This window comes from Schistocerca cancellata, chromosome 1 (genome assembly GCF_023864275.1).
Source record: "Schistocerca cancellata isolate TAMUIC-IGC-003103 chromosome 1, iqSchCanc2.1, whole genome shotgun sequence".
NCBI lineage: Eukaryota > Metazoa > Arthropoda > Insecta > Orthoptera > Acrididae > Schistocerca > Schistocerca cancellata.
The window spans coordinates 457,714,153-457,786,241 of record NC_064626.1 but is presented as its reverse complement, the minus strand read 5'-3'; the positions used below and the strand labels follow the sequence as shown (position 1 = coordinate 457,786,241).

General features: G+C 44.3%; 1 protein-coding gene across 1 annotated transcript; it reads left to right on the top strand.

Annotated features, from left to right (window-relative positions):
* The first annotated feature begins 49,244 nt into the window (after positions 1 to 49,244).
* On the top strand, positions 49,245 to 68,388 carry LOC126176939 (translation initiation factor IF-2). Its single transcript, XM_049924140.1, has 5 exons — positions 49,245 to 49,519; positions 52,369 to 52,445; positions 58,580 to 59,151; positions 64,418 to 64,794; positions 68,107 to 68,388. Exons 2-5 carry the CDS (start codon positions 52,379 to 52,381, stop codon positions 68,135 to 68,137), a joined length of 1,047 nt encoding a protein of 348 aa, XP_049780097.1. The 5' UTR covers positions 49,245 to 49,519; positions 52,369 to 52,378; the 3' UTR covers positions 68,138 to 68,388.
* Positions 68,389 to 72,089: the final 3,701 nt, after the last annotated feature.

Below are 72,089 nucleotides of genomic sequence, written 5' to 3'. Positions count from 1 at the left end.
AAAAAATTTTGTGACCATACATGTAAAGTAAAGGAATTTAAGCAAATTAACAAAATTAAAAAAGAGAAGGAAACTCTTGACACTCAATCTTTTTTAAAAAAGTAACACTTAACGCGTTTGAACGTCCAGGCAAAGTAAATACAAAATCCTTAAATTAACTTTCGCCCACTGGGGCAGCAGAGGGTGACAGAATAATAGATAACAACAGGAAATGTTAGCAATATCACAGGGGGTCGAGCTCATGTGGGTCAAACGTTCCGAAATTACAACAGAAGCACACAAAATTTAACTATCTGGCCAGTTTCCTCAACACAACGAGACAGATACCTTTATTGGCCACTGCATTCAAGTAAATCAAGATGACACTTCTTTTGAATTAGTTGTCAACTGAGGCTCCTGGTAACAGGCACGTAGGACTAAACATATAAATCCCCTTCCGAACTTCTTTGCCCGCATCTCGTGGTCGTGCGGTAGCGTTCTCGCTTCCCACGCCCGGGTTCCCGGGTTCGATTCCCGGCGGGGTCAGGGATTTTCTCTGCCTCGTGATGGCTGGGTGTTGTGTGCTGTCCTTAGGTTAGTTAGGTTTAAGTAGTTCTAAGTTCTCGGGGACTGATGACCGTAGATGTTAAGTACCATAGTGCTCAGAGCCATTTTTTTGACCTTCTTTGCTACAAAAACAATAATAATAAAAATAATAATTTTTTGCTCCCCTGCAACATACAAAATGATGTTAATAAAACTCCTACTAACACAGGCACACACGCTCAAATGAACTTGACAGCATAGACAAAGACAAATTGCACACCAACAAGGAAGTTTTAAAACAAAGCTCTTAAGAGCATAGTTCACTAAAGGACTAACAACATAACACGCAATGCTTGCAGGAGTTGCAACAAGCTACGCACTTTCACTAAGCACTGCAACCGCTTGCCTGGTACACTTTGAAAGAAAATTCAATAAATAACACACGCACGCAGTGATTCGCAGTGCATGCTCAAAATACACACAAATAGTATGATACAATTAATTGACGAGCGCTCTCTCGTCCAGTTATACGCTAGTCACAGAAAATAATCTTGAAAGGTGTGATATAACCATGATGACCGGGGTGCAGTGCAGCTGTTTAACAAGTTCAGGTCGCTGGCCAAAAATAGAGGTAGATGCAGAGTATAAGGATTCCAACAGTTTTCAGATAAGGAAGAAAATCCAGGCCAAGTAACTGTCCCTTAAATGGTTGGGTGGCTAGTTTCTCAAACTCAGATAGACGTCCCAAAACCAACAGTTCTCAGGCCAGGCTGCCACTTCTAACCCAGTGCTCAGTGCGCCAGAAAGATAAACATGTCCTTAGCAACCGCGAATAACGATCAGCACACTGTGCTTCCAATAAGTCACTATCATAACGTATTCTTTGGACTCCCACACCTGGCCCCTCAGCGCCATATTGCTGTTCCTTTTTGGAAACATGTCCATTGGTTACCCAGCAACTGGGCAAAGACGTTCGCGCAGAGCAGTCGCTATCGATACCACACGTTCGTGGCTCAGACATAGCTCAATCACTGCTTAACGTATCAAACCACCTCCAATCGAGGAAACTCTACCCGGCTGTCGCTACGGAGAGATAAAGTTCAGATCAGTGATTCCCATCATTTGTTTATTACATTCCCATCATTTGATTACAACTGGGCTACGTGCAAGGCGAAGCGTTGTATTTAGAGTATCAGCGTCTCCAGACACATAAAAGTAAAATTCTTCTTTGTTACCAACACTCATCTTATCAGCCGGCCGCGGTGGTCTAGCGGTTATAGGCGCTCAGTCCGGGACCGCGCGACTGCTACGGTCGCAGGTTCGAATCCTGCCTCGGGCATGGATGTGTGTGATGTCCTTAGGTTGGTTAGGTTTAAGTAGTTCTAAGTTCTAGGGGACTGATGACCACATCAGTTAAGTCCCATAGTGCTCAGAGCCATTTGAACCATTTGAACTCATCGTTTACACATTTAACATATAAGAAAAAAAAAGCACAAACAAAAGTTTTCCTTAACAACTAACAACATATATTCTGGAATGTGACTTTCCAGCAGCCTATATCTAATATTATTATACATACACTACTGGCCATTAAAATTGCTACACCATGAAGAAATGCAGATGATAAACGGGTATTCATTGGACAAATATATTTTACTAGAACTGACATGTGATTACATTTTCACGCAATTTGGTTGCATAGATCAACCACCTCTGGCCGTAATAAAGGCATTGATACGCCTGGGCATTGAGTCAAACAGAGCTTGGATGGCGTGTACAGGTACAGCTGCCCATGAAGCTTCACCACGATACCACAGTTCATCAAAAGTAGTGACTGGCGTATTGTGACGAGCCAGTTGCTCGGCCACCATTGACTAGACGTTTTCAGTTGGTGAGAGATCTGGAGAAAGTGCTAGCCAGGGCAGCAGTCGAACATTTTCTGTATCCAGAAAGGCCCGTACAGGACCTGCGACATTCGGTCGTACGTTGTTGTTGTTGTGGTCTTCATACCAGAGACTGGCTTGATGCAGCTCTCCACGCTACTCTATCCTGTGCAAGCCTCTTCATCTCCCAGTACCTACTGCAACCTACATCCTTCTGAATCTGTTTAGTGTATTCATCTCTTGGTGTCCCTCCACGCTGCCCTCCAATACTAGATTGATGATCCCTTGATGCTTCAGACTATGCCCTACCAACCGATCCCATCTTCTAGTCAAGCTGTGCCACAAATTTCTCTTCTGTCCAATTCTATTCAATACCTCCTCATTAGTTATGTGATTTACCCATCTAATCTTCAGCATTCTTCTGTAGCATCACATTACGAAAGCTTCTATTCTCTTCTTGTCCAAACTATTTATCGTCCACGTTTCACTTCCATACATGGCTACACTCCATACAAATATTTTCAGAAAAGACATCCTGACACTTAAATCTATACTCGATGTTAACAAATTTCTCTTCTTCAGAAACGCTTTCCTTGCCATTGCCAGTATACATTTTATATCCTCTCTACTTCGACCATCATCAGGTATTTTGCTCCGCAAATAGCAAAACTCATTTACTACTTTAAGCGTCTCATTTCCTAATCTAATTCCCGCAGCATCACCCGATTTAATTCGATTGCATTCAGTTATCCTCGTTTTGCTTATGTTGATGTTCATCTTATATCCTCCTTTCAAGACACTGTCCATTCCGTTCAGCTGCTCTTCCAGGTCCTTTGCTGTCTCTGACACAATTACAATATCATCAGCGAACCTCAAATTTTTTATTTCTTCTCCATGGATTTTAATTCCTACCCCGAATTTTTCTTTTGTTTCCTTTACTGCTTGCACAATATACAGATGGAATAACATCGGGGATAGGATACAACTCTATATCACTCCCTTCCCAACCACAGCTTTCCTTTCATGGCCCTCGACTCTTATAACTGCCATCTGGTTTCTGTACAAATTGTAAATAGCCTTTCGCTCCCTCTATTTTCCCCCTGCCACCCTCAGAATTTGAAAGAGAGTATTCCAGTCAACATTGTCAAAAGCTTTCTCTAAGTCTACAAATGCTACAAATGTAGGTTTGCCTTTCCTTAATCTATTTTCTAAGATAAGTCGTAAGGTCAGTATTGCCTCACGTGTTCCAACATTTCTACGGAATCCAAACTGATCTTCCCAGAGGTCAGCTTCTACCAGTTTTTCCATTCGTCTATAAAGAATTCGTGTCAGTATTTTGCAGCCGTGGCTTATTAAACTGATAGTTCGGTAATTTTCACATCTGTCAACACCTGTTTTCTTTGGGATTGGAATTATTATATTCTTCTTGAGGTCTGAGGGTATTTCGCCTGTCTCATACACCTTTCTCACCAGATGGTAGAGTTTTGTCAGGACTGGCTGTCCTAAGGCTGTCAGTAGTTCTAATGAAATGTTATCTACTCCCGGGGCCTTGTTTCGACTTAGGTCTTTCAGTGCTCTGTCAGACTTTTCACGCAGTATCATAGATCCTATTTCACCTTTATCTACATTCTCTTCCATTTCTATAATATTGTCTTCAAGAACATCGCCCTTGTATAAACCCTCTACATACTCCTTCCACCTCCTGCTTTAACTTCTTTGCTTAAAACTGGGTTTCCATCTGAGCTCTTGATATTCATGTAAGTCGTTCTCTTTTCTCCAAAGATCATCATACATTTCATCAATCTCTTCGTCATCTGCGGAGCTAGTTGGCATATAAACTTGTACTACGGTCGTTGGTGTGGTTTTCGTATCTACTGTGGCCACAATAATGCGTTCAGTATGCTGTTTGTAGCAGCTTACCCGCATTCCTATTTTTTTATTCATTATTAAACCTACTCCTGTATTACCCCTATTTGATTTTGTATTTATAACCCTGTATTCACCTGACCAAAAGTCTTGTTCCTCCTGCCGCCGAACTTCACTAACTCCCACTATATCTAACTTTAATCTATCCATTTCCCTTTTTAAAATTTCTAACCTACCTACCTGATTAAGGGATCTGACATTCCACTCTCCGATTCGTAGAACGCCAGTTTTCTTTCTCCTGATATCAACGTCCTCCTAAGTAGTCCCCGCCCGGAGATCCGAATGGGGGGCTATTTTACCTCCGGAATATTTTACCCAAGAGGACACCATCATCATTTATCCATACAGTAGAGCTGCATGCCCTCGGGAAAAATTGCGGCCGTAATTTCCCCTTGCTTTCAGCCGTTCGCATTACCAGCACAGCAAGGCCATTTTGGTTAGTGTTACAAGGCCAGATCAGTCAATCATCCAGCCCCTGCAACTACTGAAAAGGCTGCTGCCCCTCTTCAGGTTTCTCGTGCATTATCCTGCTGAAATGTACGGTTTCGCAGGGATCGTATGAAGGGTAGAGCGACGGGTCGTAACATATCTCAAATGTAACGCCCACTGTCAAAGTGCCGTCAATGCGAACAAGAGGTGACCGAGACGTGTAACCAAGGCACCCCATGCTATCACTTCGGGTGATACACCAGTATGGCGATGACGAATACACGCTTCCAATATGCGTTCACCGCGATGTCGCCAAACACGGATGCGACCATCATGATGCTGTAAACAGAACCTGCATTCATCTGAAAAAATGACGTTTTGCCATTCGTGCACCCAGGTTCGTCGTTGACTACACCATCGCAGGCGCTCCTGTCTGTGATGCAGCGTCAATGGTAACCGCAGCCATGGTCTCCGAGCTGATAGTCCATGCTGCTGCAAAGTCGTCGAACTGTTCGTGAAGATGGTTGTGGTCTTGCAAACGTTCCCATCTGTTGACTCAGGGATCGAGACGTGGCTGCACGATACGTTACAGCCATGCAGATGTTGTTGTTGTGGTCTTCAGTCCTGAGACTGGTTTGAAGCAGCTCTCCATGCTACTCTATCCTGTGCAAGCTTCTTCATCTCCCAGTACCTACTGCAACCTACATCCTTCTGAGTCTGTCTAGTGTGTTCATCTCTTGGTCTCCCTCTATGATTTTTACCCTCCACACTGCCCTCCAATGCTAAATTTGTGATCCCTTGTTGCCTCAGAACATGTCCTACCTACCGGTCCCTTCTTCTTGTCAAGTTGTGCCACAAACTCCTCTTCTCCCCAATTCTATTCAATACCTCCTCATTAGTTATGTGATCTACCCATATAATCTTCAGCATTCTTCTGTAGCCAGAATGAGATTTTCACTCTGCAGCGGAGTGTGCGCTGATATGAAACCTCCTGGCAGATTAAAACTGTGTGCCCGACCGAGACTCGAACTCGGGACCTTTGCCTTTCGCGGGCAAGCGCTCTACCAAGTTGGTAGAGCGCTTGCCCGCGAAAGGCAAAGGTCCCGAGTTCGAGTCTCGGTCGGGCACACAGTTTTAATCTGCCAGGAAGTTTCATATCAGCGCACACTCCGCTGCAGAGTGAAAATCTCATTCTGGAAACATCCCCCAGGCTGTGGCTAAGCCATGTCTCCGCAATATCCTTTCTTTCAGGAGTGATAGTTCTGCAAGGTTCGCAGGAGAGCTTCTGTAAAGTTTGGAAGGTAGGAGACGAGGTACTGGCAGAAGTACAGCTGTGAGTACCGGGCGTGAGTCGTGCTTCGGTAGCTCAGATGGTAGAGCGCTTGCCCGCGAAAGGCAAAGGTCCCGAGTTCGAGTCTCGGTCGGGCACACAGTTTTAATCTGCCAGGAAGTTTCATTCTTCTGTAGCTCCACATTTCGAAAGCTTCTATTCTCTTCTTGTCCAAGCTATTTATCGTCCACGTTTCACTTCCATACATGGCTACGCTCCATACAAATACTTCCAGAAACGACTTCCTGACACTCAAATCTATACTCGATGTTAACAAATTTCTCTTCTTCAGAAACGCTTTTCTTGCCATTGCCAGTCTACATTTTATATCCTCTCTACTTCGACCATCATCAGTTATTTTGCTCCCCAAGTAGTAAAACTCCTTTACTACTTTAAGAGCCTCATTTCCTAATCTAATTCCCGCAGTATCACCCGACTTAATTCGACTACATTCCCTTATCCTCGTTTTGCTTTTGTTAATGTTCATCTTATATCCTCCTTTCTAGACACTGTCCATTCCATTCAACTGCTCTTCCAAGTCATTTGCTGTCTCTGACAGAATTACAATGTCATCGGCGAACCTCAAAGTTTTTATTTCTTCTCCATGGATTTTAATACCTACTCCGAATTTTTCTTTTGTTTCCTTTACTGCTTGCTCAATATACAGATTGAATAACATCGGGGAGAGGCTACAACCCTGCCTCACTCCCTTCCCAACCGCTGCTTCCCTTTCATGTCCCTCGACTCTTGTAACTGCCATCTACTTTCTGTACAAATTGTAAAGCCTTTCGCTCCCTGTATTTTCCCCCTGCCACCTTTAGAATTTGAAAGAGAGTATTCCAGTCAACATTGTCAAAGGTTTTCTCTAAGTCTACAAATGCTAGAAACCTAGGTTTGCCTTTCCTTAATCTTTCTTCTAAGATAAGTCGTAAGGTCAGTATTGCCTCACGTGTTCCAATATTTCTACGGAACCCTAACTGATCGTCCCCAAGGTTGGCTTCTACTAGATTTTCCATTCGTCTGTAAAGAATTCGTGTTAGTATTTTGCAGCTGTGGCTTATTGAACTGATAGTTGGGTAATTTTCACATCTGTCAACACTTGTTTTCTTTGGGATTGGAATTATTATATTTTTCTTGAAGTCTGAGGGTATTTCGCCTGTCTCATACATCTTGCTCACCAGATGGTAGAGTTTTGTCAGGACTGGCTCTCCCAAAGCCGTCAGTAGTTCTAATGGAATGTTGTCTACGCCTGGGGCCTTGTTTCGGCTCAGGTCTTTCAGTGCTCTGTCAAACTCTTCACGCAGTATCGTATCTCCCATTTCATCTTCATCTACTTCCTCTTCCATTTCCATAATATTGTCCTCAACTACGTCGCCCTTGTACAGACCCTCTATATACTCCTCCCACGTTTCTGCTTTCCCTTCTTTGCTTAGAACTGAGTTTCCATCTGAGCTCTTGCTATTCATACAAGTGATTCTCTTTTCTCCAAAGGTCTCTTTAATTTTCCTATCTTACCCCTAGTGAGATAAGCCTCTACATCCTTACATTTGTCCTATAGCCATCCCTGCTTAGCCATTTTGCACTTCCTGTCGATGCCATTTTTGAGACGTTTGTATTCCTTTTTGCCTGCTTCATTTACTGCATTTTTGTATTTTCTCCTTTCATCAATTAAATACAATATTTCTTCTGTTACCCAAGGATTTATACTAGCCCTCGTCTTTTTACCTACTTATTCTCTGCTGCCTTCACTACTTCATCCCTCAGAGCTACCCATTCGTCTTCTACTGTATTTCTTTCCCCCATTTGTGACAATTGTTCCCTTATGCTCTCCCTGAAACTCTGTACAACCTCTGGTTTAATCAGTTTATCCAGATCCCATCTCCTTAAATTCCCACCTTTTTGCAGTTTCTTCAGTTTTTATCTACAGCTCATAACCAATAGATTGTGGTCAGAGTCCACATCTGCCCCTGGAAATGTCTTACATTTTAATACCTGGTTCCTAAATCTCTGTCTAACCATTATATAATCTATCTGATACCTTCTAGTATTTCCAGAATTCTTCTATGTGTACAACCTTCTTTTATGATTCTTGAACCAAGTGTTAGCTATGATTAAGTTATGCTCTGTGCAAAATTCTACCACATGGCTTCCCCTTTCATTTCTTTCCCCCAATCCATATTCACCTACTATGTTTCCTTCTCTCCCTTTTCCTACCCTCGAATTCCAGTCACCCATGACTATTAAATTTTCGTCTCCCTTCACTACCTGAATAATTTCTCTTATCTCATCATACATTTCATCAATTTCTTCATCATCTGCAGAGCTAGTTGGCATATATACTTGTACTATTGTAGCAGGTGTGGGTTTCGTGTCTATCTTGGCCACAATAATGCGTTCAGTATGCTGTTTGTAGTAGAATACCCGCACTCCTATATTTTTATTCATTATTAAACCTACTCCTGCATTACCCCTATTTGATTTTGTATTTATAACCCTGTATTCACCTGACCAAAAGTCTTGTTCCTCCTGCCACCGAACTCTACTAATTCCCACTATATCTCACTTTAACCTATCCATTTCCCTTTTTAAGTTTTCTAACCTACCTACCCGATTAAGGGATCTGACATTCCACGCTCCGATCAGCAGAACACCAGTTTTCTTTCTCCTGACAACGACGTCCTCTTGAGTAGTCCCCGCCCGGAGATCCGAATGGGGGACTATTTTACCGCCAGAATATTTTACCCCAGAGGACGCCATCATCATTTAAGCATACAGTAAAACTTCCATGCGGATAAGATGCCTATAATCTCGACTGCTAGTGATACGAGGCCGTTGGGATCCAGCACGGCGTTCCGTATTACCCTCCTGAACCCACCGATTCCATATTCTGTTAACAGTCATTGGATCTCGACCAACGCGAGCAGCAATGTCGCGATACGATGAACCGCAATCGCGATAGGCTACAATCCGACTTTTATCAAAGTCGGAAACGTGATGGTACGCATTTCTCCTCCTACCACGAGGCATCACAACAACGTTTCACCAGGCAACGCCGGTCAACTGCTGTTTGTGTATGAGAAATTGATTGGAAACTTTCCTCATGTCAGCACGTTGTAGGTGTCACCACCGGCGCCAACTTTGTGTGAATGCTCTGAAAAGCTAATCATTTGCATATCACAGCATCTGCTTCCTGTCGGTTAAATTTCGCGTCTGTAGTACGTCATCTTCGTGGTGTAGCAATTTTAATACAAGTTAGAGGGCGTACAGCCTTTCTCTTCAGTTTTCCTGTGTATCCTCAATACTTTGATACACATCATGTTTCACATCACTACCTTGATCATATCTGATGAAGCAAGTGTCGATCAAGCTCGTGCCACCACTCTCCTCCCAGGTCACTATGACCGGTTTTAGTTTTCCGGAGTCGCGGTGGCATCGGCCTCTGGGTTAGGCGTAACTTCTGTTATATGGACTGTCGGCGTTTGATAACGCCCGATAATATCCTGTGAGGCTCTCGACTGAAATTCTCTTTGCCTTTGCATGTTATTCGGCATGTGTGCATTATTATGCTTGATGAATTCCACTGTTTATGGATTATTCGGCTGTCCAGTATTGTTTTGTGTTGCCAAGTGATCGGCTGATTATTGCCGGTAGCTTGTGTCTGCATATATTTTACAGGCTGTCCATACGCTGCTTGCCCGTTATAGTTGTTTTTGTTAAATTTTTGCCCATTTCTTTCATATCCATCCTTGAATTTACGACTTTTGCCATTGCCCTTGTGATCACCGTTACTGTTGCCATAGGTCTGTGTGGGGTAAGGTTGTCATCCGGGCTGTACTACGAATCCGTTGTTCTCTAATTGGTCCGTAAATCCCTGTGGCACTATCTGCGTATTAACAGGCTTGGGGTTTGCTGGTCTCTCTTGGTATATCAAATCCATTGGGTCCACTACAGATAGAAAGTATTCGGTGTCGTGCTTCGGAATGATAATGAGTTTTTCCCTAATGTGGGCAGGTAGACGGCTCTTTAAAATTCTCAGCACGTCTACCCGAGATACCGGGTTCGTTCAGTATCTGGTTTTATGCAAATACACTCCTGGAAATGGAAAAAAGAACACATTGACACCGGTGTGTCAGACCCACCATACTTGCTCCGGACACTGCGAGAGGGCTGTACAAGCAATGATCACACGCACGGCACAGCGGACACACCAGGAACCGCGGTGTTGGCCGTCGAATGGCGCTAGCTGCGCGGCATTTGTGCACCGCCGCCGTCAGTGTCAGCCAGTTTGCAGTGGCACACGGGGCTCCATCGCAGTCTTTAACACTGGTAGCATGCCGCGACAGCGTGGACGTGAACCGTATGTGCAGTTGACGGACTTTGAGTGAGGGCGTATAATGGGCATGCGGGAGGCCGGGTGGACGTACCGCCGAATTGCTCAACACGTGGGGCGTGAGGTCTCCACAGTACATCGATGTTGTCGCCAGTGGTCGGCGGAAGGTGCACGTGCCCGTCGACCTGGGACCGGACCGCAGCGACGCACGGATGCACGCCAAGACCGTAGGATCCTACGCAGTGCCGCCACTTCCCAGCAAATTAGAGACACTGTTGCTCCTGGGGTATCGGCGAGGACCATTCGCAACCGTCTCCATGAAGCTGGGCTACGGTCCCGCACACCGTTAGGCCGTCTTCCGCTCACGCCCCAACATCGTGCAGCCCGCCTCCAGTGGTGTCGCGACAGGCGTGAATGGAGGGACGAATGGAGACGTGTCGTCTTCAGCGATGAGAGTCGCTTCTGCCTTGGTGCCAATGATGGTCGTATGCGTGTTTGGCGTCGTGCAGGTGAGCGCCACAATCAGGACTGCATACGACCGAGGCACACAGGGCCAACACCCGGCATCATGGTGTGGGGAGCGATCTCCTACACTGGCCGTACACCACTGGTGATCGTCGAGGGGACACTGAATAGTGCACGGTACATCCAAACCGTCATCGAACCCATCGTTCTACCATTCTTAGACCGGCAAGGGAACTTGCTGTTCCAACAGGACAATGCACGTCCGCATGTATCCCGTGCCACCCAACGTGCTCTAGAAGGTGTAAGTCAACTACCCTGGCCAGCAAAATCTCCAGATCTGTCCCCCATTGAGCATGTTTGGGACTGGATGAAGCGTCGTCTCACGCGGTCTACACGTCCAGCACGAACGCTGGTCCAACTGAGGCGCCAGGTGGAAATGGCATGGCAAGCCGTTCCACAGGACTACATCCAGCATCTCTACGATCGTCTCCATGGGAGAATAGCAGCCTGCATTGCTGCGAAAGGTGGATATACACTGTACTAGTGCCGACATTGTGCATGCTCTGTTGCCTGTGTCTATGTGCCTGTGGTTCTGTCAGTGTGATCATGTGATGTATCTGACCCCAGGAATGTGTCAATAAAGTTTCCCCTTCCTGGGACAATGAATTCACGGTGTTCTTATTTCAATTTCCAGGAGTGTATTTTTCGGAGTAGCCCATTAAGCTTCCATGTTTACTATTCAATGAAGCTGGGTTGAATACTTCACGTGTGAGCCTCTCTTGTACGGTCTTAGACCAATACTTATCCAGAAATGTTGGTTCAAATGGCTCTGAGCACTACGCGACTTAACTTCTGAGGTCATCAGTCGTCTAGAACTTAGAACTAATTAAACCTAACTAACCTAAGGACATCACACACATCCATGCCCGAGGCAGGATTCGAACCTGCGACCGTAGCAGTCGCTCGGCTCCAGACTGTAGCGTCTAGAACTTCACAGCCACTACGGCCGGCCTATCCAGAAAGGCTCGCTCAAGCTGTTCATAGTAGTGGCAACGTTCCGCCATGTCTGTAGCCCACAGTAGAACATCACCCTGTGTGTATCCAACAACAAATCTAATTTTCTGGGCTTCGGTCAAGTGCCGGCCGAAGTGGCCGTGCGGTTCTAGGCGCTGCAGTCTGGAACCGCGAGACCGCTACGGTCGCAGGTTCGAATCATGCCTCGGGCATGGACGTGTGTGATGTCCTTAGGTTAGTTAGGTTTAACTAGTTCTAAGTTCTAGGGGACTAATGACCTCAGAAGTTGAGTCCCATAGTGCTCAGAGCCATTTGAACCATTTCGGTCAAGTACGAAGTAAAACATTTCGGAATGCTCTTATAAGGACAGTGGGGTTTTTTTCTTTTCTCTTCAGAGGTAAATACCGGAAATTATCGATGTCTAAGTAATCCTCCATCTTCAAGTAATGTTGACAAACACACCGGGCTGTCACTGATCGGTGTGTTTATTTTCGCTTGTGGCGTAGCGCATGGCAACTACGCTTGCTCGACAGTTGCAGCTGCAAGCAAGTATTGTTTCATTCTGCAACCTTGGTTATTTTCCTTCGACGGGCTAGCCACGTATTGTGAGTAACCAGGGAAAATATCTAAATTCTCTAAAAGCATGGTTTTGTTTTCTGTCAAATGTTGTTTTGGAATGTCAGTAGTTTTAGCAATACTGCCTCGTAACCTTTCCTCTGCTTCCTTTACACCTGAATCTATTTTAGCTAGAAACTGACTCTCTTTCTCTTTTAGAGCTTCTATTACTGTATCTACATAAATTTTGCGCTTTGACACTACCTCTTCAGCAACGGTGCTGCCCTTATCCAGTATCCAAGCTTCATCTTATTCACTTATTTCCTTTACATCTGCACATATGTTATCTTTGTGTTTCTCTGTTTTTTTGGCAAATATTGACTCCAAACTTAACTGGTCCACTCTCAGACTTAACTTTTGTACTTCGGTAGGTAAGTTTTTGCACATGTCTTGCAGCTCGCTGACTGCGTTCGGCACCTTTTTAGCCGACGTATCCACTTGGGATTCCGTCTCCTGAATTTGGGAATATGCTTTTCATAGGTTTTGTAACTCACCTGCTAGTTGTTCCTGTTTATCGTCTACGTATGATACCCTGTCCGTCAACGTGTTTATACTGCGGGATACGTAGGTAATTGTTTCTTGTTTTATTTGCTTTCCTAGCTCTGTCAACTTCCCGGATAGTTGGTCAGATAATTCAGTGTGTATAGGTTTGCTGAACTGAACTTCTGACTAACATTATTCTTGAAATCGTTAAATGCTTGATTTTGCTGTGTAAACTGTTGTCCTATATTTTCCCGATGTTTTGTAAACTGCTGTATCATAACCTTAAGTTCTAGTGTTGTTTGTTGCCTGAGTTTTGTCAAACTGTGTGTCTCACTATTATTTACATTGTTTTTAGAAACTGTTTCGTGTTCTTGCGTTCGCGATGTCGTGAGCAAGTAATCAAAGGATTTTCCGCTGTCACGCGCTTCAGTTTCACTATTTGAAAAATGTTTCACGGTGAGAAATGAGAAATTGTCTGATTATTATCTGACACAGTCTTCTAGAATTTAAATGACTTACCTTGCACTTTAATGAGACATTGTATAAATTTTTGTCTTTTTTGTAGAAACGGAACTTTCCGTAAAGGATGTTAATTGGAAGGAAGAGATTATCTACTGACGACAGACGGCGCCAAGCGCGGCCATATAAGCATAGAGCGTATCAGCTTCCTACCTTTACCGCTGAAATCAGCATTCGCAGCTCGACTCGTTTGTGTGCAGTATTTAATTTCAATTTGGTTCGTCAATGTTTTTATCATTCCAAACCTCATATACTTGTAACAAATACAATGAAATTTTCATTAGTTCCTTGTAACAATAATATGAATCATTTAACAGAAAAATTTTTATCTCAACAATTCAAAGGTCTGTTCATATTTCGCTCGGCACTGTCCTGTCACGGTCGCCATTGAATAAGTATGCGGCAATGGAAACGGAATGTTGCTTGAATAATTGGCAAAGTTGAGCGGAAACAGTAGGTGACAAGAAATTTTGAAGGTAATTTATGAGTCTGTGCACAATCTTGGGTGAATTTTCACTGATACCAATACCAACAGACCTGCCTGGCTAAAGCGTACAAAAGAATCGGTGGATGGAACTGGAATAAAAGAGGATGAGCAAGAATGACGAGGTCGGCGAGTTTGAAGATACAGATGCGGGACGCAATGGCAGTTGGAAGACCCCGTGGCAAAAAGTACAAAAAATGTTCAGGTGAGTGTGAATTCCTAAGGGACCAAATTGCTTAGGTCATCTGCCCCTAGGCTTACACACTATTTACACTAACTTATGCTAAGTACAACACACACTCCCATGCCCGAGGGAGGACTCAAACCTACGGCGGGAGAGACCGCGCAATCCGTGACGTGGCGCCTCTAACGGCGCGGCCACTCCGCGCAGCTGGCAAGAAGACCAGCCCATTACCTATTAGATCTACCCACGTAATTTTCAACGTTCTTCTGTAGTACCACATATCAAAAGCGTCTATTCTGCTCTTACCTGAACTACTTATGGTCAACGTGTAACTTTCACACAAGGCGACGCTCTATACAAATACTTACAGAAGAGGCTTCCCAGCAGTTAAATTGATATTCATAGTTAACAACTTTCTCTTTTCAGAAACACTTTTCTAGCTGTTGCCCAACCTCTATTTTATGTCCTGTCTGCTTCAGTTATCAGCAGTTATTTTGTACTCAAATAGCAAAACTAGTCGACTACTTTTAATTTCTCATTCCCAGGTCTTATTCTATCAGCATCACCTGATTCGACTACATTCCATTTCTCTTGTTTCAGCTTTGGTACCGATAGTGGTGACGCTGTGGTTAGCACACTGGGCTCGCATTCTGGAGGACGACGGTTCAAACCCGCTTCCGGCCATTCAGTTTTAAGTTTCCGTGATTTCCCTAAATCGCTTCAGTCTAATGCCGGGGTCGTTTCTTTGAAATGGCACGACCGATTTGCTTCCTCATCCTTAACACGATCCAAGATTGTGCTCCTACACTAACGTCCTCGATGTCGACTGGACATCAAACCCTAACTTCTTCTTTCTTCCTTTTTCAACTTTCGTGGTAATCATCTTATAATCTCTTTTTCAATACACTATTTGTTCCATTCAAGTGCTCTTCCAAGTCCTCTGCCACCTCTGACAGACCACCAATGACATCGTCAAACTACCAAGATTTATTTCTTCTTCCTGAATTTTAATTCCCTTTCCAAATTTCTCCTTGGTTTCCTGCACTGCTTGCTCAGTGTACAGACTGAATAACGTCGGGGAGAGGCTACAACACCCTTCTCAAATACGGCTTCCCTTTCATGTCCTTTGTCTCTTACAACTGCAGTCTAGTTTTTCGACGTGTTTCCATTAGGTCACTTTCTTGTCCGTTTGTCTGTTCGGTACAAATTTTGCAGTTGTTTTTAAACTAACTTCCCCAGGAGCTATAGACTTGAACCTTTTAACAGATTTCAGAATTGGTTAAGTGCAATATTGACTCGCTTTCTTGACTGGTGTGTAGCGGAGGGTACGTTGTTTTTCTGTCTGTTCGGTAGAAAGAGTTTACTTTAAACTAACTTCTCGATGAACTAAAGACATGAAGCTTTCCAAATAGCTCCGAACTGGATGACAATGCAATTTGAAGTCGCTTTCTTGTCTGGTGTGTGCTGTTGGATACTTTTTACACCAGGGCTATGTCTCCCTTTTCCTGTTGCAGTCGCGAATGTTTTTCAATAAGAACGATTGCTGGTAAACCTCCGTGTGAGCCTGAATTTCTTTCATTTTCGGCTTAACGTTTTTTTTAGCGAGATGTACGTGGATACATTGGTTGATTCAGGCGAAGAGAAACTGAAATAAACCTTAAACTTTTGAAACGTCCCCTTAGAACAATTTTACATGTGAAACGTCCACTTAGAGCAATTATACAAGCCTGTGCTTAACCTGACACACAATATTATTTAGCGCAACGCAATCTGACTTTCAATAACCCCTACAAAACAATGGCCCTGACTAACTTTACCCTATACCTTTTACAAATCACTTACCTCACAAAAATCTTCGCTACTCAAGCTACTGCAAAACAGCGAGCGCCACTACTGCCAGCTAAAGAAAAGATTCAAACTACAGAAGGCACTAACTACTGATAGGGATAGTTAGCAAATGAAAGATATTAATAGAGAACAAACAATGTATTTACCTTAATATTCATAATTGACATTCAGTCTTACAGATTATCAAAACTCCGCCATCTCTCTCCCCACGTCCACCACTGCTGGCGGCTCACCTCCAACTGCCCAGCGCTACGCGCTGTTCGCATCCAGCTATAGCAGTTCATGACAACAATGGCAGACAACAATTCAAACTAGCCACATACTGCACACAGCACAGCCAGTGATTTTCATACAGAGAGCGCTACGTAACGTTGCCAATAAAAAACATAAACAGCAAACTTACATAAAGAAAACATAAACAGCCTACTTACATAGCCCCCATGCTCCCCACAAAAAATTTTACAAATGTTTTTGGCCAGTGGCCAATAATGATTTGATAAAATTTTTCATAATTACACTAACAAAGATATCCAATGCACACACTTATTGATACAATGTTGGTCAACAGCTAAAATTTTCTCACAGTCCATAAAGACAGTCCTGATCGTTCATCATAATAGTAATTACAGTTTTTTTCACAAAGTCTCATTAGTAAAAGAAATTGCACACAGAAGTAGTGGATTCCCATGCAGTCTTGAAGAAGTAGTGTTGTCCTTCCAACGGAAAGACAGTGCTGACTCGTGACATGCTGACAGGTAATGGGCCACAACAGAGCAAACCCACAGCAGAGTCAGTCGACGTTTCGAAGAATATTGGTAGGTAGGTCATCACAGAGTAGACCCACTGTAGTCCTGGTAGAGAGTATTGGTGGGCCACCAGAGGTGCAGACCCACTGCAGTCCTTTTAGAAATAATGGTATTGGTGGATCATCAAAGGTGTAGATCCACTGTAGTCCTTGTAGAGATAATTGTATTGGTGGGCCATCAAAGATGCAGACCCACTGTAGTCCTTGTAGAGATGGCCAGCAGCCATCTGTTGTGACTGTGCAGGTGCACAATCACCATTGAAGAGTCTTGCGGATAATAGAGCAAGTCCATAACCACCACTTGTGCATTCACAAAGTTTTTGGGAATTGTCCTTAGAACCAGCAATGCTGTTATCCAGCCCCTTGCTGAATTATTAACACACGTGCAAACACTAACAGTCCCTACTTCTCACATATTGTCCATATACTATGACCAACAGAAAAGTGTGCAGTGAAATGAATGCTTTCAAGTTACTTAATTTGATTAACTGGCGTCAATTACAATTATATAACATAAGAATACAATTACAAGGATCCAAAATACATCATTAAAACATAACAATACAGATAATATTTGTAGTAATAGGGCTTTACAAAAGAATAGAAATAAACATATACATCAGTGTTACAGGAATGATGACATGAGTACAAAAATAAAAGATCAGAATCACTTTTGAAACGTCAACTTCACACATGAGCATTAAAACAAAACAGAATAAATAAAGTCTAAGCATCTTTACAAAGAAAATAACAGAGTATTAGAAAAATTCTACAACATAGCTCTCATCAGCTAAACACATAAAGACAGGAAAAACACAAATACACACGGGTACCCAAACACATAGTGGGATAACACAAAAGGAAAGAACAGGGTTTGTTTTCAGTGTAACATTTGGTACTGCAGTCCACCCCACAACTTCATTCGATAGATCTTTCGTCTTATTTCAACATTTGTTTCCACCAAAAAAATCCTATCCAAGCATGCTTTCTGTATTTATATGTTCACATATTGCTTACCTCATCATTTATTTACAAGAAAATCCTACCTATACCTCCTTCCTGTATTCTATTCATATTTCTTTCAAAATGATTATTTCTGATTGTACAACACTCATTTGGGCCCAAATCTTTTTCATGTAACCTTGCAATGCATACTTTACCTATTCTCCATAGTCAGTTTCTTATATAGTCTACCCCTCTTAAGCTAACTTAAATCTACTGAGCTCAGATATATATATCAAGGGACGAGGCAATGCAGCATCACAACAAATCAACACAAACAGAAATGACAAAAAATGCAAATTGGCAAAGCTAGCAGCATAAATTAGCAAAAGTCAAATTCAATAACACTATGCCTGGCAAACAGCAGCAACTTATACCTAAACATGACATAGCTCAAGCAGAAAAAATATTACACTAAAATGGCCATGTCTAATACCTATGTCACATCTTAACATTAGAGTGATGCATCACAAAAACTTACGCTAGTAGATAAGTTACCAAATCATAAAAAATAATTTATACAATTCCTGTGAAGGGAAATGTCCTTTTTTGTGCTCCCTCATTTTTTTGGATAGATCATAAAATTATTTACTGGATCTGTAGGCATAAAATATGTATATTAGTGCATATATTAAATTTTATTTTAACCAATGCTGCAGTGCAGCTAGAAACTTGATATTAAACAAAATGTGTAAATAAATACATAAAGCAAGCCATATGGCATTTTTCTCAACTAGCAAGACAATAGCTGTGAAATGTTTCGCATCGTTTCATGAGGCATTTCAGTAAATATCATAAATTACGAGCTCCACAGTATGCTTTCAACAAGGAAATGTCAGTAGCGCGTACAATGGCCTTCCCTTTCTGTTTTTTTCTACCTGTGCTTCTAACGAGGCACTCAAACTAATGGCTTGTTCTCCAGGTGTTTGACACACCTGGGTGCCCACATCGCATTATGTGCAGGTGGTCACTTAACTTTCTTACGGAAATATTTACGACAGCAGTTTTCGCTACAGTGACAGTCTCATATAAAAATATTTCACAGGTCAAGAATTTGCGTTACAAATCTGTAGAAACAAAATGCTATTGATATGACAGTGTCCAAAAAATTTTCGCTTGCATTGTGATACATTCACGCATTTACACACACATTTCATAACTCTCAAAGTACGATTCTTGGTTTCCAACATCCTTTTTCACAAGTCAAGAGTCCCTAACTTCTATTCATTATTCATATACATATAAACACGTAATCACATTCCTCATATATGGTAGCATCATCTTATTGACATAAACATACCTCAACAGCATAATACACATCGTTGTCGTAAAAATAACATCATAACACCTCAGTCAAATCTCAAAATCGTCGTAGCTTCCTCCAATAATTTCAAAACCTAACAAAATTCTCTGCTCATGTCAAAAGTGTCATCTGCCTCCAACGTACTTTAAAATCATACTCCCTTACCAAATACATCATTCAAAGTTCTCATAGTATCACAATGGTTCCAAAAAAATATGAACAGTGCACAAAGTACAGACAAAGTACAATTTCTTAAGTGTGAAGTAATCCAACTCTGTAATGGCGTAAACATGTGTCACTGACATAGTAAAAGGATGTTTGTTTCTCTGTTAAATGATCAGATAGGTGTGTAATTTATGTGTTAGAGAAATATGGTACCGATGTGTTAAATTGTATAAGCAAATACCATATTAGCTAGGGCTCCTTGTGCTTGCCAAACACATGGTACACAAAGTAGGCGTGTACCCCCCTGAGGTTTATTGTAATTGTATCCTCAGGTATTACAGCTTACAGCAATGAAATGAAATGTGTCACGAAAAACTTTCTTTGTAATTCAAAAATCTCTAAAAATAAATGTCTTAAGTACAAAATTAATCACTCAAATACGTGTCCAGTAGCGCTAAATGAGCGTCTTGCTGTAAGATAATCTCTGGGAAGTGTCGTAGTTATTGTCCTCCGAAAGCTAAGTTCTGCAGAAGTCAATGTACTTACCTCATGATAAACAAAAGTGAAATGCTTTGCGTATAGATAACTTAGTTATTATGCTTATTGTTGCGATGAAGAAATTACTGTGCTGTAAAGTATTGTTGTGCTACGGAAAAGGCTGTCTCCTTGTAGCAATAGCACAAAAGTCACCACTAAAACATGTTTTACTTTACAGAAGAATTCAGAAAAACTGTGCAGATATCAAACAGATACACCGCAAAAGCAACATTGTAAATTGTCACTCATTAGTAATGTCGTGATATAATCGTGTAGCTGTCACACAAACCAACCACTGTGTCATCTGGCATTTCACAGAAAGCACCAAATCCAGAATCCACTCGTAAGCAAACCAAAATGTTGCATGAAAATTTCATTAGCAGTGCTGGTAAATGTTCTAATCGTGCAACTAACAAGCAAGAATGTACACACACAATTACACTGTGTCGTCTGTTCGCAATAACAATGCATTCGTAATTTCTGTTTAAATAAGTTCTCTTGGTTCTTACTGGATATTTAACTTCAAACATTGTTGCATGTTAACAGATTCTCAGTGTGACAAATTGTACAAGTAGCGTGAAGTGAAAATTGCAAAGACTAAGTTAAAAAGCAGATTATCTGTCAATAAATGGTTTTACATGAGAAATGTGGTGTAAACCTTTACTCTTCCTAGTACGCAGAGTTTCAACTTGAATGCAATTATCATGCGGTATTCGTCCGTAAAGAATACTGGAATTTTGCTCAAGGTTAGCGTCAATGTTATTTTTCTCGGAGCCAGCCGGCGCACGCGGCTGCCTGCGGTGTGAGTCATTGTCTGTTTCTTTGTTGGCGCGCGCCGTTACTGGGATTAGGAGGCCTAACTTCCACAAATTCATCGTGACGAGAGTGCTCTGCTCTATTTAAATCTCGCCAGTTCTGATGCAATTCAGGTCTGTCGTTACGATCATATCGTCTGTCGTCATGTCGGTAGTTTCGATAGTTTCTTTCTTGTCGGTCATGTGGTGGAGAATTTCTGCCTGAGTCGTAACTGCGTGCTGGACCGTTGCGTCTAAAGTTATTCTGTCTCCCTTGATAATAGTTATATTGGTTCCCATATTGTCTGTTTCTCTGATTGTCTCTGTGATAGTCATTACCGCGGAAAGGTGATCTTTCCCTGTAACTATTACTCTGCCAGTGGTTGTCATATGGGTGGTGTCTGTTTTGGTCACGATTTACGTTGTAAGAATAGGTTTGTCGTGGCCATTTATTGTTTCTGTCGTCACGGAATTGTGACGGATGTGACCTATAGTGATTGTTTTCCTGTTTTCGCATCCCGCGACTGTCTGTGTCAATTTCCAGTTCTTGTAACAGTCCCTGAAAAGCTTCAATGTCGTCTTTGCAACGTCCTGCCAAAATAATATGTCGTAAATGTTCAGGCAGTTTGATTAAGCAAATGCGGATGAGTTCTGAGGGGCTGTATGGGTTTGACAGGTACTGATTCTTGTGCAACATGTCTTCAAAATATTTGACAAGACTGGAAAATTCAGATTGTTCAAAGTGTTTCATCATCATGATGCTATGTTTTACGCGATCTTGTGTAGCTTGTGACCAATATGCTGAGAGGAACGCATGGTAAAATTCTCCTTCACTGTGACAATCGTGAATGACCGATCGCATTCTTACAGCTGGTTCATTCTCTAAGTAGCCACACATAAATTCTAACCTGTGCTCCAATGACCAGTTGGGAGGGAAACAATGAGAGAATTGATGGAGCCATGCTTGTGGATGAAAGTCGTTGCCAGAATTCTTAAATGTTTTGAATTTACGTGTAGTAATGAACAGCTTATAGTCAAAATCATCGTGTCGGCGAGTAGCATGTCGGTCACTGTCACGTCGTTTCGGCGGTTCCATCTCAAAATTCGGTGTACCTTGCCAATTTCTTTCATAATTACCGAAATGCCCTGTGCTATTATTTTGTGGCTTTTCCGTATTTCTAAGTTCCTCTTCCCGTGTTGGAGCGCGAGTATCCTCTGAAATATGTAATTCTTGTATTACCTGTGTCAACTGATCTTGTACTTCCCGGATTTCTCTTTTGTACTGTGTATTGATTTGATTTTGATTTTGTTTGAATTTTCTAATTTGTTCATACTCTTCTGTGTCAGTGAAGGCTATGGGTCTTGTGTCATTCAGATCATCATCTACCTTTGTAGATAAGTTAGTGACCTGATCCGAAAGTTCGGCTACTTTCTCTGATAATGAACTAATTTCCCCCATGTGTCTTTCTACTGTGTCCTTTAAGTTTTCCTGAGTTTTTGCAAGTTGCGTAACCGAATCGGTAGATGCAACTGAGTCCATTTTAGCTTGCAAGGTCTCATGATTTTCATGAACAATAGTTTGCAGCTCTTTTATGGCTGCTTCGTGATTCTGTAATGCATTTTCATGCCGCGAAAAAATAGGCTGAAAATGCTCACAAATTTGTGTTTTTACGTCATTACAGACTTTTTGGCATTTCGATTCAATGTTATGTAACTCAGTAGTTAGATCTTCACGTGTTTGTTCAAGTGTGGTGTCTAACTTCCGAAGATTTTGTTCCATTGTGTCTAACTTTTGAAGATTTTGTTCCACTGTGTCTAACTTTTTAAGATTTTGTTCCACTGTGTCTAACTTTTTAAGATTTTCTTCCACTGTGTCTAACTTTTTAAGATTTTGTTCCATTGTGTCTAACTTTTGAAGATTTTGTCCCATCTGTCTCTGATTTTGTTCCATTTGTTGCATTAGTTGTAATAACAATGCATTAGTGTCTGGAATCTGTTCCTCTACTCTTTTCGGCAGTGCATTTGCGCCGGCAACATTCACATTTTGACAAGCTGAAAATGTGTCTTGACTTATTTGAGAAAACGGTGAGGACGCAAAACCTGAATCTACAGTATTTGCAATATTGTGTCCTATCATTTCGGATTCCTGAGGCGAGCTGTTGCCGACCGACCGATCGATAATGCTTCCCTGTTCACTACCTGTTTGACTGTCTACGCCATTGTTTGACGTCCGCTCCATTTCCCTATGCACAGTTACCAAATTACTACTTTGAACATTAGTTAACTCATTACACAGTGGCGCTAACACATTGCTTTCGTCTTCACTGTCGTTTCTCAGTTTACTTTGGAGCCGAGTGTTACGTTTTTCACACGCCATTATTGTGACAATATTTCACACGATAACACAGAAAAACACAATTTGAAGAGCAAAAATAGGAGAACACATTAACATAGCACTGAAAATAATATCTAGTTAATTGCAGCTGCGAAATACTTGGTGCAAATCTACATGCATACCACAACTGTTTTACAGTACAACAATGAAAGACTGCAACTACAAAGGAGATTCTCTCTACAATTACGCACTAGCAATAAACAAAAGCTACACTAAATACACAAACTACAAGAAAAAAATCAGAAGATTCCAGTGAGGTATCCTAGGCTAAGGGTCGACATATGAAACGTCCCCTTAGAACAATTTTACATGTGAAACGTCCACTTAGAGCAATTATACAAGCCTGTGCTTAACCTGACACACAATATTATTTAGCGCAACGCAATCTGACTTTCAATAACCCCTACAAAACAATGGCCCTGACTAACTTTACCCTATACCTTTTACAAATCACTTACCTCACAAAAATCTTCGCTACTCAAGCTACTGCAAAACAGCGAGCGCCACTACTGCCAGCTAAAGAAAAGATTCAAACTACAGAAGGCACTAACTACTGATAGGGATAGTTAGCAAATGAAAGATATTAATAGAGAACAAACAATGTATTTACCTTAATATTCATAATTGACATTCAGTCTTACAGATTATCAAAACTCCGCCATCTCTCTCCCCACGTCCACCACTGCTGGCGGCTCACCTCCAACTGCCCAGCGCTACGCGCTGTTCGCATCCAGCTATAGCAGTTCATGACAACAATGGCAGACAACAATTCAAACTAGCCACATACTGCACACAGCACAGCCAGTGATTTTCATATAGAGAGCGCTACGTAACGTTGCCAATAAAAAACATAAACAGCAAACTTACATAAAGAAAACATAAACAGCCTACTTACACTTTCAACATATCTCTATTGTAACCACATCAAAAAGTTTGAAATTGGTTCAAAATTTTGAGACACACAAAACAATTTCTCCTAGCTCTATACACATTCCTAACACTAAAGAGATAAACTTGAAAATTTGAGCTTGTTAATTTTTAATATTTATGAAAATTCTTGTAAAATTTGATTTATATCGTGGGATGCATGCAACAGGTAAATGATACCTATTAAAAATTCACAAACAAAAGTTTTCAGGGCTACTTTTATGGGATTTAGAATCTATATAGGGCTAGAAGAAACTATTTTGTACTTGTCAGACCGTTTAAAAATTCTACATTAAAAGTTTTTTATTTAAATAATTATTTAGCAGCTATTGACAACGTTTCACTCTTAATTATTTTCAGCCATAATGGCTATGTTTGTGAACCGTGACTGTGTGGGATAATTATTTATTTCGAGTTTCTGCTACCAGCCACTTTTTATTTTATGTTTAATTTAACATAATGCAACGCGTTTCGAACATGTTCTGTTCATCTCTAGGCGTTTATACATACATACATACATGGAGAAATGTTACTTAAAAACAAACAGTCTTAAACTAGATTAATCTAGAACACTTTGTCCATTGTTTTTTACTGTAGCTGCTGGTGTGCCATTTGGGGGGAAGGAGGGGGGGGGGCAGTGTATGGCTACAAATATAAGTCAGTGATGTCTTTTGCTGGTTTTCTTCTTTGTGGTTGACTATGTATATCACAGCCTGTATAGGATGCAGATAGATTTGAATCAGTTATGTGTTGCGAAAATAGTGTGGAAGGCTTTTGTATGACATTTGATCACTTAGAATTTCATCATCTTGCTGCTTCACTTGTAAGTGATCAACTGTCATATAAAAGCTTTTCACACTACTTTCCTAATACATAACTGATGCAAATCTATCTGCATCCTATACAGCCGGCCGCGGTGGCCGAGCGGATCTAGGCGTTTCAGTCCGGAACCGCGCGCATGCTACGGTCGCAGGTTCGAATCCTGCCACGGGCATGGATGTGTGTGATGTCCTTAGGTTAGTTAGGTTTAAGTAGTTCTAAGTTCTAGGGGACTGATGATCTAAGATGTTAAGTTCCATAGTGCTCAGAACAATTTTCTTGCATCCTATACAGGCTGTGGTATACATAGTCGACCAAAAAGAAGAAAAGCAGCAGAAGACATCACTGATTTCGATTTCTAGCGATAGACTGCCTCCCTCCTTCCCCCCAAATGCCACACCAGCGGCTACAGTAAAAAACAATGGACAAAGCGTTCTAGATTAACCTAGTTTAAGACTGTTTATTTTTAAGTAACATTTCTCTATGTATGTATGTATAAACGCCTGAAGATGAACAGAACATGTTCGAAACGCGTTGCATTATGTTAAATTAAGCACAAAATAAAAAGTGACTGATAGCAGGAACTTGAAGTAAATAACTTTTCACTCCCTGCACTTTACTCTGCGGCCTTCAGAATTTCAAAGAGGGCATTCCTCTCAACATTGTTGAAAGCTTTGCCAAAGACTACAAATGCTACAAGCGTAAGCTTGACGTTCTTCGATCTATCATCTAAGACATATCTTAAACTCAGTAAGATCTGGCGTGGTCCTACCAGCTCTCCGGAAACCAAATTGATTTTCCCCTGACGTCGGCTCCTACCACTTTTACCATAGTGTATATTCCAGCATACGTGAAAGAATAGCCGCGTTTAATATTTGTAACTGAACGCTCTGGCAGGATGTGCGGTCAGCCAGCGGCCTTGGAAAGGCACGCTTCGCGCCGCATTTTGCCGGGCATCCGCCGACGTCAGAGGAGTGCCGGGAAGGGCTGAATGGCAGCGCTTAGCGCGAACACAGCGGTCGGCGATCGGCCCGGTCCCTCCGTGCGTCCGCAGAGCCCGGCGCCCATTCTCATTCCGCGGGAACGTCGCCGCCGCCGAGAACGCCTGCGTCACGCACGGCTGGGCCGCGTGTGGAGCTACACTCCGTGACCGACGAAACGGAGCCCGCGCGCGGCGCTCGCTGCTCCGGGCCACCGCTTGCGCAAACGGCCCTCTTCGCGCATGACGGACGGCACGGCACGGCACGGCACACATCCCTCCTGCCAAAATCCTTCGCCCAATTGCCGACTAAGGCTACCGCACCAGCTGCCGTGTCCTACAGCTCCGCTCAGTGGCTCTACAATGAGATGCGTAGCTGCGCGCGGCCAACTCCTTGTTGTTGTGTCGGCGACATTCCTGGGCGTTATGTCAGATGGTATCGCTGGCACTTTAGCAGGTGTCTGTAGCATCTGAATCCAAGTGCTGCAGATCAGTGTTTGGCGCCCGTATAGCTGGTGTTTTTCCAAGACAATTTGCGTCCTTCGAATATCTTACATAAAAACAGCATTGCCTGAAGATCACGAGCATGTGCTCTATCGAAATACTACACTACTAGTCATTAAAATTGCTACACAAAGAAGAAATGCAGATGATAAACGGGCATTCATTGCACTAATATATTATACTAGAACTGACATGTGATTACGTTTTCACGCAATTTGGGTGCATAGATACTGAGAAATCAGTACCCAGAACAACCACCTTTGGCCGTAATAACGGCCTTGATACGCCTGGGCATTGAGTCAAACAGAGCTTAGATGGCGTGTACAGGTACAGCTGCCCATGCAGCTTCAACACGATACCACAGTTCATCAACAGTGGTGACTGGCGCATTGTGACGAGCCAGTTTCTCGGTCACCATTACCCAGACGTTTTCAGTTGGTGAGAGATCTGGAGAATGTGCGGACCAGGGCAGCAGTCGAACATTTTCTGTATCCAGGAAGGCCCGTAGAGGACCTGCAAGATGTGGTCGTGCATTATGTAGGGTTTCGCAGGGATCGAATGAGGGATAGAGCCACGGGTCGTAACACATCTGAAATGTAACGTCCACTGTTCAAAGTTCCGTCAATGCGAACAACAGGTGACCGAGACGTGTAACCAATGACACCCCATACCATCACGCCGGGTGATACGCCAGTGTGGCGATGACGAATACACGCTTCCAATGTGCGTTCAACACGATGTCGCCAAACACGGATGCGACCATCGTGATGCTGTAAACAGAACCTGGATTCATCCGAAAAAATTACGTTTTGCCTTTCGTGCACCCAGGTTCGTCATTGAGTACACCACCGCAGGCGCTCCTGTCTGTGATGTATCGTCAAGGGCAACCGCAGCCATGGTCTCCGAGCTGATAGTCCATGCTGCTGCAAACGTCATCGAACTGTTCGTGCAGATGGTTGTTGTCTTACAAACGTCCCCATCTGTTGACTCAGGGATCGAGACGTGGCTGCATGATCCGTTACAGCCATGCGGATAAGATGCCTGTCATCTCGACTGCTAGTCATATGAGGCCGTTGGGATCCAGCACGGCGTTCCGTACTACCCTCCTGAACCCACCGATTCCATATTCTGCTAACAGTCATTGGATCTCGACCAACGCGAGCAGCAATGTCGCGATACGATAAACCGCAATCGCGATAGGCTACAATTCGACCTTCATGAAAGTCGGAAACGTAATGGTACGCATTTCTCCTCCTTAGACGAGGCATCACAACAACGTTTCACCAGGCAACGCCGGTCAACTGTTGTTTGTGTATGAGAAATCGGTTGAAACTTTCCTCATGTCAGCACGTTGTAGGTGTCGCCACCGGCGCCAACCTTGTGTGAATGCTCTTAAAAGCTAATCTTTTGCATATCACAGCATCTTCTTCCTGACGGTTAAATTTCGTGTCTGTAGCTCGTCATCTTCGTGGTGTAGCATTTTTAATGGCCAGTAGTGTAAATCAGAATACAAGGAACGGGACTGATCATATACTAAGCAACTATTTCTTCTGAGGTATTAGTGGGCGGTTGTTTTCCAACTTTTAAATGTGGTCTCCACATGTACGAGGTGAGCTAGAGGAGTAGTGAGACTGATTTTTTAACTACCAAAGTTTTTATTTTTTTCGAACAACAATATTGTCCCTTTCAAAGTAGTTCCCTTCGGCAGCTATACACCGGCGGAGTCGTTGTTCTCAGTCTTAGTAGCAACTCTGAAATTTAACTGGTAGGGCCTTTAACATGTCGGTCATATTCTTTTCTACGTTCTTCAGACTTCAAAATTACTTCCTTTTAAGACATTTTCAATGTTGGGAAAATAAAAAAAGTCACAAAGAATCAATTCAAGTTGACAGGCTTGCCATGAAACAACAGGAATGCCTTTTGACGGCAAAAACTTTGTGGTGGAAGTGGCCGTGTGACGTAAGGGCGTTGTCATGATGCAGCATCCACTTGTCTGCGATATCCGGTCCCACTCGATTCGCCCTTTTCCTGATACTTTCAAGGACATCTTTGTAAAACCTTTCGGTGGTCGTGCGGTTCTAGGCGCTCCAGTCCGGAGCCGCGCTGCTGCTACGGTCGCAGGTTCGCATCCTGCCTCTGGCATGGATGTGTGTGATGTCCTTAGGTTAGTTAGGTTTAATTAGTTCTAAGTTCTAGGGGACTGATGACCACAGCAGTTGAGTCCCATAGTGCTCAGAGCCATTTGAACCATTTTTGTAAAACCTTTGGTCGACAGTTTGTTCTGGAGGGACAATTTCGTTCTGCACGATACTCCCACTGTCAAAAAAAGAAAAATCATCGTTGTTTGGATCACTGATTTGCTCATTCGAGATCTTTCGGTCGAGCAGATGTCTTGTTGTGCCACTCGTCACTTTGCCGCTTTGTCTCAGCATCGTACTCAAAAATCCAAGAATCATCACCTGCGTTCACACGACTGAACCATTCGTTGTCACTGGCAAGCCTCTCTACAAGATCAAAACACACGCTTCTTCTATTGTCTTTTTCTCAGTTGTGAGGTTTTTTGGCACCATTTTGGCACAAACATTCCGCATGTGCAAATCTTCCGTCAAAATTTGATGTATTATGAAAGTATTTAATATGGCGCCCATTACGCGTATTGTTAAACGTCGGTCTGATCTTCCTAAAATACACGTTCGACGTTTTCGTTGGTTTTTGAATTTGAAGGTCTCCTTGAGTAAGATTAACTTTCAACGTGTTCTCGGCCTTCCAGAAATGATTTATGCCAGCGAAAGCTTGTGCTCCTGGTAAGGAACGTTCCCCATAGGCTTGTTGCAACTTTTCGTAGGTCACACTCGTTGCTTCAAATGGTTCAAATGGCTCTGAGTGCTATGGGACTTAACATCTGAGGTCATCAGTCCCCTAGAACTTAGAACTACTTAAACCTAACTAACCTAAGGACATCACACACGTCCATGCCCGAGGCAGGGTTCGAACCTGCGACCGTAGCGGCCGTGTGGTTCCAGACTGAAGCGCCTAGAACCTCTCGGCCACAGCGGCCGGCCACTCGTTGCCTCCCCGAGTTTAACACAAAATCAGATTTCATACCATTGCTCTAAATTCCGCTGTTCGGTTTTCGTAGCACACAACGAAAACACATATTCATTGATGGCGCTCTCCAAAATCACGTGACGGCTGTACGGAGCTGAAACAGGGACTGACCACCTGAAATGGATGAACACACCGGTCTGCACAAGTAGAACAAAGCAGCGTTGCCAGATCGCTCGCAGTACTGTCTGTCTCGTTACTGTCTTGAAACACCTCGTACACCAATACTCTGCAAACTATTGCGAAGCGTATGGCAGAGGGTACTTCCCCTTGTAGCGGTTATTAGAGCTTCTTCCCGTTCCACTCATTTATGGAGTGGGAAAAAAATTGTGTTTACACATCTCTGTGTGCGGCGCAGTTACTCTCATCTTGTTTGCGCTATCTCTGTAAGAGCGATACATAGGGTTTTGTCATATATTCATAGAGTCCTCTCTTAAAGTTGTCTCTTGAAACTTCGTAAATAAGCTTTCATCAGAAAATTGTTTTCTACCTTGAAGCGTCATCCAATTTAACTTTCTCCACATCTTCGTTACGCTCTCCCACGCGTCGAACAAATCTGTGAACAAGCGCACTACCTTTCTTTATATCCGTTCTACATCTCCTGTTAGTCCTACGTGGTTCACGTACCACATGCATGAGAAGTATTCTAGAATGGGTCACATGAGTGTTTTCTAACCAGTCTCATTTTTAGGCTAAATTTGTCTAGTATCCTCTCAATAAGCAGACGTCTGCTATCTGCTTTACCCAAGACTGAGCCTATGTAATCGTTCCAATTAGTATCCAAAAACCTAGTACACCCAAATATTTATGAGTTTGATGGTTCTAGTTGTGACTCATTGATACTGTGGTCCTAAGGTATTACGTTTCTTTCATTTTGTGAAGAGCATAATTTTACATTTCTGAACATTGAATGTCTGACGCTGCTATTAATATTGTCAGTCAAGTCGTTAATACACAACATGAACAGTAGCGGTCTCAACACGCTTACCTGGAACACGTCTGGTATTTTTTCTACACGAGTCGATCACTCTCCATCCAAGATAATATGTTGTAGCCTCCCTAGTAAGAAATTCTTAATCCAGTGACAAATTTAACTTCATACGCCCTGTAGCCAGTTTCGTAAGGTCCATCAGCTCAGTGATAGCGGAATAGTAATTTTCTACCTACTTATTCTTGTAGTCCTCCTTAATAAAGAGAATGATGGTGCGAATTTACGTACTTACTAAACGTGTTTTTGCTGGTTGTTCACCTGTAAAGTAGGACCTATTTTAATACACACAGATGCGTATTCGTTCCTTCCGCCGGTCGGAGTGGCCGTGCGGTTCTGGGCGCTACAGTCTGGAGCCGAGCGACCACTACGGTCGCAGGTTCGACTCCTGCCTCGGGCATGGGTGTGTGTGCTGTCCTTAGGTTAGTTAGGTTTAATTAGTTCTAAGTTCTAGGCGACTGATTACCTCAGACGTTAAGTCGCATAGCGCTCAGAGCCATTTTCGTTCCTTCCACTACTCAAAAAATTTCCAGTTATCGTTTTCTGCGTGGTTGCGCAGAATCTCTGCGGGCTCTGCTTGCAGTGAAACGTTAAAGGTCTGCAATAAAGTGCTCGTTCAGAACCAGCGAGTTGTATCACTTTGATTAAACTTAACAAAGCATAAGTACACAGCTCAAATTTAAAAAACGGTCACAATCGTCCACGAATTGTTCCTTAGCAATTCGACCACTCCCGTTTACTTTGTGATGAGGTAGTGCTGTGGTGTTTCGACGATAGCGTCACACCCATCGCCCGAGAACGTCAGCAGCACTTGTCATGTCGAGAAAAATTCGGAGAGAACTCGCTGCTGTTGTTCTGGGTGGTGGTTCTGGATTTCATCGACTTCAGATGCAGCAGGAACAGGTCTTTAGCTCTACTAAACAAATAATGGATTAAACGAGATATTTGGGAAGGAACAATCTTATCGTGGAAGATCAGCCTGACACAGAATCGAATAAAACAGCACAGGGGTTAACATGAAGAAATCGCATTATAGAGATGAGAAAGAAGTTTAAATTCTTGTGCTGACATGGTAATGAAAGGTTTCCGTTGATTCCCTGATTTAGAAACGTTACATCGCCATTCCTTTCCAACGAAGTTAGTGTTCCCGTTTTGATATGCACTATCAGTAGTGAACATTAAATTCTAAACATCTTTCATTCCTTACGGGAAGTTAGTCTATCGTATTACCTCGTTTGGTAAAAACATGTTTAATTTATAAGAGAAAAGCTTTGTTGGTGAAATGATTATTTACTCATACAACGGTTGTTCAGTCAACTTTTTCTCAGATCGTATTTATCTGAAGAGTTACAATTTGGTTACGATATCAGTCAACATTTCTATTACAGGTGCTTTTTTCGGCATATTCTCCAACTTCTATTGTCTTACGTCAGCGTGCTATAAGGGCAGGGATAGCAGACATGGGCAACCAGGAAATGATTTGTCACCATCTAATGAGGAGGTTTGTTACAAATAAGTCTTGCGTGACGGATGAGACATTACATTAAAACTTAGTCGCTTTGACATTTTTCTCATCTCTTTGAGACATGCTCTTTCCGTGGTTCTGGAGAGAAAAAAGACGTAACAAACTATCTTTTCTCGTCGTCAGTTCAAACTCAGCTGATCCTAATGTCAACATTTTTTAAAATAATTTATTGTAAGCTTGAAATTACAACATGTAGGAGCCAGTCAAAAACACTGTATTGTCTTCAAAATAGCAAATATACAAGTAGGTAAAATAATATAAAATTAAATGTGTAACAATTTTAATTTTGGTGACAAATTTGCAAATTAGTGTACTTGCATGAGCTTCTCGAACAGATTTTACTGCAAGCTCACTTCCGCGCTGTTTATCCATCAAGGGAATGGTATCAGAAGTAAGGAATACTCAAGAATGCAACGCGAGTCCGTACATCACACATGGAACAAAGAGATTGCTGCAGCCCTTCAGATGGAAGTTGGGGTTCATTCCCCGTACAGTTCAGATCTCGCAATGTATGAATTTCTCTTCTTACCGAAGTGTATGAACACCAAAGAGAAAAAACGTATCATTCATGAAAATGAATTTATACTTCCTCGTCTCCCCGAGAATGGCAGAGGTCTCTTCTTATTAAAATAAACACACTGAATCGCCAAAGAAGCTGGTTTAGGCTTGCTCATTCAAATACAGAGATACGTAAACATTCATAATACGGTTTTGCGTGCGGCAACGCCTCTATATAAGACAACAAGTGTCTAGCGCTGCTGCTACAACGGCAGTTTATCAAGATGTAAGTGAGTTGGAGACGGTGTTATAGTCGACGCACGGGCAATGGGACACAGCATCTCCGAGATAGCGATGAAGTGGGAAATTTCCCATACAACCATTTCAAGAGTGTGCCGAAAATATCAGGATCCAGTAAAGCATCAAAGCTCCGACGTCGCTGCGGCCGGAAAAAGATCCTGGGTGAACGGGACCAACGAAAACAGAAGAGAATCGTTCAACGTGACAGAAGCCCAACCCTTCCGCGTACTGCTGCAGATTTCAGTGCTAGACCAACAAGTGTCAACGTAACGAAACAACATCGATATGGGTTTTCGGAGTCGAAGGCCCAACCGTCTACCCTTGATGATTGCACGACACAAAGACTTACGCCTCGCCTGTGCCTGTCAACAAAAACATTGGATTGTTGATGACTGGAATATTTTGCATGGTCGGACGAGTCTCGTTTCAGATTGTATCGAGCGGATGGACGTGTACGGGTATGGAGACTACCTCATGAATCCATGGACCCTGCATGTCCGAAGGGGACTGTTGAAGCTGGTGGATGCTCTAATGGTGTGGGGGGCGTGTGCAGTTGGAGTGATATGGGACCCCTGATACGTCTAGATACGACTCTGACAGGTGACACGTACGTAAGCATCCTGTATGATCACTTGCGTCCATTCATGCCCATTGCGCATTCCGACAGACTTGGCAAATCCAGCAGGGCAATGCGACACCCCATACGTCCAAAATTGCAACAGAGTGGCTCAAGGAACACCCTTCTGAGTTAAACACTTTCGATGGCCACCGAACTCCCCAGACTTGAACATTATTGAACATATCTGGGTTGCCTTGCAACGTGCTATTCAGAAGGGATCTCCCCCCCCCCCCCCGTACGGTTCCTGATTTATGGACAGCCTTGCAGGATTCATGATTCATGGTGTCAGTTCCCTCCCCAGCACTGCTTCAGACATTAGTCAGGTCCATGCCACGCTGTGTTGCGGCAGTTCTGCGTGCTCTACGTGATATTAGGCAGGTATACCGTGAACAAGTTTACGGTTATCAGTCACTGTTTATTTATCTCCACTACACGTTTCAAACGTTTAATCCTCCATCATCAGGTGGATTTAAATTTGTGACTATGTCATGTGTGTGTGTGTGTGTGTGTGTGTGTGTGTGTGTGTGTGTGTGTGTTGTGTTACGATTTTTGGAGGAACCTATGGCACTGTGTCCAGTGGCCACATTTTCCTTTCATTGTCGCTGCTTGGTCACGGGGCTATTCGAGAATCGCTGTGTGAACGACCTCGCCGTTGAGAAAACGGTGACTGTTGCTAGTAGGTTCCTCGACTGCCTGAACACTGTCGTCAGTGATCGACAACGATGGTTCTCCTCCTGGATCAGCATCATCCAAGTCTACATGGCCTTGGCTAAACTGGTGAAACCATTTCACTTGGGCTGGACGCGACACTGTGTTTGGTCCATATACCGTCAAAATTTCACGTCGGATATGTGTGCAATTTAAACGTTTTGCCCACAGGAATCGCATTTTTCTGCGTAATTCAAATATGGAGCACGTTAGCAGTTGCCGCGTCATTTCTCTCCTGCACTGTGATGTACTTGTTACTCGTACCGTAGCAGAACCGTGTCTACAGAAAACTCGTAAAGTGTATTCTCTTCTGACAATGCGTCACTCTTGTTGCGCAGTTGTCTCAGCGTGGACTGACATGTCTAGCTTACTTTTTAAAGTCCCCTCGTAAAATCATTAACTTTAATAACGATTCATACGAACCTCCGTAATAATAAGTCGTCAAACAAAATATAGATTCCAACACAGTGTAAGTGCTACGATCTGACGTACGATTTAGCTTATAAACAGACTGTCAATACTACTTTCGCTGCAGACTTTCCCGTTGCGTCAACGTCGACGACAATACAGGTGAAAAACAAACTTACGAGGAAAACTTTGGCGGAAAAAACCATTACCGTCTCGTTGACGGAACCATTTCGGTATTCACCTCAGGCAATAATAAACAGCAGAAAATGTATTTCTCTGAAGACAGTTGCATATTCTGGTGCAAACATCGACTTTTAAACCACTTTCGCTACGAACGGCCCTACGGTTTACATCTCACATTTGACTCGTTTGTTAATCTAATATCGTAATTCATAACTCGATCAGATGCACAAACCATAAACTGCGCACATTCACAAACACTCTTTTTTTCCCAAGGGAAACAAATAGTATTAAACTGCGATCGCCACCAATAAAGCAGTGGCGTATTTCTCACGAGAAGTTTGTCATTCAAGAGAGACAGTTGCGTGAAACTAGTGTCTCTATCACACATTGTAAGGTGATAAATGATAGCCACTCTTTTTTAGCTTCACTGTAATGCTTGAAGCTGTTACTAACATAATAGGTGTGTGCGACAAGCATAAATTTGTGTGGCGAAGAGTGAACCACATGTGTTGATTATCGCATCACCTTTCACTGGCTTAATTTTTTTAGATGAGTACTAAAAGCTGTGAATTGTTGCTGACAGCTCCCATGTCTCATTTACAATCACGCCATCGTATCTAAAAGCATCGTTCGGCGTTCAGATCTTTAATACACTCCTGGAAATTGAAATAAGAACACCGTGAATTCATTGTCCCAGGAAGGGGAAACTTTATTGACACATTCCTGGGGTCAGATACATCACATGATCACACTGACAGAACCACAGGCACATAGACACAGGCAACAGAGCATGCACAATGTCGGCACTAGTACAGTGTATATCCACCTTTCGCAGCAATGCAGGCTGCTATTCTCCCATGGAGACGATCGTAGAGATGCTGGATGTAGTCCTGTGGAACGGCTTGCCATGCCATTTCCACCTGGCGCCTCAGTTGGACCAGCGTTCGTGCTGGACGTGCAGACCGCGTGAGACGACGCTTCATCCAGTCCCAAACATGCTCAATGGGGGACAGATCCGGAGATCTTGCTGGCCAGGGTAGTTGACTTACACCTTCTAGAGCACGTTGGGTGTCACGGGATACATGCGGACGTGCATTGTCCTGTTGGAACAGCAAGTTCCCTTGCCGGTCTAGGAATGGTAGAACGATGGGTTCGATGACGGTTTGGATGTACCGTGCACTATTCAGTGTCCCCTCGACGATCACCAGTGGTGTACGGCCAGTGTAGGAGATCGCTCCCCACACCATGATGCCAGGTGTTGGCCCTGTGTGCCTCGGTCGTATGCAGTCCTGATTGTGGCGCTCACCTTCACGGCGCCAAACACGCATACGACCATCATTGGCACCAAGGCAGAAGCGACTCTCATCGCTGAAGACGACACGTCTCCATTCGTCCCTCCATTCACGCGTGTCGCGACACCACTGGAGGCGGGCTGCACGATGTTGGGGCGTGAGCGGAAGACGGCCTAACGGTGTGTGGGACCGTAGCCCAGCTTCATGGAGACGGTTGCGAATGGTCCTCGCCGATACCCCAGGAGCAACAGTGTCCCTAATTTGTTGGGAAGTGGCGGTGCGGTCCCCTACGGCACTGCGTAGGATCCTACGGTCTTGGCGTGCATCCGTGCGTCGCTGCGGTCCGGTCCCAGGTCGACGGGCACGTGCACCTTCCGCCGACCACTGGCGACAACATCGATGTACTGTGGAGACCTCACGCCCCACGTGTTGAGCAATTCGGCGGTACGTCCACCCGGCCTCCCGCATGCCCACTATACGCCCTCGCTCAAAGTCCGTCAACTGCACATACGGTTCACGTCCACGCTGTCGCGGCATGCTACCAGTGTTAAAGACTGCGATGGAGCTCCGTATGCCACTGCAAACTGGCTGACACTGACGGCGGCGGTGCACAAATGCTGCGCAGCTAGCGCCATTCGACGGCCAACACCGCGGTTCCTGGTGTGTCCGCTGTGCCGTGCGTGTGATCATTGCTTGTACAGCCCTCTCGCAGTGTCCGGAGCAAGTATGGTGGGTCTGACACACCGGTGTCAATGTGTTCTTTTTTCCATTTCCAGGAGTGTATGTGGCGTCTAAAACTTAGTATTGGCCTCTGTCGTTCGTAACGCAATTTAATTTTGTAATTTGGTTACCAAATTATTCCCCCAGTGTTCTTCACCCTATTTTACACTTTAACGGAATGCATAATCACGGCAGACAAAACAGATGGATATTATTTAATAGAATATGCTAATAATAAGATATACTATATGATCAAAAATACCAGACATTACTAGTGCACATTAATACAGAAAGTGTCCACCCGTCGCATTTATGATGGGTTTGATTGGGAACTTCCAATGGGGTTTCTGAAAGTCTGATCGGGAATGGCGTCGCGTTATTCCTCAGAAGCCGAATCCAGAGAAGCTAGTGACTTTGGGCACTGAGGTCTGGACGGAAGACGACTTTCTAACTCATCGTAAAGGCGTTCCGTGGATTAACTCAGGACTCTGCACAGACCTGTACATTTCAATAAAGTTAATGCTCGAACCATTGTCTCACAGATTCTCCTTTATGACAGGGTAGATTATCATGCTGATACAATTACCGTCTCCGATTTGTGCCTCTACCGTAAGCAGCACACAGTGCTGTGAAATGTGACCATCTTCAATATGTAGCGTTTCCTTAAGCACAGAGAGGGTGTCACACAATAATCGCAAAAAAAGCCCTCGCCAAACCGTAACATAACACCACTTTCTCCGCTCTTTACCATCTGCAGTAAGGCTACCGTCCTCCCGCCATTCGCAAAATCTAAAGCCTTCTATGCAATTGCGACAGGATGTAGCGTGATTCATCAGTCTAAATCACTCTTTCCAATCATCCACTGCCTCACTTTACACCATCTCAAGTGTCGTTTAGCTCTGACTACAGAAATATGTAGTTTACGAGGAGCTGCCCGACCATTGCACCTCATTATTTCTAACTCCTATGCACAGCCAATACGCTAGTTGGACTGCTGGTAGCACTTTGGAACTCACGACTGAATCCTTCCACAAACTTCATGCTATTCTTTACAACCACCCTCTGCAATGCTTGAGGGTCCTCAGAATGAGATTTTCAATCTGCAGCGCAGTGTGCGCTGATATGAAACTTCCTAGCAGATTAAAACTATGTGCCGGACCGAGACTCGATCTCGGACCCTTTTATTTTCGCGGGCAAGTGCTCTACCATCTGAGCTACCCGAGAGACGACGTACTGGCAGAAGTAAGGCTGTTAGGGTGGCGCGTGAGTCGTGCTAGTGGAGCTCAGATGGTAGAGCACTTGTCAGCGAAAGACAAAGGTCCCGAGTCTCGGTCCGGCACACATTTTTAATCTGCCAGGAAGTTTGATATCAGTGCACGCTCCGCTGCAGAGTGAAGATCTCATTCTGGAAACATCCCCCAGGCTGTGGCTAAGCCATGTCTCATCAGTATCCTTTCTTTCAGGAGTGCTAGATCCGCAAGGTTCCCAGCAGAGCTTCTGTGAAGTTTGGAAGGTAGGAGGCGGGGTACTGGCAGAGGTAAGGCTGTGAGGACGGGGCGTGAGTTGTGCTTGGGTAGCTCAGGTGATAGAGCACTTGCCTGCGAAACGCAAAAGTCCCGATTTCGAGACCTGAGGGTCTTGTCCTTCAGAACATGTGGCCTGCCAAGTCTTGCTTTAGCTGTGGTTATTCCTACACGTTTCCACTTTAGAGTTGTATCACAATACTCGACTTCAGCAGATGCAGAAGGGTTGAAATGTCTCATTCATTTGTTACTCAGCTGGCAATATTCGAAGTCACTGTGCTCCCCTGATGAACCCATTCTGCTATTTCACCTTTTATACTGACAGCACAATACTTTCCACCTCCTTTTATACTAAGGGGTTCGCCTCTCTTGACATCTAGTGGTCAATCCCATGTTACGTAGGGGTGTTCAAAATGGATCAAATGGCTCTGAGCACTATGGGACTTGACTGCTGTGGTCATCAGTCCCCTAGAACTTAGAACTACTTAAACCTAACTAACCTAAGGACATCACACACATCCATGCCCGAGGCACGATTCGAACCTGCGACCGTAGCGGCCACGCGGCTCCAGACTGTAGCGCCTAGAACCGCACGGCCACTCCGGCCGGCTACGTAGGGGTGTCCGAATACTTTTGGTCAAACGGTTAGGGCGAAAATCCTACCTTATTATTCGTTTCTGTATACTGAGTACATTGGAGGTCCCTATCACGCCTCCTTGGAGGGCACTCCATGTTACTTTCGTTTCTCTTGAACAGTGACCGTCCAGTATAGAGTACTTGGTTCTATTATTCAAATATTCGTGGAGTTCATCGCATATCCGTAAAAATATTCATTTGATCACATCTTCGTTGGCATTCTACGATGTGTTACAATGCCAAACGCCATTCTAAAACCTCAGAATCTACCAGTTCATTTGTATCTACTGTTTCCACGTTATCCTGTATGAATATGGTTCTAAGCATCTGAGGTCATGATGTCCGATAGACTTAAAACTACTTAAACCTAAATAAACTAAGAACATCACACACACAGCCATGCCAGAGGCAGGATTCGAGCCTGCATCGGTAGCAGCCGCGTGGTTCCGGACTGAAGCGCCTAGAAACGCTCGGCCACAGCGGCCGACAGTCCTGTATGAATATAATGTGTTGTTTTTCACTCGAATGTCCTTTTCCCCGAAACAGTGTTGATTCTTTGAGAGGCCTTATTTTCCTCCGAGAATATTACGACCGTAATGTTCGAGCATAGAATATTTGTTAAAAATCTGCAACAAAAGTCGTCACCGATCTTAACATGTAATTCTATGCGTGCATTCCGTCACCCTTTTTGTTAATACTAGCGTCGAGCCGGCTGGTGTAGCCGAGAGGTTCTAGGCGCTTCAGTCTGGAACCGCGCGGCCACTACGGTCGCAGGTTCGAATCCTGCCTCGGTCATGGATGTGTGTGATGTCCTGAGGTTAGTTAGGTTTAGTTAGTTCTAAGTTCTGTGGGACTGATGACCTCAGATGTTATGTCCCATACTGCTCAGAGCCAACTAACGTCGAGTGTAGTCATGCGGGAATCTTCGGTGCGCAATAGAATTCCGAATATAAAAAGTAAGATAATGATTACTTCAGCGGCGTAAGCAATGTAAAAATCAGACGGAATTTTGACACAGGCTGATACTTTTTTTTTACGTGGTCTTACGTATTTCAGTAACACGGGTGCTAATATCATTATCGCTCATTTTTTAGTTCGTACGGCGATCAAACATTGATGTAACAGCGTCTTCAGTCATAAATACACATTTAAATGCACAGTTGTGTTCGCTTCCAGCACCGTACCGATTCAGACACACTGAGTGGAAGCTTTAGATGCGTTCAAGGACGTTATGTGTAACAGAACATGAAGCATTTTCCTACACGTCTTACGACATCGTCTTACTACGGATATTACTGTAGGCTTCACGTATAGGAATTGGATAAAAACATACAAAAACAGTGAGAAATGCATGCTTGAACACAAATACAGATGCTAGCCAAGCTTCCATGTTGTGCTAGTCTATCCGACCACAAACAGCACCCATGGAATGTTCTCAATAGGTTGCGAGTGTCACCGTGGTCACAACAGTGCCGTGTAGTTGTGAGTGCATTATGTCGGAGCTAAGTGAATTCTAATGTCGAAGGTGTGAAAACTGTTGTTGTTCGTATTGAGGTGGTTCCGTAACCGAGATAGAAGAAGTGTTCTGTGTTCTAAGTAGCACCTTGCTGCAGACTTATTCCGCATACAGGAATGCGGAAAAACACCATCCGTTAAGTCACAGCGCGGACGAAAGTGCGTGTTGAGTGATTATGACAGACGGTCATTTAAGAGCATCGCGACGAAAAATTACTAAAAATAAGAAAATGCAGCTGCAAGAGTCATCGCAGAACTGTATGTCGCACCAGCGAACTCTGCCAGCACCAAAACAACGTGAAGGAAGATCCATAAGCTTGGAATTGAAGGGTGAGCTCGAATTCCAAAACTACGCATCAGTGATGCAAATGCTGTAGCAGGAAACGTTCTGCGGAAGCCAGAGAACCTGTACTACAGAGCAATGGAAGAAAGTCGTTGGGCGGCGCATCTCCCCTGGGCACCACAGTCGCCAGCGCTCAATGCTATAGAGCCCTTGCGCTGTACTTTCGAAAGAAGGATGCGTGATCGCTGCCCACCACCACAATCGTTACCTGATCTTGCCACTATGTTGCAGGAATAATGGTATATTATTCGCCGAAAAACATTCCGAACCTGTATTTATGCATCGCGAGACGGACTAGAAGTTGTTTTGAATACAAAAGGGTTTCCTAGATCGTATTAGACATGGTGACGTGTTTTATTTCGATATCTTTGACCAGTCCTTTACAGGCCCCCTTTGAGATCAAGAAGAAACACCTCATCAAACCTTATGGAATTTAACACTAATTGTGTCCGTGGACTACACAGTTTCTCGAATGTTACTAACACACGTAGGCTGAAAGCAAACACTGATAATCAGTCTTGGCGACGGCTCGTTAAACAGTATAAATGGCATCGATACGGGTGAGATACGTTCCATGCATAACGGTAGAGAATCTGGGACAGCCTGTGCTCGATAGAGGATTTTCTGAACAATTCGGATTCTGCACGCACACATACTGTAACTGGTCCGTTGCCTTCACTGCTGGCTGTGGCTGTAGGTGTTCTGTTACCTGGGGTCCACCTATGTTAGTGGGCTAATTTTTCCGAGATAATTTCCTAAAACGAGGTGTGTGAGGCGTAGTGGATGCATTCAGACCCGAAATGTTGCTTTTCCTCCTTCCTCGGAACTTAAGTGACGTGTCGCGAAGTCCTACTCGCGGCAGCGGGAAGAATAGCGCGCTCTTCGCGGTGTCCGTGTTTGAGACCAGTCACGCGGCTTATTATACCGCGGATTTAAACTTTTACTGGTGGACTCGGATTAATTCTCGGCACTACTACACTTGTAAAATCCGTTTTAATAACGGTCTACCGTTTCTTTTGTAACTCATGAGACAGATTTACACTTCCCATTATTCCAAAGACAATAATTAAAAGCGCTGTAGCTATCAAACTAGATTCAGAAGACCCACCACCAGAAAGGAATATGTAAACCGCTGGCCTTTTATACACCACCTCTAACTGGCTCGTAGCAACTTTAGCCGATAGTCTCCTCGACAACAAAAAAGGACCACAGTTCGATGCCGATAGGCCCGAACACACGCTAAAATATCACACTCAAATTACCACAGAAACAAATGAAATTTCCTTGCTTCAGGTAAACGTCGCCAAGTCAGCTTCGTTCAGTGAAACATCGCCCCGACCCAGCTAATGGCTCCCGTCCCTGATACGAGGTGCATGTACCTATCGAGCTCTTGCACGCTAGCGAAAAGGCAACAGTCTCCTAGGGACCCGTAAGAGAACTAGACAAGTTTCCATCCGCGTATGGAATAGCACTTTCTACTCTATCAGGTTTTCCGTTATTTTCAGAAGCGTTTTTGGCCCCGAAGGATCACTAACTCACGACTCCTGTTAAACGTTTTAACGGAACACCTCCGCTCTATATGGCCCATGGCCTGGCGCGCCAATCCCTCGAGAGCTGCCAGCTGGCTTTTTCTTCACGAGTTCCAAACCATTCCAAGAAATTATTTAATCGTGTTTTCGACAATCAGGCCCAGGAATAAATTCAGGCATTTACATTGGCCATTTCCTCCGCCCCCTGTTAGAACTTATCTAGAAGATAGTGATCGATGCCGTGATCTTCATCATGTGGTGGAAGACACCCGTTGCCATATGAAAATTACTCGCCCTTCAGCCACAATCCTCTTAAGAGGACTGGGGAAAGACTGGCCCAAACCTTCAGGGTGAACATCTTCCTCCAGCTATTGGAAACCACGCAGTAGCTAACAGGTTGAGAACTCGGACGCGGTCAGGAAATCAGGTATTGCAGTCTTCATAGACGCAGACGGGTCTGGTGGGCTAGTAGTAATGAGCTACATGCCATTCATGGCATGATCCACGAGAACAAGTGTTTTTATTAATGCTTACACTTGTTAGTGTTAATGTTTGAGGGTGGCCAGATTCTCTCTTCCCAGGAGGGAACGGGTGGGGACAGGAAGGGCATGTGTCTAGTGTCACCCCATTTCAAAGTGTGAGATGTTCGAAATAACTGCGAATCGTGTAACTGGTGCGGGACTTGGATACCAGCTCGGTATTCACCTAGGCAAATGTGCGAAACCGGCACACCGGCCCTCGTCGTTAATCCATCGGACGGATTCGATCCGGAGCCGGCGCGCCTGATAAGAGTCCCGGAAGCGGCGTGATCACTCTCGCTGCTATGCGGACCGGTCAAATCGGATCTCAAAAATAATGCGAGTAAACAAGTCGGCGATGGCGCAACGCCTATTTGAAACACTGGGACCTGCGGTCAGCGCCGCTCCTTGAAATTTGGGCCACATAAATACTTATGCAAATATTTCGTAGAATTTAGTCGTATTAAACTTGACCTGAAGCAAATCACCACCGACATGATCTACGAAGCATTAACCGATCAGCGCTGGCATAACCCCCTCAAGATTTCATATAACTGAAGACAACTCAGCCTGCAGAACCATCCCAGATACAAGACTAGCTTCCAAAACTTCTTAAAGAATATATCATCTTAAACGGGCATACCTAGGCGAAGTGAAACGAGTCCTTTAAAGTGCATGACGCTAATGAACTGAGTATTAATACACTCTAAGGCAAAGAAAAACGACAAACCCCGAAGGAATTATCTTAGTGGGACAGAAATCAGTAGATGTGATGTACATGTACAGAAAAACAGATAATTACAGTTTCAGTAAAACTGTATCATTTATTCAAGAGAAAGAGCTGCATAAATTGAACAAGTCAGTAACGCGTTGGTCCACACCTGGCTCTTATGCAGGTAGTTAATCGGCTTGGCACTGATCGATGGAGTTGTTGGATGTCCTCCTGAGGGATATCCTACCAATTATATCCAGTTGGCATGCTATAGCGTCAAAATCCCCACGTGGTTGGAGGGCACTGCCATAATGCTCCAAACTTTCTTAACTAGGGAGAGATTCGGCAACTTTGCTGACCAAGGTAGCGTTTGGCAAGCATACGGTCTGGCAAACATACGGTCTGGCAAGCACGAAGGCGAGCAGTAGAAATTCTCGTCATGTGCGGATGGGTATTATCTTGCTGAAATTTAAACCCAGGATGACTTGCAATAAAGGGCAACAAAACATGACGTAGAATATCGTCGACGTACCACTGTGCAGTAAGGGTGGCACGAATGACAAGCAGGGAAGTCCTGCTATGAAAAAAATGGGACCCCAGACCATCATTCCTCGTTGTCGGGCCGTATGGCGGGTGACAGTCAGGTTCGTACCCCATAGAAATTCACGGCGTCTCCAGGCATGTTTTTTTTTCAATCTGGCATTAACATAAACTTTATCTCTCAATGATGTGAGGAGACATCATGAACGACAAGTGTCTCAGATTCCACTTTAAACCGTAAGTTCCTTTCCTTGCTGGATAACTGGGGTAAGTTATGAACACGTGGATTGATGAAGTGACGTCCAGATAAAATATTAGCACTACGCCATTGAGCCACAAGCAATTTATTATTAGATGAAAGTGCCCTAAACTGGACTGCCCATCGCAACGCCCCTCCTAAATCGGACCCCCTGGCCTCTTGGTTCTGCCTTCTCTTGGGATCATATGTAAATAGTAGGTTAAGCGTCTTCCATTCTATAGCGGAGTGCACAAGTCATCAGCTTCACTTGTTACTTATCAGTTCACCATTACATGTTTTGTCAAAGGAAAATGTTTTTAAACTGTGCTACTTTTATTACTCCGATATATTGGCAGGTAAGACTTTCAACCAATTATGCTCTTCAGTGGTAAGAACAGAAAGCAGAGACACCCCCCTTTCCCCCCCCCCCCCCCCCCCCCCGCACACGCACACACATTTTTTTGCATACCAGGCTCCAACTCTTACGGGAATCGGCAAAATGCCGCGAGGAATGAGAATAATGGCTAGAGGCATTACATTAGTTGTGCGTGGATAAGTTGAGAATTTTTGTCTGACAGGAGGCGTGCGAGGGTAGTCCGTTCAGTTACGATGACCACTTTGTTCGGATGGCTTAGTGGTAAGCCAGCACGCTAGCTCAGTATGTTCGGTTAGAGGGTTGGCTGCCCTCTGTAACAATAAAACTGCGTAACGTATTGAACGATCAACTTGAACAGATCTCACGTGACATGTGCCCAGACCAAATGCCAAGAACAGTAACGATTAAAACGAAAAATAAATAAATAAAAAGTGGTCAGAGCAACTGCCCAGTATTTAAGAAACCCGGCCGGGAAAAAATTTTCAACTTTCCCCATTGATTTAAATCAACGGCCACTCGCAGCCAATGTCTGTAATTACTTTGTGTCTTAAAGGTAATTTCTTAGGTTGTAGTTTGGTTAAAAATTTAGTATTCGATTAAAAATTGTAGGTTGTGGGCGCATAAAACGAACCTCTTCAGTTTCTTAAACTGAACCCCTTAGTTTTTCATGTTTAATGGCTGACAGTATTAGTGCACACTTATTCCCTTGGAATTATGCAACACGTTCTAAGAGGATGATGGGGAAGGTGAATGAGAGAAAGTGGAGAGCGCCTAAAAAATGAGGCTGGGTTGGAAGAAGCCCAGTAAACAGTTTAAGATTCCAAAACCAGCTTTTGTGGGTTGTCCAACAAGAAGCACGGTACATCTGAGGACCCAAAAAAAAAAAAAAAAAAAAAAAAACAGAAAGAGGCAAACCTATAACTTTCGATAAAGGTGTTAGAGCTGGGCTGGTGTTGTCTTGCTATGGAAGCGTCTTTCTTTGGGCTTACACATAATAACTTGTGAAGAATGGTCGTACAAATTGTACAGAGAAATAAGATTGAAGACCCTTTCAAAAACGAACTTACTGGGAAAAATGAGTTAGTCTTGTTCTTAAAGTCCAGAAAACAAACTGTCAGAAAGAAAGCCTACAGGAACATCCAGTAGCAGGGCACTTGGTTTCAGGAAACAAAATACAGCGATACTGTATAACATTCTGGCTCAAATGGTTAAAATGGCTCTGAGCACTATGGGACTTAACAGCTGTGGTCATCAGTCCCCTAGAACTTAGAACTACTTAAACCTAACTAACCTAAGGACATCACACACATCCATGACCGAGGCAGGATTCGAACCTGCGACCGTAGCGGTCACGCGGTTCCAAACTGAAGCGCTTAGAACCGCACGGACACACCGGCCGGCATAACATTCTGGAATATGTTATATTATACCTGCTTTCAAACTACACTCCTGGAAATTGAAATAAGAACACCGTGAATTCATTGTCCCAGGAAGGGGAAACTTTATTGACACATTCCTGGGGTCAGATACATCACATGATCACACTGACAGAACCACAGGCACATAGACACAGGCAACAGAGCATGCACAATGTCGGCACTAGTACAGTGTATATCCACCTTTCGCAGCAAAGCAGACTGCTATTCTCCCATGGAGACGATCGTAGAGATGCTGGATGTAGTCCTGTGGAACGGCTTGCCATGCCATTTCCACCTGGCGCCTCAGTTGGACCAGCGTTCGTGCTGGACGTGCAGACCGCGTGAGACGACGCTTCATCCAGTCCCAAACATGCTCAATGGGGGACAGATCCGGAGATCTTGCTGGCCAGGGTAGTTGACTTACACCTTCTGGAGCACGTTGGGTGGCACGGGATACATGCGGACGTGCATTGTCCTGTTGGAACAGCAAGTTCCCTTGCCGGTCTAGGAATGGTAGAACGATGGGTTCGATGACGGTTTGGATGTACCGTGCACTAGTCAGTGTCCCCTCGACGATCACCAGTGGTGTACGGCCAGTGTAGGAGATCGCTTCCCACACCATGATGCCGGGTGTTGGCCCTGTGTGCCTCGGTCGTATGCAGTCATGTTTGTGGCGCTCACCTGCACGGCGCCAAACACGCATACGACCATCATTGGCACCAAGGCAGAAGCGACTCTCATCGCTGAAGACGACACGTCTCCATTCGTCCCTCCATTCACGCCTGTCGCGACACCACTGGAGGCGGGCTGCACGATGTTGGGGCGTGAGTGGAAGACGGCCTAACGGTGTGCGGGACCGTAGCCCAGCTTCATGGAGACGGTTGCGAATGGTCCTCGCCGATACCCCAGGAGCAACAGTGTCCCTAATTTTCTGGGAAGTGGCGGTGCGGTCCCCTACGGCACTGCGTAGGATCCTACGGTCTTGGCGTGCATCCGTGCGTCGCTGCGGTCCGGTCCCAGGTCGACGGGCACGTGCACCTTCCGCCGACCACTGGCGACAACATCGATGTACTGTGGAGACCTCACGCCCCACGTGTTGAGCAATTCGGCGGTACGTCCACCCGGCCTCCCGCATGCCCACTATACGCCCTCGCTCAAAGTCCGTCAACTGCACATACGGTTCACGTCCACGCTGTCGCGGCATGCTACCAGTGTTAAAGACTGCGATGGAGCTCCGTATGCCACGGCAAACTGGCTGACACCGACGGCGGCGGTGCACAAATGCTGCGCAGCTAGCGCCATTCGACGGCCAACACCGCGGTTCCTGGTGTGTCCACTGTGCCGTGCGTGTGATCATTGCTTGTACAGCCCTCTCGGAGTGTCCGGAGCAAGTATGGTGGGTCTGACACACCGGTGTCAATGTGTTCTTTTTTCCATTTCCAGGAGTGTAGATTCGGTTTATTCTGATTTAATACGTTTTTCCAGTTCTATTTAGAACTATTTTAATAATGTTTAGAAGGGGTCCGATTTTGGCAATATTTTTCAAACAAGCTGAATGTAAGGTTTTTGAAAATACTTTTTTATAATAACTTTTAATTATTTTTCAAAGAGTAAAATGTAGACAGTGCAAGGCGTTGTAAAGAAAATATTACAAGCTTCTAAAGGAATTTTTTAATTTTCATCAGTCATCTATCAATAAATCTGTCGACAGTTGCAGTACTTACATTTGGCGTCTAGTTTCGGACCTTACAGGTTCATTTACATGTTTGGCCCATTGAGGCTGCGCTGAAAGTGCCTTATTTCATTCTGACTTGCTAAGAGGAACAGGTGGATTGCTACATTCATCCGGCAAACGCTGGTAGCAGTTACTTCTGTAAAATATCTGGGAGTATGCGTGCGGAACGATTTGAAGTGGAATGGTCATATAAAATTAATTGTTGGTAAGGCGAGTGCCAGGTTGAGATTCATTGGGAGATTCCTTAGAAACTGTAGTCCATCAACAAAGGAGGTGGCTTACAAAACACTCGTTCGACCTGTACTTGAGTATTGCTCATCAGTGTAGGATCCGTACCAGGTCGGGTTGACAGAGGAGATAGAGAAGATCTAAAGAAGAGCGGCGCGTTTCGTCACAGGGTTATTTGGTAAGCGTGATAGCATTACGGAGATGTTTAGCAAACTCAAATGGCAGACTCTGCAAGGGAGGCGCTCTGCATCGCGGTACAGCTTGCTGTCCAGGTTTCGAGAGGGTGCGTTTCTGGATGAGGTATCGAATATATTGCTTCCCCCTACTTATACCTTCCGAGGAGATCACGAATGTAACATTAGAGAGATTAGAGAGCGCACGGAGGCTTTCCGACAGTCGTTCTTCCCGCGAACCATAGGCGACTGGCACAGGAAAGGGAGGTAATGACAGTGGCACGTAAAGTGAGCTCCGCCACACACCGTTGGGTGGCTTGCGGAGTATAAATGTAGATGGAGATGTAGTGAAGTTGCCACTTCAAGGTTCATTGTTAAGTTCAGGCTAAGTACAGTCTCAGTACACCAGGCTAGCTGCCAAACATGAGCACTGCACCTGTTGTCAGTTACGTTAGTAAAATTTAATAAAGCTGATGGATCCCTGTCAACAAAAAGTTGGAACTAAACTAAAGTTTTCTATTTTTTAAAGATCAAAAATTAAATGGTGGTCGAGTTTTGGCCACTTTCCTCTATTCTTCTTCTTCTTATTATTATCATTAGTATTAATTATTATTATTACCCACGCAAAGACTTATTGACAGCCAATAGGGAAAAACCGTTTCGGACAAGCTGTTTGGTTTGTGAGCTCACTAAAGACCCCTCCGGCTGAAAATTTCCTTAGTTCTCTCTCCATTTTTGGTGGCGGTTTTTGTTTGGATGTTAACATAATCGTTCAATTTACTCGATTTTTACAGAGTATTTTTATTGTTTCGAAGCCAGATCTTCAGCACTGGCTACGGGTCGCGAAACTGGAGACGTTGTGGATACAGATGTGCGGCGGCTGTCGGCTGTCGGCGGGTGGCTGCATCTCACAGCGTGACGTTAAATCACGGCCGGGGCGACGTGTGTCCGGCTGGACCTGAATAATGCATTGCCAACGCGTGCCGGGGGCGCTCCTCCAGCGGAGGCGTGGGTGTGGGTGTGTGCGTGCGCCATTTTGGAGGCGGTGGGGGCGGCCGCCACGCACCTCACGTAGCGGACGCATGCCAGTCTCCGGCGCGGTCGCCTCGTGCGTTATGCGAGTGCGGCCTGACAGCTTAGGCTGAATGGCCGATTGATAAAAAAAACGGGCGGTGGGGCGGCGAGCACGCCCGCACTGTATCTGCATGTCCTTCTGGGCGGCTGCCAAGGGCCGCGCGGCGCCCCCGGCCGGGGTGGGAGTCCCCTGTATATAAGCCGCCGGCTCCTGCCGACGGGCACACCTCGCCGAGGAGATCCACCAGCCTCTCCTGTCCCCAGAGAGACGCCTCCGCCGCGAGACGAAGACTTGCCGGAAACGGTCTGGTGTCGTCCGCATCCAACAACTCGACGACGACCTCCTACTCGTGAGTACCTACCGCCTACCCACCTGCTGTCTCGTGAAGCGGGCTAGTTTACACCAGTGGATTAGTCTCGTATATTTCGGCTGTAATTGTTACCTCGTGCACAGCTATCCGGTTACCTCGTGCAAGTAACTCATCCTCTCTTACGGGGCGGTGCAGGTTTGCCCAATTCCGTTATACGCTATATCTTCCGCGAAGCCAATGATTGACAAATTAGCATTTTTCGAGTTCACGACCCTTCGGTTACGTTGCTGTAAGGTGAAGCCTAGCCGGCCGGGGTGCAGTTTTGCCCAATTCCGTTATACGCTATATCTTCCGCGAAGCCAATGATTAACAAATTAGCATTTTTCGAGTTCACGACCCTTCAGTTACGTTGCTGTAAGGTGAAGCCTAGCTGGCCGGGGTGGCCGAGCGGTTCTAGGCGCTACAGTCTGAAACTGCGGGACCGCTACGGTCGCAGGTTCGAATCCTGCTTCGGGCATGGATGTGTGTGATGTCCTTAGGTTAGTTAGGTTTAAGTAGTTCTAAGTTCTAGGGGACTGATGACCTGAGAAGTTAAGTCCCATAGTGCTCAGAGCCATTTGAACCGTTTGGTGAAACCTAATCTCCCTCGCGGTGTCGACCTGCGCTGTCTGTAACTTCCCCAGACAGCGAATCTTTTTCAATTAATAAACATTTATCCGACGATACCAAGCGAAGACATGAGTGAGCAACTTTCAGCTGCGATATTAATGTTTTTCAGCACTGCATAAGAAATTCTCCCTTAGGTTCTTGTTGGTGAACATACGAAATTTCCTACAGAGCAATATATCGCTCTCTGGTCTTCTGGTTGTTGTTGTAGGCGGACGCATCTACCGTATGTCCCAGCCCTAAACGACATATTAACAACGTGAAAAATCATTTCTCTTCTTTCAAATAAACAATGTGACCCTATAACAGTTTTTATTTATTAATTACAGATACGACTGACCACTACCTTAATGAACTCAGTTTAATCCTGACGTTTGCGCCAGGAGAGAGCAACGCCTCATCGAATGATCTCTGCGGGAAAAAAGCGACAACGAGACAAGCAGTAAACTTTTAATTAATTTTTATGTAAGTCCGACTCTTTTCACGGAGAATATGAATCAAGAGCGCCAAGTAACGTGGCGGTTGAGGCGTCCTAATATCATGTTTCAGGAACGATGACTAACTGGCACAAAATTATTCCAGAACTTCGACGATGAGGAAATAACAGGCGGTGTCCCGTCATGCTTTTGTCAAATCAAAGATTCATTTAGATGCAGTTAGTTGTCGAACAATGCCGTCTTCAGACAGCGGCATACCTCTACAGTGTCAATTGCCTACTGTCCTTACGATGATTTTGTTTTTCTAGAAGGTGCATGAGAAATAATGTGTAATTTGCAGGAGAAATATATCCAACCGTTTGAAGACCAACTTTGGCGCTGAACTAATAACGACTACATAAACCGTTTGTTTAAAGAAAATGTAAGGTCCTATTCAGTTGTTTCTTCTCCTTCCACCTGTCATTACGGTTCTGCACAGTCAATCGGATAAAATGGTATTCCGCATATGCCTAACGTACTAATATAACATTTCCGGTGTACTAAAGTCACCGCTGCAAGCGGTAAGAAAGTCAGATAGGAGGGAAACTGCACAAAAAACTATAACGGTATTGTAAATTCTGTCCAAAACTATTGCCATCGTCATTCTGCGTAGGCAAGATGGAAAGACTTATTATACATAAACGACACAGGTAGAATCGGTTTAATTTCACTAACTTTCATTGTACAACAAGACTGAAAGATCGATGTTAGTCAAGAGAGAACGACGATCAGTAAAGTGCGCCGTTCGCAACGCACTAACTTTTTGTGTATAAAACTGATTTGTAGCAGACTGCACACGCTATTTGTATTGAGAGTTTTGTATGTTATGTATAATGCTTTGTTACATACATTTCTTTATCGTATTTTGCTAGAAAGATATCTCTGTTTTACAAATTTCACTAACCTTTACTGGGCAGAGAAACGTGCTAGTACATTCTACAAGCTACTCCCATATAACAATTTCATTTGACTGTGCTGTTTTCTCAGTAAAAGCCTTAAATCGTAACTCACTGGGTAACAGGTCCCGTTTTTGTCGCATTGTTTCGACGACATTTCTAGTGTGACCTCACATGTTCTTACTTACTGCGATACAATCGTAAAATTGTAGATTCAGACTTTTTTTGTGATCGCCCATGTCATAAGACGGTCTCCTCAGTTACCAGGCACATTGATGCAGTCGTTGTGGGGTGATCAAATCGAGGTAGCCTAATTGAGGCCTATTGGCGGAAAACATATCCCTCATCAGTATCCGGCCGGCAATAGAGGGGCATGTGGTAGCTGCTGATCACTAGGTATTCCACCAGTGACCTAGGCTGGATCCCAAACCTGTGTTACACAGTGGAAGCAGGAGTCATTGTCTTACTTGATTTGTCAGACATATGGGAATATTAAGTTGGTGGCCCTTTTTGTCCTGTATTTCACACTTAGCTTTCTTTATCATTTGTGTCAATAAAACAAACAATGGCCTAACGTAAACTAATCACTAAGCAATAATAGTAAACGCAGAGTCTACACTTTGGGAAAGGTTAAGTGCCAAAAAGCCCTAAGAAAGAAGATTTTTCAATCATACGGCTGTATGCTTCCCTCGGGGCCTCTCAGACAGGAATGAATTATGATTTTCGATTGCCTTGTCTGAAAAATCACATTAACTGGCCTATGTGTCACTGCTGGAGAATGTAATTTAAGCTCCTAATTTTTTTTTTGTGAACAGATAAAAACTCAGTTGTATTTATGTTTCGGTTGCAGGTCTGTCATCATGAGGACAGCAATGGCACTGATGTTGTGTGTTGTTGTGGCAGCTACGGCTCCTCTGCAGAGTTTAGGTGAGTCCTCCAGCAGAACCTACGTATAACACGAATCTCGCTCTAATGATTTTGCCACATCCTTCCAAATTTCTTCATAACTAATAGTATCTTAAGTAGTGCAATACTTACTTCTTCAGGTTATCTATGGCAGCGAATCACTACAGGACAGGTACCGAATGTTTTCTTCTCAAAGCTACAGAGAATTGCTAGAGGCTGTTAAAATTAAGCTCAACAAAAATTTTAGTATTCAACATAGTACACTCGGCGATGGAAAAACTTAAGAAACAAGGACACACTCATACAGCTGAGACCTCCCTTCTTTGAAGTTAAAGAGGCCAGCAGGTGAAAACACCTCTATTATGCTTTTGGTGGCCGTATGCGGCTCAGGCGACAGCGAACAGTTTCGCTTGTCACGACTTTCGGCGTATCCTTGGTCTGTCAGCGGTCGTCTGCTCGCTGGTCGCTGACCGTGCTCCAGATCTGGAGGAACGGCTCTGTGAACACGGAAACGTATTTTACAAAATGTACTTACAAAAGGTTTCAGTTTTACTACTACACGAGTGACTGCACTACTACAAGAAACGAAAAATATCATTTAGGTGATAAAACAAAAGTATTTTCAGATCAATGTTACTCTCAGCAGTATTTAGAAGCCGCGAAAAATACGTCAAGAAACGTGATGGCAATTAATATTTTCGCTGCGGCGAGCTGTAGCCTATCCCGTAAATTCAATTGAACTTTTTGCACGCGAAAACTCTCACATGAATAATGAAACTCACAAAAGAAGGAATATTTCTACTCATGTAACCATTGGAGACGTGGAACTAAATGTAACCGAATGTCGGATATGGTAATGAAAAATATGGAAAAGAAGGAGTAACGATAAGCTTACAACTAAGTGAGCCAATAGTTTTCATTAGAGACTTCCCTGATGCCGCCCACTGCACTTCCATTATCGCTCAACTTTAATGTTGGCCGTGTACTGTGAATAGAACCTTACTAACAGAGCGCAATAGGAAACTGTAGTTGCTACGCTGTGATCTATTAGCACCGTGCATTTTCTGTCATGCAAGTTCGTTGACGTAATTACGTAGAGCAACAATCCTCAGCTTTACAATGCTGCCATGAACTCGTTTCTAATGAAGGCTGTTTAGTTTTGAATCTACCTATCGTCTCAGACAGGCAGCTGGAACTGAAACTCGAACTGTTTACAATCTAATTCCTAGACGATATGTGCAATAACAGTAATTTCGTGAGGCTTAACGGCATGGTGTGAACCTTTCGGAGACTTGTGTGTTCTTAAACTACACCAGTAATCATATCGAGGAGATGTGATCTACAGTTTGGCGTGGAATCCGAACCTTTACATCAATTAGATGCTTAAAGCAGACTGAAACTTTCGTCGTCAGTTTGCGATTCGATCGTGCGAACTTTCGGTTCAAACGCCTTATCGCTGGACCATCAGGTCCGACTACAAGTGCAAGAAGTTTCCATCTTACTTCACTTAACTCGTACAGTGAGGTGACCTGCCAACAGCTTCAGCGACTAAACGTTTGACAAATACTCAGCACAATTTGATGAGAAACGAGGAAATATATTTTCGGCGACAAAACAGCGATTGGTTTATTATTATCATTAACGGCCACAGTCACACAATAAACGAGGACTGATCCTTGACAGGACTTGCAGAATCATATCGCAAAGGATTCGGGGATACGGCAACTTGATGTTATAAACATGTAACGTACATCCAAATGATATAAACATTTAATGGGTAACAGAAAAAGTATATCTGTTTGTTGTCTACTTGGACAAGTAGATTATGGACTTATAATAATAAGTTCCTCAAGAGTAGCCGGAGAAGGATCTCCAAATATTCACCAAAGTCTTTATTGTTTGCTGTTCAGACACTTTTGCGTCGATAAAGAATTATATTTTGTCAGATAGGACATTCAGACCACATACTTAAACCATGTACTCCAAATTCATTTTGGAAGACATAAGGCGGATTCTCGTTTGGCAAAATGCGGCAGTGGAAAAATTCACTCTGTGTGTACGAACAGTTCTCCGTGTAGTCAATGACGTCAGGGCTGCAAGGAACGAAGCCGTAAATCGCAAGCAGGTGGTAGGATGTGATCAATCACAGCCTCAGTGCGAACACTCGACTGTAGCGACATTCGACGACAGTCGGCGAGCCGGTCTGGACTCACTGTGCGCTTGCCAGCCTCCTGCGAGCTGTGTTGGCGGCGCGCCAACGGGCCATACAGATCGCAGAGGATTCGTAAGTTGCTGCGTCGTTCGCAGCCAGAATCCTTCTTAGTGCTAGTTCATGGACAAAGTGATCCGCAGTTTATAAGAGTCGACAGTTTAATCTTGTTGTCCTGTGCATAGTTGACAATACGATGGAAAGAGAAAGGACGAAGGAGAGGGGAAAATTAACCGCTCATCCTCCTCGGTAGCTGCGCACTCAGAGCGGCGGATTGCCAAGCGAAGAGGCCCGGGTTCTAATCCCGGCCCGGTAAGAACTTTTCTGCGCCCAAGGACTGAGTGTTTCCTTGTGTTGTCACTACGTTCGTATCGTCATAACTGACATTCCACTGTTGAGATGGCTGAATGGGCACGTCCAGGAAGCCAATAATTTGAACAAAAAAAGTTAATCGTAGGTCGTTACGGACAGCAGCATTGCCTCATTTGTGGTTGGAGAAGAATTCAGTCGTGCCTTTGAAGTCGCTTTCGTAGCATTTACTTCAGTTGTTTCCAGCAACTGAGAAATCTGCAATCAAAAGAACTAGACAAGAATATGAACATCGCTCCGACCGAATACTGGTGCCATAACACTTAACACTGAGAACAGTTTTCTCTTTTGCTGTTCAAAGGAAGGAAGAAAAGTTAGGAATGAATGCCCTGTCGACAGCGAGTTCATTAGAGACGGAGCACAAACCGAGCGAGGTGGCGCAGTGGTAGCACACTGGACTCGCATTCGGGAGGACGACGGTTCAATCCCGCGTCCGGCCATCCTGATTTAGATTTTCCGTGACTTCCCTAAATCACTCCAGGCAAACGCTGGGATGGTTCCTCTGAAAGGGCACGGCCGACTTCCTTCCTCATCCTTTCCTAATCCGATGAGACCGATGACCTCGCTGTTTGGTCTCTTCCCCCAAAAACAACAACAACAACGGAGCACAAGATTGGGTACAAAAGGGATGGGGATAGAAACCGTTGTCCTTTCAAAGAGACCACGCCGACATTCACCTTAAGCGATGTTAAGGAAATCATCAGTGTGGATGACGGGACGGAGATATGAACCGTCGTTCTCCCGAATACGAGTCCTAGCGCTGCGCCACCTCGCTCACTCACTCACCAGTAGAAGTCAAATGCCCTTAATTTTTATCCTCTGGTTGCGTGTAGTAATATAACGTCACAACCATGAATAGCGTCTTTACATAAGTGAAGGTTTTCGTATTGGTAGAGTCTTTGACTCCATTGTCAATTTTTTTCAAGCAGCTTCTATTTGGTCTTCTACCGGCTCTCGACGCCTGTGCTGCTGCTATTTACCTGGGCTGAGTCGGCAGCAGCAGCATAATCACGGGCAATATAGAGACTGATACGCACGTAGAATAGCGCGAAAGGAGCTATGCGGTATTACTTGTACCCAACCAGTTGTGAAAAGAGGTTACTACTGAAAGAAAGCAAGGTGCGATTGTGGTGGTTAAATCATTACGGAGAAATCATAACGCCAGTCCAATTATTGTCTCATGGAAAGCAGTGAGTAGAGGACAATGAAACAAGTAAATATTTCTAATAAACATATTTCCGGAAACCAATGCTTTCCCCGATGCGACTTATTACGACTGAGCCCTCAAAGAGCGAACAACATATAACTTTATGAGGATGCAGATATGCTCTTGAGGACAAACACATTACAAGTATTTCACAAGGCCACCGTTCATATGAAAGCAAGATCAGTAAGTCGGCATACGTTGCGTCAGAGGAACCATGTTTATTAAAATAATTTGCTTGATTCATTCAACTCTACTCGCCTCTTTTGTACATGTGCCTCCACGTCGATGCCCGTACACTTTCAAAAATCCCCGGCCTCTTCTGTATGCATTGACAACCATCCACAAAACATTTCCGCAGTTCACAGACACTATCTACAAGACTGGAATAAACCCAACCTTTTAAATACCCACTCACAACAACAGTAAATACGCAAATAAAAAAATCAGAGTCACAGGAGGCTAGGTAAGCCACGAAAAATACACTTGTCGTCGAATATTAGTGCTATGTGTTCTCGAGACATGTGAAAGTGTACCGATGCACCATCATGCACGTACCACGTACACATCCTTTCACCATGAGGAACGCCATCAAAAAAGTCGATTAGCTTGTGCTGCACATGAAGGGCTTATTTCAATAGTGGTACAAGTCCATTACGTCGACTTTTCTGTCTATAATGCTTCTGAAATTAATGAGCCAAACAAACAGAAAGAAAGGTTCATCTCTAGCAAGAAGCCATATGCTTGAATATTTCTGGTATCTTAACTGCAGATTTTTCAGCGGTCATTTAACTTTAGGACTCTGTATCTCAATATGAACAAAAATTGACTTGTACCAATATTGAAATAAGCCCTTCACATGATCAGTAAGCCGGTACAGCTAGTATCAGGGGGACCATGTTTATTAAGATAATTTGCTTGATTGATTGACCTCTAATCGCCCCTTTCGTCTGCGCCTAGAACAGTCAAACACACTGTACAAGCGAGGTGTTTACTGCTTCCCAACCTCCGTAGTTTACAGTCTTACTCGACATCTGTCATCGTTCTTCTACGAGGTCGAACTCGTGTCCTTTTTCCCTCTGGAATCCAGCTCCAAACCTTCTTTGGTCGTCTGTTATCGCCCATCCCTTTTTTAATGTCTACATCACAGTAACCTTCTGTTCACAACAGCTTCCATTATGCAATCTTCCACTTCTATCGTATTTCCTGATTTCCTCAGTATTATTAACTTAACGTACACGTAGGTAGAAAAAAATCTTATTATTTCGTTATACAAAAACAATACGCATAATTTTGTTTATAATATACGATACGTCACCCGGCTGCTGTGGCCGAGCGTTTCTAGGCACTTCAGCCTGAAACTGTGCGACCACTACGGTCGCAGGTTCGAATCCTGCCTCGGGCATGGATGAGTGTGATGTCCTTAGGTTAGTTAGGTTCTAGGGGACTGATGACCTCCGATGTTAAGTCCCGTAGTGCTCAGATTCGTTTGATTTGAACGATACGTCAGGTTAACTCAGCTGTTGGAGTGAACTTGTTTGCTCCGTATGACAGAGCTTGTTATTTTAAATTGCGGACAATCGCAGGCAATTTTCCGCAGTTTGAATGAAATGATCCGTACTAGCTGTAAAATACTTTGCGTTAAATGCGATGGGTCAATTGAAGACGCATGCTCAGGTGATCAGTACAAATCTTTACATGGGACTTTTTGTTTTTTTTTTACAAGTAGTTCTTAACAAAGGTCTGAACAATAAAGTGACGCTGAAAGGTATTACTATGTGGTAGTACTTCAGGAGCACTTGCGGAGATTCTTTTTTCTTAACTTCTCATGGTTGGGATTCACAGTCATATAATATTTCTTAAAAGACACCATAGTCGCCGTTGACTGTTTAAAATATTTTTGTTACTATTGCAATTTCGGCATTATGGCCATTTTCAAGTAACACTGCAAAGTCACATTCTGTTAGATAGTTTTATAATCTGACAGAATGTGACTTTGCAGTGTTACTTGAACATGGCCATAAGGCCGAAATTGCAATAGTAACAATAAATATTTTAAACAGTCAACGGCGACTATGATGTCTTTTAAGAAATTCTTTTTTCTGTCAGAGACGGCGGAAACAAAAGATCGGTTGGGGGGGGGGGGAGGTGGCTTTATATGTGCTAAAAAATACGTAACACAGTACGTAAATGATTGACGCTGTAATGTAGTCTAGACTCATGTCTAAGTACTAGAGACATAGCCATTCCACAGTTTTTGTTTCTACTCTGCAAATCTCACTACTGTTGATCGCTCCTGTCTACATAAAAAGCGGCTGCAGCCGTCGCACAGTTACGTGGAGTTGAGGTGACAGCGGTGTGTGGTGCCCGCAGCGTTCCCGCAGAGGGCGATGATGTTCAGCGGCTACTTCGGCCGGCCCGTGCCGGCGCAGTACTACCCGCGCACGTACGGCCGGCCGGGCTTCGTGACGCGCGGCTACGAGCCTCAGGGAGCCATGTCGGCTTTCGCCGCCGGCAACACGGTCGCCGCGGGATCTGGCTTCTACGGCGGCGCCGACGGCAACGGCAACGGCAACGGCAACGGCATAGGCTACGCCAACGGCAACGGCAACGGCTACAACAACGGCAACGGCTACAGCAACGGCAACGGCGCGGCGCTCACCCCCGACTGCAGCCAGTGCAACGGCGTGGTGCCGCCCCCGGGCGCCAGCGCCGAGCAGCCCGAGCCGGAGGCGGAACCCGAGTCGCAGCCGCAGCCATTGCCGGAAGCCGATCCCGCCCCCGCGCCCGCCCCCGGCTCCCAGGAAGAGCCCGGCGTGTCGCAGGAGCAGCCCGCGCTGCCGCCGCCCTCCGCCGAGGCTGACGACGCAGACTTCCCCAGCGACCAGCCCGCCACGCCCGCTCCCGTAGCGCCGCCGGCGTCCGCCGAAGTCCCAGAGCAGGAGGTAAGCGCGACGCCTTCATGTCGTGTGCGTACTGTAAGACCTTCGGTTCACACACCATCAGATTATTTGACTTGTCGCTCTAACGAAGTAGGCGAGTGTCAGCAATGTGTCTCGTGGTCTTATCGTGGCGTGTTCATCTTCTGCCGTTAGGTCAGGCGATAGAAATGCCACTTGCACGCTTAGAGTAGTAGATTGACGGTGACCGATTTTAAACAGAACTTGATTAATTTTCACGCACATTTATTAAAATAATAAATAACATAGACATTACGTAACTTGATTCTGGATGCTGTTTACAATTGGCAATCTGAAGTTCCTTTGGTCTTGGTGGGTTAATCTTATTCTCACATATCTCTGACACTTGAAAAAGTGTCTATACATTTTTCTTCATGGCTATGTACAAGTATATGATAATCTTATTAGGCGCAGACTGAAACTTGACTATAAACTAATGCAGACTAATGCGGTCTCATGCAGACTGACTAATCGGAGGTCTGTACACTCGTTATAACTCCTCGAGCGTTCAGGTATCACTGCGCGAGTGTGATCCGCGAGGAGCAAAGGTTCTACGTTAGCAGCAATCTCATTGGCTGCGTTACATATTAATACGCGGATCGGCGGAAGCAGAATTTGGTCCGTCTCTAAGACAGCGCCATCTCGTAGTGCGGAGATGGACGAGCGCTGCGCCTGCGCTGTTGTGCTTAGCGGCGCGCGCTCTAGTGGGAAAGTTGTGTACGCGCTGACGACGCGGAACTATGTACACAACACTTCACTTGTTACCTAGCAGTGTTCTTTCCATCTCTATATCGCACTCGTAACCTACACTCATTCAGCACAGTAAAATTGCCACTTAAATCTTCAACGCATTTTTTTCTAATGCATTTATTTGTTGCCTTTGGATACACCAGTACGGCCAGTCTAAACTTACCTTGCTGCCATCCTTATAAAGCGTCAATATATTGTTCCTACGAGGGCTATTTGGAAAGTAAGGTCCGATTGGACGCGAAAATCCGATAAAGCTTTGAACATATGTGTTGGGCAGAGTCTCTAATATGCTCATCGCTCGCGTCACGTCGGTCTTTCCATTTCTAAGCGCGCAGGGAGCGCGTGAAGATGCCTAGAACAATAATGTCTCCTGCCAAATACGAGAGCCTGGTGAAAGATTTCGAGTGATGTTGTGCAGCCCACATAACATAACTGTCAAGCGTTTCCTTCTCGGCCGCACTCTGCAGGTGCAATGAATATGCTCCTGCCGATGTTTCGGTGGGAAGTATCTGAACAGCCACAATACAGCCCGTAACTGACTCCCTCTGAGTTTCATCTCCGCTTACACGAACCGCTGACTATGAAAACAACATTTTCGCACAGACAACAGACAACAAGCTGTAGCCGAACGTAGAGAACTGGCGGAAAGCACAGACGGCTGCCTTCTATGAAGAGGGTGTTGGAAAGCTGGTACAATGTTAAGACAACTGTCTGAGTCTCAGCGGTGACTTGTACCTGAAACATGTAGCTAACTGTTGCAAACAAAACCTGTTTTATTCTCACATTGGTTTCCATTTCGCCACCAATCGGAACTTACTTTCCGAATAGACGTCGTACAATTTCTTGCAAATTTAAAACAAACTTCTATGACATGGTGAAAAATATAGAAATAAATACAGTGGCTTCTTAGGTTAACCAACAGATTTCTAACAAATCGAAATAAACACACAAGCAGGCTTAATGGTCACAATTCATTCCCAACTTTTAACACTCATTCTAGAAGCAATTGATAAATGTCTATACGCATTGTATTCAGAAGTGTTAACACAACTGAAGGAGGTTCTTGATTCATGTAGACCAGCTCCATAAGTAGACACTCTGATTCTCTTCTATATCGAGGACAGCCAAATTAGGTGTGGCAGACGTCCCAGTTCTCCCCACGGTATGATGGTATGATGTGAAGTTTGTAGATGTGTTGACGGTAACAACCGTGGTCTACCTTCAATCTGGCAATGATCCTTACAAATTGCGTCTCGTTACCTACGCCAGTTGGGCTACATTTCATAACCCACTTTTCAACATACCATTCGGCCCTCGGTAGATGTACGTGGATTTGTTTGTACAAGGTGCTATTGCGCAGATCTTCGGTCTCCTACGTCTTGTTACATTCGTTTTTGGCCGTGTCTCTAACTACAGCGAGAAAATCATCCGCTGCAATGCGTCGTTCTTATATTTTATTCGTTGTTACGTCCTTAAGCAATTGACTAGCTTTTCATGTCCGCTTGATCCACAATGATGATACCTCCGTACTGGTTTTATTCGGGTCTGATACAGGAGCAGCTGATGTCAGTGTTTGCACAGCGGAGAGTCCGTGATTATTACGATATGGTTAGCTGCTACTCTCATGCCGTATCTTAGTCCCCTCTCAATGGCCACGCCACTTTCGGGAGGCGAAATAGTTCACTCTTCTTATTTTTAATTTCTACAAAGGCCCAGACGACAGGGTCCACGTATTTAGACCGTCAGTATACACACATACAACACCTATCCACTGCTCGAGAACACTTTCTAAATTGCTGTTATTGATTAATAGGCTTTCAGAGTAGCCCACCTTAATACGTACGTCCAGTAGCTTGATGACGTGTTCCTAGCGTTGCTCAAAGTAGGGTAGTACTAGAGCTCTCCCAATGAGGTTCAGGACTTGTCTAGGGTTGAAATTGCCCGTACAAATGGTGGTGTTGATTTTTGGGTCCAGTAACCAATGTTTCAACGTCTTTATCTTCCTACAGAGTGTCTGTCTTTAGGGAGCACCATTATAGGCTAATGTCTCATATGCAAATCTTCATAACGTATGATTAAAAGTAATTCCTCTTTCCGCGAAACATTATCGCGATGGCAGCCGAGCGGTTGGGACGAATTGTCTTACTCTTCCTTTTTTAACTAAACTCTGCACCTACGTTCCCACTGATTGTAAGAGAATGCACTAACATTACTCTACACTTTATCGTCTCTGTTTCGTTGACGGATTTCAGTTTACAAATATTTATCCAGTCACTACCGCCCATTAATTTATACACATCTCCAAGTTCGGCATGTTAAACCCATTTTTTTGATTTGCAGTATTCCATTATTTGTCACAGTCATCTTTTAAATGCGTTAATCTCTTAATTATTTTGGTTGTTAAGGAAAAATCTTGTTGAATGACGATCAGGAGATAAAGTACCGGTACGTATCGGATTATCATAGTCTGAACACAAGTTCAGATTAAACAGGATTCAGCAAAAATTCAGATGAGTTTTTGAAAGATATCATCCTGTCATCGATGTTGAATGCAGGGGAGCAACGGAAACATTTATGTGGAGTCGAACCGTGCCACTCCCGGATGCAAGTGACACGCAGTGAAAACTCACCATCAGAATCGTTTTAGGGTATAGATCTGATGCTGCCCCATCGGGTTGCGAGTTTTCCATGCGAAAATTATCTGTTATGTAACTTACAGACCCTCGATGTGTCTCAGTGTCATCTAGGATAGACTAAGGGCTTAATACACTACTCTGCCTTATTTCTGTTTGCAACCTTAAACCGACCGATACTACAGATACAAAACATGTTGCGTGGCGACAAATGGTTTGTTTCCCATCATAAAAGTACACAGTTTGATATGAATTTTAAAGAAACTGCAATTTATGAGCATATTTAAATTTGTAAACTCAAGTTGCTAATACGACGTGACATGTCTCAGTGAGGTAGGGAAATATTACTCTGCAAACTGTCAAGATTACATGACAAAATAGAGCAAACAAATTGTGAAGAACCATGTGTCCTTAAAAATTAGGTAACCTTCTGTCGTAATAGCATCTGATCGGGCGTGTATTCGCTGAAACTGTGGTATAAACACACGATAACCTGCAACGCTTTCGAATATAATCTATTCCCCATGCTTTTCGAAAAAAATCAAGTCAAAAAATGCTATTACTAACACTTACCTATCACTAAGGAAGGTCGCAAAGACAGACTCGAACTGTGGCCAAGGAATTTTGATTCTAATCGTTTCTTAAGTTTCAGTTGTTTTCTCTGGAAGCAATACACCCAAATTGAAAAGGTCTGTTAGGAAAAGATCAGCTACCGATACTTTTTACGAGTACCCACTTTGAACAAGGGCTTCACCTAAATGACTCAAAAATGGTTCAAATGGCTCTGAGCACTATGGGAGTTAACATCAGAGGTCATCAGTTCCCTAGAACTTAGAACTAGTTAAACCGAACTAACCTAAGGACATCACACACATCTATACCCGAGGTAGGATTCGAACCTGCGACCGTAGCAGTCGCGCGGTTCCGGACTGAAGCGCCTAGAACCTCTCGGCCACCGCGGCCGACAACGACTCACTATCATCGGTAGACTAAGACTGAAGTCCATCTATGTCCTACAGAAGGATAACAGTTAGCACAACGGTATTCCAGTTGTTAATACTGACTTCTGTAAATCGGTGTTACTCTTTCTCCTTTTGGATATATTGTGATAACTAGTAATCAAATAAAGATTAATAGGTTGCACAATGATGATACTTAAGTAACTTGAAGTTTTGCTTCTATAAAACTGAGCCTTCATTTCTCTTGAAAAGGATGAATGCTCCAGTCTTCAGACGAAAGAAAACTCTTTGGCAGCACAAGGAATCTAATTTGGATCCTCTGTGTACCATTCAGACGAGGTCTGCCTCGAGAGATCAAACAACAACGTAAACGTTAATAGTACCAATTAGTCGCTCTCAAAGGACTTCTGCATATGTAGTTCCTTCTCTGCTTCTAGCCAGAGAAATTGCTCAGAGAAGATCTATGAGTGATAGTGGATGTCAAATTGCTAATGCCATAAAAGTCGAGGGCAAAATGAACGTGGAAGAAAAGAAAGTTCAGTTTCCCGTGCACCATGGTTAGCACACTGGACTCGCATTCGGGAGGATGACGGTTCAAACCCGCGTCCGTCCGTTCCGATTTAGATTTTCCGTGGTTTCCCTAAATCGCTTCAGACAAATGCCGGGAAGGTTCCTTTGAAAGGGCACGGCCGACTCCTTCCCCGTCCTTCCCTAATACGATGGGATCGATGACCTCGCTCTTTGGTCCCTTCCCCCAATTCAACCAACCAAAGTTCTGTTTGTCTTCCGTGGAAAATAGTTCAACGATGAGTGGGTGGATCGTATCGCTTTTGGATCACCTGTCAGTCCTCAACACCCCTGACATCACTGACATGTGCACCCACAGCATAATATGCCTACGTGTTGCAGAGCGGTCGCGACTTTTCACACAAGCACGAGCCCAAGCCGGCAAGCAAGCCCGGCCGCAAGCGACCGGCGCAGGACAGCGCCGACGACGATGACGACGACGACGACGAGGATGACTTCCCGGTCGCCGGGCTGCCGCTGCCGGGCAAGCGGCGCAAGGGCCAGGGCGGCTTCTACAGCTCGTACTTCCCCATGTTCTTCGGCGGTTTCCCCGGAGGCCGCAGCAGCGGGGGCGGTGCCGACGGGACGCCGGGCGTGGCCACGGCCATCGCCAACAGCTACAGCACGGGCAAGGGCGCCGTCGCCACCAGCCACGCCACCGCCTACGGCGGGCCCCACCTGCTCGGTGCCTCCGGTTCCAATGGCTACAGGAAAAACGGGTACGGTTGCCAGTCCACTAATCGTCGCTCTCCGATACCCAAAGATCACTGACACCCCCAGCAATTTTATAACACCTGCTTGCACATCGGAGATAAATTTTTCTTCTTTTCTTTTAAGTCACCTCTGAACTAGCTTCATACGTTTCACATCTCTGCTTATAAGGCCTCCAGTGCAATGAACTATGTCTAAGATGCATTCTAATCTTTGACAGTCCTTAAGCTTTCACGTTCTATAGCCAAATTAGTCTTCACACGCCTCGCACTACAGGGTTCCTTCCCCCCCGCTCCCCCCCCCCCCCCCCCCACAAAAAAATAGTTCTAATGTGTGTGAAATCTTATGGGACTTAACTGCTAAGGTCCCTAAGCTTACACACTACTTAACCTAAATTATCTTAAGGACAAACACACACACCCACGCCCGAGTGGGAGGACTCGAACCTTCGCTTGAACCAGCCGTACAGTCCATGACTGAAGCGCCTTAGACCGCTCGGCTAAGATCCTTCTCCTTGTCGGATTATCAACAATTTTCTTTCATCGTCTTTTCTGACTGACTATTTGTTTCATACTTCGTAGACTTGCAAATTCCCTTATCTTCTGCAGCAGTACAGCCGGAAGGTTTCAGCTGTTTTCTTTCCTGTTGCTCTGACAACGTGGTGAGAATTGTGTGAAGTCTACTAGAAACATTTGCGTTACCTTTTCGCTTTTGTGAAAGGGCAATGCTTTGTACTACACGGATAACTACAATTACGTCTTCGTCTTAACGCCACTGTCATTTAAGTCTCTGCTTTTCATCTTTCGTATAGTTTACTTTAGAGCAGAATGACGTATTCAGGCTCTGTGTTTTCCAAGCGTAGTATCCCTTGAGCTGCGGGAACACAGTATTGTCTGTTTGGAGCTTACGGGCACTCAACGTCGAGGTCATCAGCGCTCTTAAATATATTAAAAGAAACAAAAGTGAATAAAATGTCAAACATTGTTCTCATACAGTGAGTAGGAAACCTGTGAAGCAACACTCATTCACTCACTCTCACCAAACTCGCGTTGACCCACTCTCACAGGCATTAATACAACAGAGAAAAAAATGGTTCAAATGGCTCTGAGCACTATGGGACTCAACTTCTGTGGTCATAAGTTCCCTAGAACTTAGAACTACTTAAACCTAACTAACCTAAGGACATCACACAACACCCAGCCATCACGAGGCAGAGAAAATCTCTGACTCCGCCGGGAATCGAACCCGGGAACCCGGGCGTGGGAAGCGAGAATGCTACCGCACGACCACGAGATGCGGGCACAACAGAGAAGGTTGAAAGGTGTTATATATGGGTTTGAAACACATGTAAAACTACAGAAGAGGCCAAAGAACAGCACAAGGAAATGTAACTAGCTGAACACATAAAATAAAAAAAATAGTTCGTTTGCCAGAACTTTGAGCGGGAATAAATTTTATAAACAAAGGAATATTCCAATGTAAATCAGTTTTTCTTTGCTCCCACAAGGAAAAAATTAACACCAAGGGAGTTTCTATCAATTTACTGTTTTCCAGTATGACATATATCTTGACCATTACATTAAGAAATAACTGAAATAATTACGTAAAGTGATACCTTAAAGTTACTTCCTTTTAAGACGTGTGTGAAAAAGAACACAGCCGGCCAGGGTGGCCGAGCGGTTCTAGGCGCTTCAGTCTGGAACCACGGGGCTGCTACGGTCGCAGGTTCGAATCCTGCCTCGGGCATGGATGTGTGTGATGTCCTTAGGTTAGTTAGGTTTAAGTAGTTCTAAGTTCTAGGGGACTGATGACCACAGATGTTAAGTCCCATAGTGCTCAGAGCCATTTGAAGCATTTGAAAAGAATGACACAATGCGTAAAATAACTATTCATTTCATAATATTGTCACGATTTTTCTTCGACCATATGGATACATTTAGATCAGGAAGATAAAACATGTATTGGTCTAACACGAATAAATAAAAAATTCAGTTGATAAAGTCGAGCTGCGGGTTATCGTGAAACCACTCAAGTCCTCTGTGGTATATTAATATGCCTGCATTTCCTAAAATTGAGTGTTTGCTTCAGTATCACCAATTCACTAAGGATGATAGCTATTGAAGTGAATCTTGATTGCATTTCGCAACGTTTAATTCATTTTACACAAGCAGTCTTGCAACCTCCTTCCCTTTTCATATCGCTATATGATTCATTCCTCCAGTGTCAGCATAACAAATTCATATACCTCTACATGTGATTAAGCACACATCTTCGATATTCATAAACCAGGACTCAAATCTGCAATACACGATTTACAACAAATGACTTACATCTTCTTACCTTTATTCTTACCTTCGTAAGTGAAGTTACAGGAGGGCTCAGTAACATACATTTGACTTTCGTTTTTAATCGTAGTCTATTCTCAGAAATACTGTGCGTTCTTTCGAATGGTTCTAGCCTCACAAACGCACTGAACGTTGCTTCTTCAGTGTAGTAATATCTCTGTACGGAGAAAATTAGGTCTCACAGTCTCGCACATTTATTTCAGTTTTGTAATCAATATCCATAGCTCTTCGTATCCTTGTTTCAGCATGTGATCATAGATTGTCTGACACAGTGTTCATCAATGAATGTTTAGTATCATACTTCAGTATTCTGAGTAATACCTCGCAGTATCCCACTGTCAAAAGCGTAAAGGAAGTGAATGTCCACCTTGAGTTTTCAGTCTGTGAATTGTCTCTTCATGTATGTGCCATGCACTATGTATTTCCATTACCTAAATGTGTAGGTACCGCAAGTTGGCTGATTATCACCAGTCTGAGCGCAAATGTCTCCGGTTACATTTCATTTCTGCTGCCCAAAGATTTGAGTACAGGAACATCTGACTGTAAGTGCAATCGTCTTATTTCGATCTTCGTATAAACACATTTAACAGATGCCTCTTATATATCGCAAAATACAAATGCCAGTCCCAACTAATAATACCATTTAAATATTTACAGTAGTATATGTAAGGTAACACGACTACCCATTGGCTACGTACTTTGGTCTCACGACGAGATGTCCGCTGGTAGAGGTGTGAGGTGTGCGGTAGATGGAAAGTGCCCTGTGCGCTTGCGGAACACGAGTAGAGTAGTCCCTGCGACAAACACCAGCCGACTCAGAGTCGTACGTGGGCCAGTGTCGGTAGCTCAGACTTTAGCGCCGGCGCCAATAGACATACCTACGAGCTGCCGCGGCTTCTCCTAGCGCAGACATGCCACTGGTGCTCAGCTCAGATCCGCTCGATTTGCCCACTGTTCCTGTTGTTATGCGCGCAGGTCGAAGGCCCGGCTCACTTCGCGAGCGTAGTACCAGCCTCCGCCGCTGCCGCCCGTCGCGAACAGACGCCGGCCGCTGCAGCTGGCGTCGTTCGCTTCCTGGTCCGCCGCAAACGGCCGCTCGCAGCCACCGCCACAGACTGCTGATGGTGCCGGCGCCCGCCGTGGCGGCTGCATCGCCGCAGACGCTCGCTCGCCAGACTCTCGCTATTTAAATACTTACCTATCACACTTTTATGTATTAAAGAACTCTGTCTGTAGTTAGAACCATAAATAAATAAATAAACTAATATTTTAACTATACCATAATCTTTTATTTTGTGTGACGTCTGCTAAAATGGATGTGACTTCGATAGTAGCACTGGATATTAAAGCTCCACTACAAGCTATCCTCATTAAGGATTACAAGTGAATAAAACCCGAAGTAAATACACTATTGGCCATTAAAATTGCTACAGCACGAAGATGACGTGCTACAGACGCGAAATTTAACCAACAGGAAGAATATGCTGTGATATGCAAATGATAAACTTTTCAGAGCATTCACACTAGAATGGCGCCGCTGGCGACACCTACAACATGCTGACATGAGGAAAGTTTCCAACCGATTTCTCATACACAAACAGCAGTTGACCGGCGTTGCCTGGTGAAACGTTGTTGTGATGCCTCGTGTAAGGAGGAGAAATGCGTACAATCACGTTTCCGACTTTGATAAAGGTGAGATTGTAGCCTATCACCATTGCGGTTTATCGTATCGCGACATTTCTGCTCGCGTTGGTCGAGATCCAATGACTGTTAGCAGAATCTGGAATCGGTAGGTTCAGGAGGGTAATACGGAAAGCTGTGCTGGATCCCAACGGCCTCGTATCACTAGCAGTCGAGATGACAGGCATCTTATCCACATGGCTGTAACGGATAGTGCAGCCACGTCTCGATCCCTGAGTCAACAGATGGAGACGTTTGCAAGACAACAACCATCTGAACCAGCAGTTCGACGACGTTTGCAGCAGCATGGACCATCAGCTCGAAGATCATGGCTGTGCCCTTGACGCTGCATCACAGACAGGAGCGCCTGCGATGGTGTACTCAACGACGAGCCTGGGTGCACGAATGGCAAAACGTCATTTTTTCGGATGAATCCAGGTTCTGTTTACAGCATCATGATGGTCGCATCCGTGTTTGGCGACATCGCGGTGAACGCACATTGGAAGCGTGTATTCGTCATCGCCATACTGACGTGTCACCCGGCGTGATGGTATGGGGTGCCATTGGTTACACGTCTCGGTCACCTGTTGTTCGCATTGACGGCACTTTGAACATTGGACGTTACATTTCAGATGTTTTACGATCCATGGCTCTACCCCTCATTCGATCCCTGCGAAACCCTACACTTCAGCAGGATAATGCACGGCCGCATGTTGCAGGTCCTGTACGGGCCTTTCTAGATACAGAAAATGTTCGACTGCTGCCCTGGCTAGCACATTCTCCAGATCCCTTACCAATTGAAAACGTCTGGTCAGTGGTGGCCGAGCAACTGGCGCGTCACAATACGGCAGTTACTACTCTTGATGAACTGTGGTATCGTGTTGAACCTCCATGGGCAGCTGTACCTGTACACGCCATCCAAGCTCTGTTTGACTGAATGGCCAGGCGTATCAAGGCCGTTATTATGGCCAAAGGGAGTTGCTCTGGGTACTGATTTCTTAGGATCTATGCACCCAAATTGCGTGAAAATGTAATCACATGTCAGTTGTTGTATAATATATTTGTCCAATGAATACCCGTTTATCATCTGCATTTCTTCTTGGTGTAGCAATTTTAATGGCCAGTAGTGTATTATTAATCGATGTGACTACCCTCAGGAATGATTCGTCACAGACACGCATACATAGCGCAAAGGAAACTCTCTTGCATCTGAAAAGATCTACTGATTGTGACCTAGTAACGTAACATCGTCACAGAACATAATAACGAGCTCTCGAAGCAAATTTTCCTTCCGTTATCTGAAAATAATTTACTAGTGCAACTAGAGTTCCTTGTGAACATCTACCACGAGCATAAGTGGTTTTGATTGAAAAAAACAGATTTGGATTATGCACGAGAATATTTCGTTTGATTACTTTCACGTAGCCATTGTCTTACACCTCATGCTTGCTCACTTCTACTATCTGATAAAATAAGATTTGTATCCCACCTGGAAGGCGGCTCGTGGGTCTGCTCCTGAAAACTGAAACGTTGGCCGAATGACGAAAGAGAGGAGGAGCAGGAGCCGTAAAACACTTCGGTACTGCGTGTAAAATTGAAGATATTTACTATACGCAAAAACAAGTTAATAAATGATTACATAACTTTGCAGTGATGAGCACGTAGGTGCGAAGCCGTATTCCCGTCGTAAGTAGTACAAAGTCTCTACATGAAGCGAAGCTGAAGCGAAGTGCCCCAGCCGTCTGCTCTTGATCAAATGGGCTGAATCTGGAGCGGAGCTCATAGATCTGGACAGCGCCGGTTAGAGGGCGCCGTCGTCGGTGTCGGTGTCGTAGTGCTAACCTAAGAACTTGCACCTACGCCGTGGCATCGTAGCCATCGATACCACAATAAGTACTTCAGTTAATTAAATTTATGAAAGGTGCGAATTTGAAACAAAGGTATGAGAGCTGCTTGAACTCTATACGAGCTACGTTTAATAAATAAAGCAACACATTTTTATCTCGGTCAATTTCCTTCGAAAAAATGCGGAATTTGTTGTGTGACAGGACAGAATATTCCTGCTTCAGGTCCTGTAGTTTCATGAAGTTCCAGTACAGGCGGCGATATACGTGGCCTTCAAAATGGCGTCTGTAACGAGGGTGCCTTCCAAGCAGAGAGCTGTCATTGAGTTCCCTCTGGCGGTAAACCAGAGCATCTTAGATATTCATAGGCGCTTGCAGAATATCTACCGAGACTTGGAAGTGAATAAAAGCACGATGAGTAGTTGGGCAAGGCGCCTGTCATCATTGCATCAAGGTGGCGTAAATCTGTCCGATTTCCCACGTGCCTGTTGGCGGCACACATCTGTGACACCTGCTATATTGGAACGACTTCAACGTGCAAACTAACTTCTTCTCAATGATAATGCAAGGCGTCACACAAGTCTGCATGCCCAAGAGGCGCTCACAAATGGACCGTTCTTCCTCATCCACCCTACATCCCGGGGCTCGCACCTTCCGACTTCCATCCTTTTGGTCAAAAGAAGGATGCATTCAGCTTGAAGTAGTGCGCAAATGATAGGCAGATTATTGATGCAGCAACACACTGCCTACCACGCGACCAGTAGAATGGTACCATGCGGGCACACAGGTCTTTCCTGTAAGGTGGCTTAACGCCGTCTCACTGAATGGAGATTATGTTGAAAAACAGGTATTTTTTAGGAAAAACAGTGAGGAATGATATGGTGTATTCAAATACTGAATATAATCAACTTACTTTCAGAACAATAATGTGTTGCATTACTTATTGAACGCCCCTCGTAACTCTGTTTCAGAATAGCAAAAGTCTTACATAGTTGAAACCGATTAAGGTTATTCGAAACACACGTTTCTCCCAGCACACTCATACAAAGACCAGTTCGTTAACGAACGTCTGAAACGGCATGAAACCGTAAAAGCTATTTAGTGAGTGAGATATACACTACAGCAGTAGTCGAGTGGTACTTTGTAAATAGCTCAAAACATTGTTTGCAACACCTCCTTCGGTATGTAAGGATCAGGGTTTGATTCTCGGTAATTCCCCAGACTTTTTCTCAAATAAGGAGGTCTGGCATGGGGGTCTACTCAGCCCCTGTGAGGCCAAATGCGGAACTGCTTGAATAAAGAAGCAGAAGTGCCATTAGGTTTCATCTACAGGCAATAACGGTGGGATAGATTGGTTACATGCTGATCACATACCCAACAATCATAGACCACTCCTGGTACTGCTTTGCAGTCAGCAGTCGGCCTGTCGGGACA

Coding starts and splice junctions, on each gene's coding strand:
- LOC126176939 (XM_049924140.1), top strand. CDS start 52,379: ATGAGGACAGCAATGGCACTGATGTTGTGTGTTGTTGTGGCAGCTACG. Junction 59,152..64,417: donor CCGAAGTCCCAGAGCAGGAG/GTAAGCGCGACG, acceptor TACGTGTTGCAG/AGCGGTCGCGACTTTTCACA. Junction 64,795..68,106: donor AATGGCTACAGGAAAAACGG/GTACGGTTGCCA, acceptor TTATGCGCGCAG/GTCGAAGGCCCGGCTCACTT.